This window comes from Arachis ipaensis, chromosome B4 (assembly GCF_059453495.1).
Source record: "Arachis ipaensis isolate K30076 ecotype BB chromosome B4, ASM5945349v1, whole genome shotgun sequence".
NCBI lineage: Eukaryota > Viridiplantae > Streptophyta > Magnoliopsida > Fabales > Fabaceae > Arachis > Arachis ipaensis.
This window is the reverse complement of record NC_142439.1, coordinates 18,938,873-19,010,961: the sequence shown is the minus strand read 5'-3', so window position 1 is coordinate 19,010,961 and position 72,089 is coordinate 18,938,873. Positions and strand designations below refer to the sequence as shown.

The following is a 72,089-nucleotide window of genomic DNA, read 5'->3' as shown; positions in this document are numbered from 1 at the left end:
ATTTGCGTCTTAAATTCAGGTAATATATGTTTCGTGCAATATCATATTATTTCATATGTAATCTTTATGATAACAAATGTGTAAATTATTAATTTTTCATATATCGTATTTAATTTTTTAGGAAGGAAAAAAAAAGAAAGCAAAAGATACAATATGATCCAATTGATTATGAAATCATCAATTTAGTTGACTTTTGGGTGACGGAAGAGGTTGTAGAGAAAGAGCCTGATCTTCCTAGTAATGTGGATGGCACTTATTGCGTGAGTATTATAGTTTATTTTTTGATGATTTATTAGAATATTGTTAGTTTTTAATATAATGATAACATGCGTATTTTATTAGGTAATATTGATGCTGATTTATACAGCGGTGATAGTAGTGGTCTTTATGCTGCATCTCTTAATTCATCTGCTCAAGAGGGTGGAAATGAAGGTGAAGATGATCCCACCGAAGCAAATTTGCAACAAGTTCTTGTGGATTTTGATGATTGATAAATCATCATAATATTTAGATATTTCTTTTCACTATTTAACTTTTGAGATTGTATTTAAGATCATATGGATTTGATTGACGACATTTCGTGTAATGTTTTAAATTTGGAAGATATTTTAAGATTTATATTAGACTATAATTATATTTTATGATATTTATTTGTAATTTATTTATTATTTTATTTTAAAATGATTTTTCTGGTTGAATCACGGTTAGACCAATTAGACTAATAAACTAATAAACCTGTAACTAGAATGGTTCGATGACCGATCTGGTTTTTTGAACTTTGCTACTTTTAGCTTTGTTTTTGGTTTTGGATCAAATTGTAAATCATGTTCTAGTGTGGCAACTTTCACAACTAGAAAATGGATAAATACAGACAGATTTACAGACAGATTTAGTCTTTATTACAGACGGATTTTTGGTTACCGACGAAATTACCGACGGATTTTGTCCCTCTGTAAAAGCCCCGTCGGAAATTATTTACCGACGGATTTTTTCCGTCGAAAAATTACCAACGGATTTTTACTAGTTACCGACGGATATTCCCTCTGTAAATTCTCCCTCCATTTCCTGAAGGCGACAAACTTACAGACGAATTTTCAGACGGATTTTCCGTCTGTAATTACAGGCGGATTTTCAGACGGATTTTTCGTCTGTAATTACAGGCGGATTTTCAGACGGATTTTCTGTCTGTAATTACAGACAGATTTTCAGACGGATTTTTCGTCTGTAATTACAGACGGATTTTTCGTCTGTAATTACAGACGGATTTTTCGACAGATTTTCCGTCTGTAATTTAAACTTTGGAAAATCATGATTACAGACAGAAAATCCGTCTGTAAATCCGTCTGTAAGGTAAAATAGAATTTTTTTTACTTTTTCTAATTACAAAATAAACTTATTTTCATACAAAATAAACATTCATCGTATTATCAAACTAAAAGAAAAGTACTATAAACAAGCAAGTCAATATAATTCAAAATATAAACAAAATGTATTGATCATCAACTATAATTCCTAGTATATTGTTCAACCATGCTAAAACTATCAGCTATAGTCTTCAGTGTCATCTTTATCCTCATCATCATCATAGTCCTCATCCGAAGACATTGAGGGTGGCGGTGGTGGCAGTGGTAGTGGAACTGCACTAGAACTATTTGACGCTCTAACCTTCTCATAATAGCTAACATATTTTTTGTTTCAGCTTTTCCTTCTTGGCCTTTCCAATTGCCCGTTCCAACTTTTCTAACTTCTTTTGAGTCTTTTCCAAAGGAGCCAAGCGTGTAGCTAACAACTTACTAATACGCTCATCTGTTTGTTGAGTAACACGCTGAAAAAGCTCTTCATTGAGATTATGAATCTATTCTCGCAAATTAGGAACAGAATTTTGATTTCTTGGTGCTCTTCCAGATACAGAATTGGCAGAAGTGGTTCCAGACTTGATAGAGTTAGAAAAGAATGACCCTTTTCCGTAAACTCGATTCTTCTTTTGCCCACCACACACTTCCTCCCAAATCAAATCTTCATCAATTGGTTGTAGCTCCATTCCTTGTGCTTGAGCCTCGGCATGTTGGGCCTGAACTTCTGCTAACTTTTTTATAAACTTCTCCTGTTGCACAATGGTTATATCAATTATATTATTATTATTAAGACAAATAGCCATGCATATCACAGTGCAGCAAATATATATATATATATATATATATATATATATATATATATATATATATATATATATATATATATATATATATATATATATATATATATATATATATGCATAAGAGATACCAAAATAGAGTTGGTGAGTTGGTCAACAAATCAAGCCTAACCAACATAACAGATTAGGTCCTAACTGCACTAACCATTTTCTTTAATACAATCTTGATTATTCAACAAATCAAGCCTAACCAACATAACAGATTGGTGAGTTTTCTGTCAGTTTCACTGAACCATGCACTACCATTGTCATATTCTTGATTATTACCCAATATATTACTAATTAATTAACTAGTACAATGTTAGTATTTACCATATACACATGACTAATAATTCATACTTATTATTAAATAAACAGAAAGAGCAAAATGGAACAAGAAAGGAAAGAAGATAAAGGCACTATAAAAAGAAAGGAAAAAATGACTAGGTAAGTATAAATCAGGTAATTAGCTTCTCCTTTGTGACCTAATTAAATTAAGCAATTGTGAGAGGGAAGTATAAACCATGGAAAACATGACCAGAAAAACAAAAGGGCATATAAATATTCAAGTGGCAGCAAGTCATTAATTTAACATGTATGCTATATCTCACATGAGTGTCTTGAGAGCGCTTGTCCACCCATTTAGACTTGTCACTTTTAAGTGTGTGGGTTTCTTTGAAGACCTCCTCGTGGGTTGGTGTACGGCCCAACTGCTTCTTCTGTTCCACATAAAACACAAAATAAGAAAAATTTTACATAAATAGATGTCTATTAAATAAGATCTAAATCCACTTAAATTATATTACCATCCTCTCTATAGTTGAGCTCAATGGAATAGAACCACCGCAATGGACAGAACCAGCTAAGAGTGACGCTCGATTCTCCCTTGCTTTTTTCCTTATATTTTTCCATTTCTCATCTGTTTCCCAGTACCTTTCCAACACCTTTTTGTAAGCAGGAATTAGCCATTCGTGGGTTGTATCCACACCCTTACGGATATCAGACATCATTTGGCTAAATCGCTTACTTGTCCTATACTTGAAAGCCCTCCAGAAAAACTCATCATCATCATCATCAATAAGAAAGTGGCTCTGCACATACTCATCAAGTTGCTACTTATAAGATTCAAATCACATGGACAATATTCAATCAAGTTATGATTAAAGACAAGTTATGATTAAAAAAGAAAGAACAAGTTATTCAATCATTATAAATAATCCAACACTTTTACCTTCCACTCCTTAAACCAAAGCTTCTTTGTCAGAAGAGGGACATCTCCAAACTTTTTGTACGGTTTATCATATCGTTTCTTGATGATCTCTGTAATCTTCTGAGAACTAGGAGGAAAAGGTAACCAACTGATAATTTCATAAAGAATTGACAAGTTAGGAAACTAATTGTTTTGGTCTTTTGGGACATCTTTATTTAATTTAGTTAGGAGGAGGAGGAGGAGGAAGATGGTGGTAATGACTTAAAGAAGAAGCAGACACATGAAGCATATGCATGTCACATAGCATAATAAAATTTAATAGAGAAAAATAATATACTAAATTAGTTATGGAGAGATCCAAATTTTACCTTGTTTTTCCATCAGGAACCAATCTTTCTTTTGTGACACTATTAGGAACCGATGCAGTCTCTGATGGAGGAGATGTACTAGAGCTTCCAGGTGTCTCTGAATCAACTAATAGACTGGAATTGCGAAGCGGAGGAGGAATCGAAATTGGAGGAGGGGGTGGAGGAGGGGGACCCATACATCCTGGAGTAGGCCAACTTGGTGGAGGAAGACCCGTGTAGCCTGGATTAGGTGCCATCAAATACGGTTGCTGGCTAAGTGGTCCTGACTGAAAATCTGGCACAACCGAAGTCCCAGAAGAGGTGGAGGTGGTTGAAATAGCGGCTGCGGCAGTGGTGCGAGAACCTCTATGACCCTTGACACCTTTACCCTTGACCCGAGGAGCCATGACCTACAACCAGTAGTGTAGAGGCTTACTTCTATTTAAATATTCTACTAATTTCAAAACCTTAGAAACAGTGCGACATAACCCTAACTCAGTGACTCGAATAGAACTATAATTAGTTTTTAAAGTAACTACACAATTCTGTAGTATGTGGTCTGTTTTGACAGTTATGATCAGGTTAATAGTTACCTTGTCAGTCTCGCGTTGTAATGTCAGTACCTGAAGGGAAGTCTTGATTTGCATTGAATTTAATTGTGCATGTTAATGATTTAATTTCATTGATTTTCAGAGACTATACACAATGAACAGTTGACAAGTTGGAAAAACCTGAGACGGAGGAAAAATATATCAAATTATAATTGAATAGTTGACAAGTTGGATTTTGTCACCGAATCAAGTAAGAAGAAGAAAAAAAAGGAGCTACTCACAGCCAAAAATCAATATTCCCTTTCTCTTTCTATATAAGCTGGTATCTGAATCCATGCAAAAAGGAAAAATCATTAGTAAAATTCATTTTCGTGATAAATATTTATACTATTCAAAATTATTATTAATTACTTCAAAGGAATAAAAAGCTACAACTATAAACAACTCATAACAAAAGATGACACCATGACAAGCTCATGCTCGTGTTGATGTTCATTTTAAAATTTAAACATTGAAGAATCCAGATTTTTAATCTCATTAATCCCTGCCACAAGGCAATACAAGTTGACCTTAGAAAAATATTCCTAACTTATAATTCAGAGTCGAGCAGTTCAGGGCCAGAACCTCTGTTTTTTTAATCTCAAAAACAGTGACAATAATTGTTTTGCTTTCACAAGGCTCCACGGAGAGTGCTGCAACTTCCTGCCATACATCAAAAACCAACCATCACATCAAACAACAGAGCTCATTTTAATCAAATCATATAGGAACCATCAGTAACAGAAAATTTATTGCTAAATCATTTGTTTTTGAGAAGGACTAGCTATTCTAAATGGATTATTTTATTTTATTGTCTTTTTTTAGAATATTTATTATTAATAGCAGTAACTAATCCCTTAAAAATAACTTTTCAGAAAGAACATTTTGAAGAGAATAAATTTTTAACTTTAGGACCTTTATACAGATTACTAAGAATTAGACACAAAGACTGATCGTTCTTATGATATAAGTACACCAAGTGTTCTATAGAATTAAATGAGAGATTTGACAAACCTTATGCAAATGAAAGCTGGAGTGATCAACTTGTATGATCAAATCAATAGGGAAACTTGCCTTGGAAATCCTACACCAAATGGTACAAATAACATAACATAAATAAATAAAAGACTACAGTATCATAGTTGTTGATAGAAACTCTTCAAGAGAATAATGCTCATGCAAAATGGAGATATGTACCAGGTATGGTTTCTAAAAGAAAAGAATGATGATCAGATATTTGACAAAAGATCAATATATGTCGTGATTTATTTCACAGCAATTTAACCACCAACATCATTATGCTATAAAGATTTCCTCGCATCCAACAGCCCTTTCATATGTACTCAATTGTGAACAAAATTATGAACAAAATTATGAATTGCTTAATAGACATTTTATGAACAAAATTCACAAAGTATACAGCATTCAATATTATCATTGTTTATGAACAATTATGAATAAAAAAATGATTAACGAGGAAAACGAAATAACCGATTTCGTGAGAGAGTAACGAGCAAAAGAAGCGTCAGCTGAAGAAAAATACAAAATACGAACGAATAGAAAAGTTAGGGTTTGCGATCTACCAGCTGCGCGAAGGGAATCTGACAAAGAAAGCGCTGATCTGGAACAAAAAGAAGCTTGGAATCCGACGGCGACGAATCTTCTACGGTGGCGGTGGAGGCTGTGTCTGTGTAGGGGCTGCGGTGGCTGCGCCGCTGAGGGGTTGCGAGGCTGTGGGGGTTGCGGGGAGCTGCGAGGGCTGCGTGGCTGCAGTGGCGGCAGAGACTGCGGTGGCTGTGGGCGGCAGGGTGCAGGGCGAAGTGAATGGCGAGTGAATGGAGTGAATGGCGAGTAACTAGGTGTGAATGGGGAGTGAATGGAGTTAATCTTCAACTATGGTTTTCAATATTTCCGACGGATTTCATTTAAATTACAGACGGATTTTTCGTCTGTAATAATTTAATAAAACGCGTGTTTTGTCTACTTAATTACAGACGAAAAATCTATCTGTAACCATTCCACGGAAAAAAAAATTAATTTTTCCGACGGAATTATAGACGGATTCTCTTTTCCATCTGTAATTTATGCTAATCTATTCTTTTTTGTTTTCCGACAAAAAAATTCCTCTGAAATTCTGTCTGTATTTCAGTGGGATAAAATCCGTCGGAAATATCCGTCTATAATAACTAGTTTTCTAGTAGTGTTTGATATTCATATGAATTATGTATTCAGATTTAATTAAAAGAGATTGAACCTTTCTCTTTTTTTATTTTTGCGTTTTTGATGGTGAAACAAGAAAAGTAAATATCATCATTTGATAATTGAGTTAGAACTTAGAATACATTTTATGAGGAAAGCTTTTTTGCAAGGTTGAATGAAGCATGCTGTGGATTATTAATAATTGATAAATTAAGGGTTGGTAATTTGTTTTTTATTTTTTATTTTTGTCATTAAATCATAAGTGGTATTTTTTAAAGAGATTTCGCTACATGACCTAATAAATAGGAAAGATGATGTGGGACATCAAATGTTAGATGGTTAAAATTTGGAAACTGATTCCCAATCCGTGTGTATGAACATTGAACACTTTTCTGAGGGAGGAATGCATATGTTTATGCACTATTTAGAAATTAAATTAAATTAGTTGAACAAGTTTTGGAAGCTCCATTTTTCTCTAACTACTAGGAGATATACTGGGGTGGCTGCTGTCTCTACCAAGATTCATGCCGCATTTAGTTGCATGTTTGCGGGGAAAATGCATATAATATAAAGTTATTTCTCTTATATTAGTAACAATTGTTACCTGTGGCTGTTATGGACGAAGACTGAGACAGATATAGGACATTAATACGATATAAAATATACGAATACACAAATTTAAAATTTTTATAAGATACAAGAACATGTTATATATATATATATATAATATAATATAATATAAAATAATTTTTAGATAAATTATAATAATATTTTAATATTTAATTAATATTAAAATATAAATTATCTTTTAATTATTTTTAATATTTTTTATTTAATAAATAAAAATATATCACTATAAAAAATTATCAGAATAGCGACCGATTTTGGTGGTCGTTAAAATCTTGATCGCTAAATTTGAAAATAGCAACTAACTTCGATTGCTAACCGTTAGCGATTAATTTTCAACCAAAGCCACCAAACCAGTCACAAAACGTGAAGGTTACAGAAGGTTTAGAGAAAGAGGAGTTTGAATCTATGACCTTCTTTTACTTTATTTGATTAAGCCTTAAAACCAGAACTCAAAAGCAATTTCTGTTTGAATAACGTAGCAGAGTATTTATGAGACAATTTGGTTTTGTCTCATAAAAATCAAAAAACAGAACAAAAGTAGAGAAGAAGAAGTTAACATAGTCATGTATCCTGATTCAGTTGTCTTGTGCAATGCAACTTATATCCAGTCTCCACCACAACATTGGTGGAATTTTTACTATAGTCAAAGTATTACATACACCAATTCCCTAGGACTTAACCTGATCCTATCTGGGCACACAAGTTTCAACCTAAACTCAATGTACTAAGTGCTTACCCAACTTAGCAAGGGGTACCTCTCTGGTACAGGACACAAGACAGAAAATACAACAAAAAAAAATCTGAAATCACTCTTAGCTTTTCTCTCAAGTGTATCTTTCAGCCTTTTTCACTCTATGGTTTTTTCTCAATGCCTCTCTTTCTTACCTTTTACCTCTCAAAGAAAATACAAAAAGATATACATTGAAAGTGAAATACAAAACTGTAAATAATGAAGGAGATGATGAATAACAACATTAATACTACTAGCGACTCAACAGGCACTAACGTGCCTGTTCAACCGTTTTTCTATTGTTTTTAAGAAATTAATTTTATTTTTTTGTTAATATATTATTTATTTTTCAAATTTATTTGATAAGTATTTTTTATTTTAATATTAATGGGATTTTATTTATATCATATTTTGTTGAAATTAAAATTACTATAAAAAATCTTTAAAATGTTAAATTATAAAAACACACAATAAAGAGGTAATATAAAATTGTCCTAATTTAAAGTTCTAGATAATATATGAGATGAAATATTTAATAGAGTAGATTTTTATTCTCAAATATGTTTAAATATAAAAAGAGTATTTTCAGAATGATAATGCTTCTATTGTATTTCTTTAAAAGTTTTGAATGTCGTCTATTAATTTATAATATTTTTAATTTAATTTTTTCAGCCGCTTTTTTATTGAATTAAAAAAATATTTTTATATTTTTATTTTTAAAATTATAAATTTAATATCAATAATTAAAAATAAATTATAAAAAATAAAATATTTTAAATTATTTAATATATGTAAAAAATATAAAATAATTAAATTTAAGTTGAGAAAAATAAGAAAAAATTATATTATTATTATGTATAATAAAATTAAGATAAAAATTTACTAACATTGTTTACAAATTAGTTATTTATATATTAAATTTTTATTTTTTCAATCTTATTTAATTTAAAATAAATTTAAAAAATTATATTCAAAATACTTTTTATCTTTATGCATAATTCTAATAGATAAGAAAATTATTTCTTTAATCTTATATTAAACATCTTTAATTATTTTTAATTTTATTATTATTTTAAAATTATTAATTTTTATTTTGATTATATCCATTTTTTTATTATTCTTTTTACATGTATAATAACTATTATTGTCTCATCGTCACTATTATGTTGTCTTGTTTTATTTTCTTTTCTTGTTTTCTTCTTTTATTAACTCCAACCGCAATCAATTACCACCATACCATTATGATATCTCTCATTTTTGTTCATCACTTTGATCCATAACTATCCATTGTGTTAACTTTTGAGTTGTTAAAAATTTGCTAAAGAAATTATTTTCTTGTTTGATTTAGATATCTAAATGTATAACTATCATATAGATATTTATTTTTCATACTTTATCATTTTAAGAAAATATTTAAGATATCAAGCATTCAAAAATTTTATATAGAATAAATAAATAAAAAATAAAAAAATCTATAAGTTATTTAATTTTTTTAATATATAGAATAATTAAATTTAAATTAATTTAATTATAATACTAAAATCATTAAGTTGTTATTATGTGTAACAATGAAAGTAAAAATTTATAAATATTTATAAATTTATTTATTTCTCAATTTTATTTACTCTAAAGCTATAGTAGATATAAAAATTTATATTTAAATCACTCTTTCTTTCGCATAATATTAATGACTAAAAAACTTTTATTTCTAATAATTTTATATTCAACATTTTAAATTATCTTTAATTTTATTATTCATTTAGAATTTTTAATTTTTGTTTTCATTATTCTTTTTTCTTATCATTATCTATTTACATATTTATCGTTGGCTCACCGCCACTCTTATATTAGCTTGTTCTCTCTTTTTCTCACCTTATCTTCAATCGTAATTAGTTATGATCATATATTAATTCGTAATTATTACGCTCAAAAGTGAATACTACTTAAAAAAAAAGTCTTGTAACACTTGTGTGAATCATTTACATTCCTATAAATATAATGAAGGAGTAAACTTAACTTTTACTATTATGAGTATTTTTTTTATTATTTAATGCACACAAAGTCATATTTTCATTATGATAAAAGTTAAAAATTAAAGTTAAATTATATTAGTATTTTTTTGTTTAACAAAATTAAAATAAAGTACAAAAATAAAGATAAAAATTAAAAAAATAAATAGTTCTAAAAAAGGATAATGTCAAATTTTATGTCGTTATGTATGAGAACGATGATTTATTTTATTATATTTATTTTTATACCAAATAACAAAAAAATTAAATTTTATGTTCGTTTTTTTGTTACTTATTTTACTTATCTATAGTTGTTTTAATTAGACTTTATACTTATTGAGTCATATTTTCTCCTAACATAAAAATAGTTTTGAAGTCATTTTTTTTGTTTTGATAGGAGTACATTCATTATATCATAATTTTAATAATTAATGTAAATTTTAAAAAATTGAATAAATTTATATTTATTTTGATTACATTCAAGAGTGAATGATGTAACACCCTCACTATCAGAAGTCACGCTTCCGGCTGCGCTACTCTGATAGCAAGAAGTATTACGACTACTTTACATACTAAATATTAAAATAGGAGCCTGTGACTCGACACTGTATCGCTGATTTCTTTGAAAACTGGAAATAAATACTTTATCTTAAGAAAAATATAAGCAGGCATAGATTCATATACAAGACTCCTTACATAATAACTCATAATATAATATACATATAAAACATACAACTCCTATCCCTCTTACAAACTTGTAATAACAAAGACGAGGGAAGAAAATAATCTAATTAATACAACAACATATATAAACCAAACGCATTATAACTCTCGATAATGCTTCCTCATTTGGTTCCTGAAAAGGTAAAGCTGTAGGGGGGTAAGAACCTAACCACATGGTCTCACCACGGAGTTTCAAAGTTGTCATAAGAAGATATTTAACAAGAAAATTATTTTTAAGCTCAGTGATTATCATTGCCTTATGAATCCTTTAAAAACCAGTAGGTAATCGTTCAAAACCTTTTCAAAGAAACAATGTTTAATCTTTCCAAAACCTGAAACCTTTCCTTTCTTATAAGAAAATCTCAATCAAAAACTAAGTACGCAATCAAACAACACAATCATTAATTCAGCACCAAAGTTCATTCTCAAATGTAGCACGCCAGGACAAACATAGGCAAGACAGACAAGGAAAGCACAAGTAGGTAGCAGTTACAGCAAATAGTTCAAGTAGCAGTTAAGAACAGTTTAGCAATTAGGCAAACCAAAACAAGTTCAAACCCAATCAAAGCATACAAATGCATATGATGCATGCTTGTCCTATGGCTGATGAGGTTCATCTGTCGGTTATCCGGCCAGCCCGACAAGTCTGAGTTGTCCTTAGACTGTCCCCCGACGTGCATCCCCAAGAGTCTATGCATAGTTTTTTCTCAAATAATCAATATTGCTCAATGGGGTAACATTCTCGGGAATTTATATAGTGCCCGGTCACACTTACGTCGTAGGGTCAATAAAGTATCGAGTTTTCAACCTGGTACACGTGGTGGCGAGCCATGGTACTTTATCCAGGGAACCTCGTATCTCAGATAATTCAAATTCATAGCCATATGAATAATTCAAAGTTCATATCTCAATATTCTCAACATCCTCAACATTATAATCATTCATCAATTCAAATCTCATTTTCAAATTCGTTCAAAAACCATATTTCAAAGAAAATTCTCATCATCCTTCTTTCCATTCCGTCCATTAACAATCCCAATTTAAGACATAACTCTTTCTTTAATAAATAAATCAATCTTAAGACATATAATGTTTAAAAACCAATCTTTTTAATTAATTTCTTTAAATATAACTTCCAATTTTATAAAATTTCGGCAGCATCTCCTCTAAAACTTGGACACTGCCACCCTTTTTGGGTCCCAACCAAACCAAACCAAACGCCTGTTAATCAGTCAAATCACTTCCAATAACCATTATCACAACAACACTCAATCCAAGGAAATTGCAAAATCCAGAATTCAATCAACCAATCCTATAAATCGCAATTTAAACCGACTTCAACCAACAGCATTAATCAATAGTTAAGAATTCTCGGTCTTCTCAAACAGTTTCAAACCAAACCATTCCTCAAACACTTTTCGAATCATTTCCAAAATAGCAAATTATTCTCAATAAATAACCCATTTTCAAATATCAAGTCCTTTCCAAGTTTATTTTAAAATCAAATTCCGATATCAAATCAGGTTTAATATCAAATCAAATTTCAATATTAAATCTTTTCTAAAATCAAACCGTTTCCAAAATTAACCTAAAAGGCAATAATAAATATTCTCTAATAATTCAAGGAAAAACCACTTTAACAACATCAATCAACTAATCCAAATAGCCAACTTTCTCAGTCGATCAGTTTATCAATCAAACTAATAATCTTATTCAACCAAAACAACTCAATTCAATTCATAAGACTCACGAAATCACAAAAATGTATCTTACGCGTTAATATCGATTTATAACAACCCTGTAATGTAAAATAGATTTAAGAAAAACCTCTACTTCGATGTCTCAATCGCAGAATTTAACTCAATAATCTCCTTTATCCCCAATTCATGGCAGCAGCAGCGATCTTAGCAGCTCCATTATCAATTATGACTTGCAATAGATAAATCGACAGTGGCTAAAATGGAAACATATTTCTATAATTAGAGTAAGGGTAGCACAAGGAAACCAAATAGCAGTAAGATAAAGGCAGAAACATTATAAATTTCAGAATTAAAGGAGTTGAAATCAAAATAGGAATAATAGTGCTACCGGAGACAACAACATTCAGTAGTTCCAAACAAGGGCGGCAGCGCCGAGATATGACAATAGTGACTCTGGAAAATTAAATGGATCAAAACTAGCTGCATAAATAGAATGGCACAAAGAAGAATCAAAGCGATCTTACCCATGAACTTACCAAGATGAAAAGTAGTGGCTACAACGTCTCTCACTACAATCAATCAGCAGCAAGGACACAACCAGGTTCATCACCAAAAATGGCAGCAACTGCAAGCTCCGGAACACCGATAGTAACAGCAGCAGCAACGGAGGTATCCATCGCCACCTTCTTCCTTTTCTTGCTTGGACTCCTCCCAACAGATACAGGCTTGAAAGGCGGTTTTCGGCGCTAGCAGCGGTGGCGAGGAGCTCCGACAACGCAGCAGCCGCGCGAGCAGAACGACGGCAAGCCCATCAACGCGGCGGTGACGGCAGTTCTGCGACAGTTTCCTTCGCGCGCGTTCCCCTGTTCGCGACTCAAACGGCAGCGGATCTGAAGATGATAACACGCGGCGGTGGTTGCAGCGGCGTTCAAGCTCCAGCGACGGCGTGGAGTTCTGACAGCAACAAAAGCATGAACGGCGGCGAAGTAGTGACGCGGCGCGGCGGATGGTGGTGCGGCGAACAGTGGCGGCAACGGTGCTAGGCCCCCTTCTGGAAACGCTCTTCCCTCTCTTCCTCTTTCTCAGATCTCACTCTCTCTTCCCCGATCAGCTTCCCCCCTTTCTCTCTTCCCTTTCTTTTCTTTTCTGATCCTGAAATGAGTATGTGAATGGCGGTGGTAAGGAGGGAAAAAGTAGGGATTTTGGGTTGGGATGAGTGACGATGAGGGTTAGGATAAAAATTAGGGTTTTGTTTGGTTAGAATTAGGATTGGATTTGGGAATTTTGGATAAAATTAGAGGTTGGTAATTTTAATAAAATTAGGATATATTGTATTAATTTAAAATTTAATTTACTCCTTTAAAATTACTTTAAAAATATTATTTATTATATTAAATTATTAATTGGCCTTCAATCAAGTACTCTAATTTAAAATATATAATAATATAATTAATTTTTTTATTAACAAGATTTAAAATTTAAAATATTAAATTTCAAAATCTCAATTACCTAAATCAAATCATATAAAATTCTTACTATTTTACGACTACTAAATTTTATAGTTTAAATATAGAAAATTATCCAGTAATTATAAAATTAAATAAAATATTTAATTTAATTATCGAAACTTGATTTAATTTAATTTAATTTTTTTAATAAAATAATTTCTAAAAATAAAGTCTTTAATGAATAAATAAATTAAAAATTGACTCATAATAAGAATTTAAAAAAAAATATGGGTTTTACAAATGATATGTATTCTTATAGTCCAGAAATAGACTTAACTTCTTCTATAATAATTAAGTTTTACAATAATTTAATTTATAAAAAAAGTCTCATATTTTTATTTATCCTAAAAATTAAAAATTAAAATTAATATTCATAGTTTTGATTAACAGAATTAAAATAAAATATAAAAATAAACCTTGAATAAAAATAAAAATACAAAATTTTAAATTCCAAAATATAAATAAAATAGTTAAAAGATAAAAAATTACTTAAATATAATTTTTGTAAGCCACTCTATGAACTTAGATGAATAAATATTATATGCAAAATGAATCATGATATATTGACACAAAAATTATTGTGCGTAAATTTTTAAAAAAATAATAAACCTCTCTCGTTAATAACAATATTAGAACTTAAATTTAAACGCTAATTGATATTATATATTGTGTAGGTACTTAGAGTATATTAAAAGAGAAAGCTAATAATTTGAAGAGAAAAATTATTTTGTGTAAATTTTTTTTTAAGAAAGATTATCCTTGTTGAACTATTTTACTTTTATTCCTTAAAAAGATATCCTAATAAAAAAATCTATAATAATAATTTACATCCCATAGGAATATCTTAACGAGGTTATTGTAAAAAAAATGGCTAGAAATTTTTTTATTTAACGCTAATTGACGAGAGAATTTTTTAATAATAAATCTCTCTTCAAGAGTAATATTGGAACTTAAATTTAGACACTAATTATCATTATATATTGTATAAGTATCAAAAGTATATTTAACTAAAATAGATGATAATAATTTAAAGAGAAAAATTATTCGTTGTACATTTAATTAAAAAAAAATTACCTTATTTAAACTATTGTGCAATTGGAGCCATTTTTATTAGAGGAGTGTTAGGAGGCCAGCAACTTTTGTGTTTTGTAACCATCAATTGGCCATTAATAATATTTTTAATGGTGTGAGATTAAATTCAATGGTGTGGGATCATTCAATTTTCTTTTAATGGTTAAATACTAGTCAACTTTTTAAAAAGTTGCTGGCTCCTATACTTTCCCTTTTTATAATCTTACGATTGAGAGTGAGCAATTTTTTTAAATTTCTTTGAAGGTTGAAAGTGAAGTACTTACATAATTTAGAGAACGTGAATACGTGACTGAGTATGTAGTTTTAGATTATAAAAATGATGGTAAAATAGAAAAAAAAAGAATTGGATATTAAACCTTCCGTATTCCCATTATATACCAATTATCATTATATATTGTATAAGTATCAAGAGTATATTAAACTAAAATAGAATGATAATAATTTAAAGAGAAAAATTATTCGTTGTACATTTAATTTTAAAAAAATGACATTGTTTAAACTATTGTGCAATTAGAGCCATTTTTATAATCTTACGATTGAGGGTGAGAAATTTTTTTAAATTTCTTTGAAGGTTGAAAGAGAAGCAGTTACATAATTTAGAGAACATGAGAACGTGACTGAGTCTGTAGTTTTAAATTATAAAAATGAGGGTAGAATAGGAAAAAAGAATTGGATACTAAACCTTCCGTATTCCCATTATATATTGTTAATTTGTTATAGATATATTGTATAAGTATCAAAAGTATATTAAACTAAAATAGATGATAATAGTTTAAAGAGAAAAATTATTCCTTGTACATTTAATTAAAAAAAATTACATTGTTTAAACTATTGTGCAATTGGAGCCATTTTTATAATCTTACGATTGACTGATTGAGGGTGAAATTTTTTTTAAATTTCTTTGAAGGTTGAAAGTAGTTACATAATTTAGAGAACGTGAGTACGTGACTGAGTCTGTAGTTTTAAATTATAAAAAATGAGGGTAGAATAGAAAAAAAGAATTGGATACTAAACTTTCCGTATTCCTATTATATATTGTTATAGATGAACCGAACTCAACAAAAAAACTCAAGACTTTATTCTTCATCTTGGCGGAGTACTCCCTTTAGTATAGGTGCAATGCTTTCAAGACTTCAAACGCAGTAGTGAGGTTTTACACACAACTCTCAATTCAGGTCCTTTCTCCTTGGCTCCAATGAGATTCAACTTTCCTTTTGTACCTTAGTCAGAGCCACAGTTAGAATTCCTCTAGAGCCAACTTCTTGAATCTTGAGCTTTTAGAAATCATCCCTTCTCTTTTTTTTCAGTCAATCTCCAAAATTATGGATTTCAAATTTGGTTGTTTGTTTGATCGAGGAGTGCAGAGTAGCATAAATTGGTTTGCTCAGTGATAATCCTAAATCCACACCCTTGAGAGTGTGCTTTGGCCCCAAGTAACAATTTGAGCCTTTGATTTACGGCAGAAAAAATCAACCACCATTTTCTTTATTTTTTTCCAAAAATGGCATTGCAGAGAGTGGGAGGAGAGGTGAAGAAATCAACTTACATGCAAAAGAAAATTATTTACCTTTAACCTCTGACTTAGTATAACATGCTTTTGATTTATTTGATTAGACTCTTGCTTTCTTGATTAACCTTTCTCTTACTTTCCTCTCTTGTGTATGAACTTGAGGATGAAACTCTCTTTCTCTCGTGTTTGACCGAATTGAAACAATGCTGAGACTTAGCTTTGGGGTTACCTTTCTTCTTGGGTGCATTTGGGCTTGATTGGTGGATCACTTTCCATCCAGTCCACTTAATTTCTTTGTTTCCTTCTTATGGGCTTTGTTTGTGGATCAACTAATCTTTAACAGCCTTTATTTCTTTGTTTCAATTTGTTTTGGGCATTATTCCATCATATGGGTCTGCATCATTTAAATAAAATATTCAAATCCAATTAGGTGTTTAACCTAATAAATCAATATTTGTCATCATCATTAAATTAATTAAATTCTTAACTCAACAAAACGATAACGCTCTCTAACAAAATTGATTGCTAAATGATGACCCATTTTTCAGTTGATGAGGAAAGTAGTCGCTAAACGACAAAATACTTTTCGATCGCTGATGAGCGGATAATTTATACGCTTTTTGGCATTGTTTTTACATAGTTTTTAGTATGATTTAGTTAGTTTTTAGTATATTTTTATTAGTTTTTAAATAAAAATCACATTTCTGGACTTTACTATGAGCTTGTGTGTTTTTCTGTGATTTTAGATATTTTCTGGATGAAATTGAGGGACTTGAGCAAAAATCAGATTCAGAGGTTAAAGAAGGACTGCAGATGCTGTTGGATTTTGACCTCCCTGCACTCAAAGTGGATTTTCTGGAGCTACAAAACTCCAAATGACGCGCTCTCAATTGCGTTAGAAAGTAGACATCCAGGGATTTCCAGAAATATATAATAGTCCATAATTTGCCCGAGTTTAGACGATGCAAAATGGCTTTCAACGCTAGCTTCCTACCCTATTCTGGAGTTAAACGCCAGAAATAGGTTGCAAAGTGGAGTTAAACGCCAGAAACAGGTTACAAACTGGTGTTCATCTCCAAGAGAAGCCTCTACACGTGTAAAGCTCAATGCTCAGTCCAAGCACACACCAAGTGGGCCCCGGAAGTGGATTTCTGCATCATTTACTCATTTCTGTAAACCCTAGTAACTAGTCTGATATAAATAGGACCCTTTACTATTGTATTAGATATCTTTGATCAGTTTTATGCTATCTTAGACCTTTATGGGGGCTGGCCATTCGGCCATGCCTGGACCATTGTCACTTATGTATTTTCAAACGGTAGAGTTTCTACACACCATAGATTAAGGTGTGGAGCTCTGCTGTTCCTCATGAATTAATGCAAAGTACTATTGTTTTTCTATTCAATTCAAGCTTATTCCTATTCTAAGATATTCATTCGCACCCAAGAACATGATGAATGGGATGATTATGTGACGCTCATCACCATTCTCACCTATGAACGCGTGCCTGACAACCACTTCCGTTCTACATGAAGATGAGATAGAATGAGTATCTCTTAGGTATCTAATACAGGGGACCGAGTTCGAGATATTAGAATCTTCGTGGTATAAGTTAGAATCCATGGACGGCTATTCCTGAGATCCGGAAAGTCTAAACCTTGTTTGTGGTATTCCGAGTAGGATCTGGAAAGGGATGACTGTGACGAGCTTCAAACTCGCGAGTGCTGGGCGTAGTGACAGACGCAAAAGGATCACTGAATCCTATTCCAATATGATCTAGAACCGACAGATGATTAGCCATGCAGTGACAGCGCATTGGACCATTTTCACTGAGAGGACGGGATGTAGCCATTGACAACGGTGATGCCCAACATACAGCTTGCTATGGAAAGGAGTATGAAGGATTGGGTGAAGACAGCAGGAAAGCAGAGGTTCAGGAGGAACAAAAGCATCTCTATACGCTTATCTAAAATTCTCACCAATGAATTACATAAGTATCTCTATCTTTATTTTACGTTTTATTTATCTTTTAATTATCAAATCTCTAAAACCATTTGAATCTGCCTGACTGAGATTTACAAGGTTACCATAGCTTGCTTCAGGCCGACAATTTCCGTGGGATCGACCCTTACCCACGTAAGGTTTATTACTTGGACGACCTAGTGCACTTGCTGGTTAGTTGTGCGAAGTTGTGACAAAGTGTGATTCACGTTTGAGAGCACCAAGTCTTTGGCGCCATTGTTGATGATCACAATTTCGTGCACCAATCGCTAAAGCAGTTGTTAATCAATTGGTCACTAAATGGCGACCAACACTTTAGTCGCTAAATCGGTCGTCAAATCGTATCTTACTTCAAAATCTCAAAATTGGTCGCTAAATAAGTTGTAATTATTGTTTTCCTAATTATAAATTTTAACTAAATTTCGCGTACATCATTATTAAAACTTGATTTTCAAATATAATTCTAATTCAACAAAATATATAAATAATCAAAGATAGATAATTATTTATTAGGGTCGAATGCAAACAATTATTTTTAAAATCTTTAAGAAATACTAGTGGTTAGTATATATAATATTTTTAAACTTATTTCAAGAATACATGTTAAAATTAAGATTAGATACGCTGACACGTGATAATATTTAGATGTGTCTAAACGTGTCCGAAGCATTTTTAATTTTTTAATTAAAACATGATTAGATATAGAAGACACACGTATCGAACAAATACTGTATCTAAAATGTATTCGATACACAAATATAATAACTCATGAAAATATCTATACTTCATAGATTGTTACAAAATTTCAAAGACGCTCTTGGATATAAATATGGAAGGAATATTAGGGGACTAATATTTAAGTGAAAAAAATAGAAAACTGATTAATGTTTGCTCAAATACAAAGTAGATATATAAAAAAATATTAGTCACTTATTTTTTTCAATATGATTTTATTTTTATTTTTATTTAAATCCCTAACATTAGAGGTTTATTGAAGTCTAAGTAATTATGCTTCAGATAGGTTAGATCAATTTGTATCAAAATTGAGTGGGTTTAATTTAATTTAACTCAATCATTCGTAAGGATCAAAATTATTCAGTACTTATAAGGGTTTATATACTCCCAAATATATTATGGGGCTCTTAGTAACACATAAAATAGTAACAAATCACTAGTACGTAATAAAATGTCACTTTTGTATCCAGTGTAGGTAATTGTAAGTTTGTAACGTTAAAAAAAACACGTAGGTAATTAAAGATAAACTTAAGGAAAAGTATATGAAACCAAAAGCTTACCAGTCAAAAATTAAACAAAACCACATTAATTTATATTAATAATTAATTAATTTTAAATTTTTTAAATTTAAAATTTAAAAAGTTTAAAATTGATTAGGTAAACCTAATTAAAATTTATAAAAACCTTCCTCTCCTCTCTCACATTAACCTACCTACCCCTCTCTCTCTCAACCCTCTTCGCCTTGCGTCATGGCTTCCACCGCTGAAGTCGCAAGAGAGTTCATCAAAATCCACGAAACCTCATTCTCCAACCCCCCCCCCCCAACACATAAACCGTAGCTGCGGAAAGCCTATCCTATGATTCAAGGACTTCGTGTTCGCCCTGTACGGATCCTATTGGAAGTTCATGAAAAAGGTGTGCATGTCGGAACTCCTGGGCGGCAAAATGCTCCACCAGCTCTTCCACGTGAGGCAGCAAGAGAGGAAGAGGTTCCTTAGCGATTTGGCGAAGAAAGGGTTGGCCGGTGAGGCCGTGGATATTGGGGCAGAACTCATAATGCTGACCAACAACGTGATATCGATGATGACGATGATGCAGAAGAGCTGTTCTGAAAGGGGAGGAGAAGCGGAGGCACTGAGAAAGGTGGGGGAGGACACGGTGGAGCTGAGCGGGAAGTTCAACGTGTCGGATTTCTTGTGGTTCATGAAGGGTGTTGATATTCCTCAGATCTTCTTGATGATGAGTAGGGGGAATGCGCATTTCGTTCTCCTATAGTTTGGTGGATATTTAGGTGTCGTTTTGATAATTAAAGAGATTGTAAACTACACACTTGATCTTAGCTAAAATTGAACAATTACAGAAATATAAAAAAAACATTCATTTAGTATGAAAAAAAACATCCTAATACTTAACAAAAGAAACATCTAATTATATTTTAGCAAAAATAATTAAATATCTATAAAATTTAAAAAAAATATATGAAATTCTTAAAGAAATAGAAATATTCATATTTGCAATATAAAAAAATTTAAAAAATATAGAAAAGAACATCCATTTAGTATGAAAAAGAAACATTCCGATACTTAACAGAAGAAACATCCATATATACTAGAGAAGTGCCCGTGCGATGCACGGGTATCATAATTATAATAAAAATATTTAATATTAAAATATTATTAGATTAAAGACTTGATATAGACTTTTATTTTATATATATATATATATATATATATATTAAATTAGATCATAAGAATAAGAATATGTGCAGGGACGGACATAAGGGGGTGAGTGGCGGCCTCGGCCCCCCAACTTTTTTTAATAGTAATAAGTTATTATGTATAATTTAATTTTTTTTAAAAAAATATTTAGTATTTAGTCTAATATAAATAAAAGTTCAGTCTAATTTAAATATTAATAATTTTTAATATCTAAAAAATAAGTAACAATATTAAAAAAATCTGAAAAAGATATTATTACTAATATTTTTTAATTAAATAAAAATTTTTAAATCTCATAAAGTGAATTCTTTTTCTTCTTGTGGCCGTTTTTTTTATTCGTTTGGTATTAATTCTCTCTATTTCAACTGCTACAATTAAGAGATCTTTTTCAACTATGAATATTATGAAAAATAACTTAGAAACAAAAAAAAAAGATGAATTTCTTGCTAATTGTCTTTTAATTATATTGAAAAGAAAATTATTGAAAATTTTGACACAAATTCTATTATCGGTGAATTTTATGATACGAAGAATCGACCACTTCGTTAGTAAAAAATATACACATATTTTTTTATTTTAAAATATATTCTCTATCCGTATATTTTTATAATACATCTTATATTATATAATTTTTTTACATAATTTTTAATATTATATGTGTTATTGGCCCCTCCATAATATCATTTCTGGATTCGTCCCTGAATATGTGATTTTACTTTTAAAAAAAATTGTAAAAGTAAATAAAATTAAATAAAAAATATGACTTAATTATAATAAATACATTATAATATAATTATATAATGAAGTTGTGAACAAAATAATTTAATATTAAAGTCTCATATAAAAAAAAGTTTACGAATCAATACAAATACTAAAAAAATCTAAAGTTAAAATACAACCCAATTTGCATTACAATAATAAAGTTAATTTTTTTTTTCAAATAATGAAAACTATACAAAATAATCCCATAATTTTCATTATTTTTTAATTTTTACATTTGTTTCAAAACTCTTATGTACTAAATTCATTGTTCTTCTTTAATTTTTCTCCTTTTTAAGACAAAAAAAAAATACTTTTAAAAGCTTCGATACCAAAAACTCAAATGTTGAAAAACAGTTCCAAATAAAAAATGATTAAAAATAAACAATCATATTCAATCAAACAAAATTACTATAAGATGAAAAATGATTATCCTTCCTTAGTCTTTATATGACTACTTGGACATATAAACATGAAATAAATTTTTATCAATTTTTTTTCTTCAAAAACGAACAACAAATATTCTCACACATCAAAGCTAATAGGGTTTGTTCTTAAGAAGATTAACTTCGTATTATCAGTTATTATTTTTTTTATTGAAAAAAGGTCTAAAACCATGATATTTAGATTCAAAGCACTTACTAAAAGGCACGAACAAAGTAAAAAGTAATTTCACATATATGTACATAACTTTTATTCAAAAGAGTCACAAAATACCAAAAAATGACAAAATATATCGTGTATTGTCGTTGTATGTGAACAAAAATAAATAAAGCTAAGTATCACATCATGCAATATTATTAAAGACCTCTGTTAAATATTACATTTAAACTTTATAGTACTGCTGTTGGGCATCAAACTATTGTTTTGAATAAGCAGTATAATGTCTCTTTTTTATTTGATTAAGAATTATAATACCTCTTTTTTATTTGACCCTTGATAATGTAACAAATAATTGTTCCAACTTGTATGCTTTGTAGAACTCTTTCTAACCATTGTCAAACTTGATATTACCTTATAAACAAATGTTGTCAAACTCTTTACTGATGGTGGTTTTAATGAAACAATATTGTTGCTATTAAGTCGAGGAACTTCAACAAAAAGCAAGGCTTTATGTGAAAATTGTTTACCAAAAAGACCAATATTTTCAAACTATTCTAATTAATAAAAATGTATAAATTCCTCATTAATCATACCTTGAGAAATACTAAAAAAAAGATGTTAGAGAAATTCTTATTTAATATTAATTAATAATCATATTTATTATAATTATTATTAGTAGTAAACAAAAGATAAAGGGTTTCTTAATTTTTTAGGCGATTCAAAAACTAATAGTTATACTAAGTCATAAACTGATAGTTACACTAAGTCATCAATATCTCCATAAAAAGATGTGAACTATGAAGTTAAGAACTCCATGAGAAGGAGATTCCATAAGAACTTGGTATGCATTGTTCCTGTTAGGTGATTCCAACTTCCAAATGCCCTTTTAATTGATTAGAAGAATTTAAAGGCCCATTTTAGGGCCATTATTGAAGTGTTTTAAGTTAAAATGATTAAGTTAGTAATTATTAGAGGACCAATCACATCTATCTATACTTTATCAATATTAAAATAAAGGTGCAAAATTAAATATGTAAAAAAATGTGCAAAATTAAGCAGGTAAAACATTTAAAATAATAGAACTACTTAAAAAAGTTTGACCGCATATTATAAGTTACCACTCTATCTTTGGTTAGATCATGAAAAACAGGCTAAGATAACTTCAAACATAATCTTCTAGTACAAAAGGGAATATAATCATCACTTCAAGAGCTTCTGTCCAGTTTGACATTTGAATGGAATTCAACAATGCGAGCAGCTTCAAGCCAAAACTATCTTAGTATAAGAGTTATCTTAGTATAAGAGTTGGGTGCCCTTAGTGGCTCCAAAACTTTTGCAGCTTCCTCTACATGGTCTTGTCAGATACCAACACTCCATTTTCCTTCATTCTCAGCCCTCTTTTCAAAACCTCCAACATGAGGTTATTCAATTCTTTGCAATAAATGTGCACGGCAGAACTCCCATCACCTTCAGGGTCCTTCTAAAAGTATTAGATGAAGTTGTAAGGTTAAAAGTGAGCGATGTTGGTATGGCTATGCTATAGAATCCATATCAACCAACCTAGAAACACATCTAAGAATGAGATATAAAATTAATCATGAAAAATAACAACAAAATTCTTATAATTATTACTACTCTCTAGCCACAAAGCTTAGTTTTTTGTATTTACCATAGCAACAAATAGCATTAAAGCTTGTGGCACACAATAGACAACAAAAGTACCCCATTCCAAAAATCATGAACAGAGTAATGATATCCAAAGAAAAAAAATAATTATGTAATACTTTTTCCTCAAAAAAAAAAAAAAATCAAGAATCGATATAAACCTAATCAACAATAAAATTTAGATTCTTCCAAAGAACCATCACACATAAATATGAAAAGAGCCATAGTTGATGAGAACTAATTATTGAATTAAACTTACTCATTATTCATGATGCTCCCTAATATGATGTGATAAATACTCTGCTACTCTATCTAGTTGTGTCAATCTAAAGACAGCCTACATTAAAAATCAGAGACCAAGAGGCATCTTATCAGAAGAGTTGACGTTGTGGACCAGAATTAACACTAAATTCAAAATCAGAAGAAAATAATGAACAATAGAAACATGAAAAAGAAAAATTACTGAATAGCAATTATGAAAATACCTTATATATAATATGTTCAAGATAGTGGTGATACTAACATTTACATCACTATTAGAAATAAATCAAAATTTAACTCCAACACTTCGATGCGTAAAAAAATTCTTCAAACAAATACTAAAATTGAGAAGCAATAAAATTAGGCCATTCCTCAAAGAGATTGGAATTCAAAACCATTAAATTTGACCTTTTGTCTTTCTATAATCAACTAATGAAATTATTAATATCATATAAAGGGTCAAATGAATTTGGAAAAAAAAAATAGAAAAAGCAATAGAAGGGAAGCTAGAAACTTGATAACCTACATGTGCCAAAAATTGGTCTAAAACAGATTCAACATATAATCAATTATTCTGTTGAACTATTTTAAGTTGTATTATATGACATTGCCAAAAGATAACGTGTTATGGTATGTCTTAAATCTTAATCGAAAGTTATTGCTACAACTCCAACCGATAAACAAATTATTTTTCACAACTGTGGTAAGTAGTTTCCATGTCTAGCTAACCACCGGAGAAGACAAAAAAAGTCGAAGGCTTATATGACTTTGGATATACTGTATAGATATCAAAATAGTAATCAAGGCAAATACTTACTTGAAAGTTATACACGAAATAAATCGTTCACTGTGATAAGAGAGAAAAACTAAAAGCACCAAGAATATTTTCTAGACACTATTTTAATTATGTAAAAAAATAAAAAGAAAAAAAGAGATAAACGTGAATTTTTCTTCAAAAAGAATTAAGTTTATAAGTTAAACAAACTCATAAACATAGTCCAAAAAGACTCATAAACATTAAGGACAGCCAAAAAAAATAGAGTTCAAGAAAAGACTATGAATTTATGATGAACAAACCATCCAAAGTTAAGACTTAAAAGAAAGGCATTAACCAATCATATCAAAAGTAATTGGTATCACTATTTTATTTTCTAGACTTCAAAGTTGCAGGGCAACAATAAGTGGTTCAATCTCGACCATGTCAAAAATGGGAATTTAGTTCATCAACAAATTTTCTAAAGACGGTGAATCTAAGCATAGTATGTCTATAATTAATACTTGATGATTAAAATGGAATGTGTCGTTGCCATATGTACAACATAACTTGGACTTGTTTCACTTCAAAATCTTGTTCAAATGCATAATATAAAAATTGTAGTTCATAGGATAATACTATTTTCACGAATAAGCTTTAATTATGAATGAAAAGATATATACGTATAATATCTCAGATACAGCGACAAAGGAGAATTTCCTCTAAGAAATTAACTCAGTTTTAGAAGGGAAAAGACCCAAAAATTGAGAATTGAAACTACCACCCTGAAGAGTGAAGAACATAGCCAAACTTGAGAGGAAGGAGGATAGATAAGGTAATAATAAGTAGAAGTATAATAATAAGCAAAAGCAAAAAACATATTTAAGCAATTGAACAAAAAAAGAACTAATAAAAACACAATAGAGTGGGTGGATGCAAACCTTCCATAGTAGCTACACAGCAGGACCTTCTTTTGCCTTAGTTCCTAAATTACTCTGAAAATACAAAAGCCAAGACATCAAAAACTAAAGGAAAAATGAATACTTCATGCTGCATTACTTTGAAATCTGATTTGGTTTTCTATATTGGATGTAAATTGAATATAAGAGGGAGAGAGGTTAATGAAATTTAGGCGAAATGCAAATAGAATCCCGGCAACAACAATGAGGTTCTGGATTTTCTGCATCAACAGCTCCACACCAGACAAAGACGCGTCTGCACAACATCAGTAACATTTCAAATCTTACCGAAATTAGAACATATACATCAGATCAAATAATAAGGAACACACTTAACTTCATCATAGAAAGTACAGTTTATATAAAAGATAATATTATAAAAACAAAGAGGAGTATGAGTAGGGATAAAATTAGAAATCTTATATATACTTTCATTTGAAGAAGACAACGACTACTTACATAAGCAGAGCATACAGAATCATCGCACCAAGACCGTTGCTGGTCGCTTCCGGTGCTGCAACTGACTTCTCTTCCGTGCCGTGTTATCGCCATCCGAATCATCTCAGCCGCACCAAATTGTATGCCCATTGTTGTCGACGCCAGTATGCATCTCTCGCTCCTCCATGTCGTGTCTCTACTTCATTCCTCTACTTCCCTGCAACAAACACCGTGCCATAATACCATCAAGAACTCTTCGCTTGACAAAGAGAACAAAAATATAAGAAAAAAAAAGTGATGCAGAGATATATATAGATCTAGGAGAGAAAGACATGAGAGAAGATAGAGAAAGAAAGACGGTTATGGTAAGAAGAAAATCGAAAGTTGATTATCTTAGAGATGGATTGAATGCTTGATAAGGTTGTGCATATTTAAAATTCAAATTTGAATTTCAAATTACATGCAGATTTAGTTGGAATTAAAATTTGAAAAAACGGAAAAAGGACAGACATCAGAAAGTCTTGAAATTTGAAAATGAAGATGAATAGGGAAAATAACCTGTTGTGCTCTCTTTCATAGTGTCATTGCATGTGTTCTATGTGGCCGCGCTACTTAGTACTTTCCATCGATTTGCTCTCTTCCACCGCTGCCTCCTCTGTATCCATCACCACATCCTCGATGACCACCACAAACTCCACTGCACCCACTACAACACCACCGCCATATTATGATCCACCACCATAGCGGTCGCAATCTCATCCACCGCCGTAACTCTGCCTTAGTGCGTACATGACGTCTAATCTCCACCTCCAACTTAAATTAAGAAGATTATACAAAAACAGAATCAGTGAACGGAAGAGGAAAAAAGAAAGAGGAACTGAAGGTGAAGAAGGTGAAGGAGAAGAACCGAAGAAGAGGAGGAAGAAATAAAACTGAAAACAAAAAATGGAGAGAATTCCCTTTTTAATTTTGATTTTGAATTCAAATTTTGAAATTTGAAATATCAGGTTGTGTACATGTAAAGCAAACGGAGAAAAAGGGGATAGAAAACTCAAGCACAATGTTCAGAGGAGTAGTGAAAATGTGGAATGAGGATGGTTTGATAATGGGGTGTTATTGTAATAAAGATCATACATTAAAAATTTGAAAAAAATCGTGAGGATGCCACATAGGATTAATCACTACGGCATAAACCTTCTTTTAAAGGATTGTTATAGGATTAACTCGTAGAAATTTTGGATTCACCCAAAGGTATTTGGCTGATTTTTGGCTAATACCTTTTTGGTTCTTAACATTCTTAATTATAGGAGAAAATAAATAGTATAAATAGTAATATTAGTACTGGTTATCGTATTTCATTATATATATCCGAGATCTGAATTTCTCTTTCTCTAATATTCTCCTGGATTAAATTATTCTTCTTATTTACTTAGAGAGAAATTCACGTGAATATGATTAGAATAATTTTTATGTGAAAATATAAGTTTAACAATTCACGCATGTTGTGCCACTTAGATTTTTGTACTCTGCTAAAATTTTTAAGAAAGTTCCTTTTTCATTTAATAAGGTAGTCTTTTAAGTCAATAACTAGTCAGAGTGCTTCGTTTAGAGATTGTGACAGATGCAAGTGATGGTAGGCGTGAGAAGAAAATAAGGGAAGAAATAGAGGAGGAAGATATTATCTACTTCGATGAGGAGGTTATAGCCGAAAGCTTACAAATATCCTCTCGGAGTCTTATAGGTAGAATCTTAGTCGATAGAAAGTTTAGCGTTGGTACATTGAAAGCAGCACTAGAAGTAATCTGGTCCCAACCAGAAGGTTTTAAAGTAATGGATCCCGAAGATAATGTATTTCAATTTTTTTTAGCAATGAAGTGGATATGATTCGAATTGAACCGGGAGTTCTTTGGCTTTTTAAAAATTACATTGTCCATTTAAAAAGGTGGAAGAAGGAGGATAATGGAGAGAGATTTGATTTGACCTTGGTCCAATATGGATCCAATTTTGGGGTATCCCATAACATTTTAAAACCAAGGATCTGGAAAGGAAGATTGCTAGGAGTTTTGGGGAAGTAATTGATGTAGATTGCTTTAGTGTAAGAGGAAGAGAAACCAGAATTCTCAAAGCCCAAGTTTTGATTGACGCTACAAAACCAATTAAGCGTGATATCAAGATTGTCGGACTAAATAAAAAGATTATGGAATTTGTGGTGAAATATGAGAGGCTTGGCTGTTTCCGCAACTATTGTGGTCATCTTGGTCATGAACAAAGAGTATGTAGTGTGATGCTACATGATACGGCGAATGGAGGAGTGAAAGAGAAACGATGGGGCTCGTGGTTAAAGGCGGAACAAACTGGCAGACGTTTGAATAAAGACAAGGAGAACAACAACGCTAATAGACCAAAAACTGATCCGGTGCAAAGTGACAAATTCCATAGGCCAATCCCAGTCAGTTTATTGGGAAGCTTTGCAAAATTATCCATGGAGAAGAAAGGAAGGCTGATCAAGTAGAAGTAACCTCCACAAAGACCTTCACTGAAAGAACAGAACATATTCAAATTTCAAAAAAGGTGGATAGAGAAAAAGAGGGGCTGAAGGAAGTGAAGTCGTTAATGAAGATAAGTGATAACGACATATTGGCCATAACCTATAATGGGCAACATGTGGAGGGCAAGGTTGCAAAAGTAGTGGGGGATATCCGTTCAGAAAATTTTGATAATGTGATAATAAAAATATAATATAATAATAATTTTTATAATAAAAATATGATGTATACATAAAAATTAGTTATCAAATTATTTATTAATCATTATGTATTCGTATATAAATATATATATTGTTTAATTATGTATTCGTATATAAATATATATATTGTTTAATTTATTTTTAATGTGTATTTTTTATTTCAATATATATATTTAGGTAGTTATTTTCGATGTAAATATAACATAACTAGTTTTTATAATATCTAATTTTACAAATTAAAATACTAAAATAATCATGTATAAATAGGATAAAGTATATTTTTTGTCTTTAAAGTTTGACAAAAGTTTTAAAAATATCTCTAAGTTTTATTTTGTTTCAATTTTGTCCCAAAAATTTTCGATTTGCATCAAATATACCCCTGACGGCTAATTTTTCAAAAAATTTAAGATCGATTGAACAACAATTTCATAAGAACAACCCCTCAACACAAGCAAATCAAGCATAATTTTTATGCATTATTGTTATATTGGTCTTAATTTTTTTGAAAATTTAGCCTCCGAAAGTATATTTGATGCAAATCAAAAACTTTTGGGACAAAATTGAAACAAAATAAAACTTAGGGGTATTTTTAAAACTTTTTCCAAACTTTGGGGACAAAAAATATACTTTACCCTTATAAATATTTGTCTTTTTATATAGGATAATGCTACATATTCATATTTTTTTTGTTAACCAAGTCCAATCAAATTTGTCTAAGACAACAAAAATCAGTTATGACTAATATTATTTCAAATTTTATTGTTTAACTTGGTTAGACTTAGTTCATAAAAAAATTTGGATGTGTAGTATTTCTTTTACATATATATAAGTAAATACTTATTTAAAAATTTACTTCTTATACAATTAGAAGTCAATTCTTATTGAGATTTATAGTTGAAAAAGTTCTTTCAATTAATGTAGTTACAAAAAAAAAAAATTAAAACTAATATAAAAAAAAGATAAATAACACTATTTTGAGTTGATTTCTAAGAAAAAACACAAATTTCATTTAAATTGAGAATTGATCATTCTAATAACATCTAATATGAAAATTTTAAATTGACTATGAAGTACTAAAAGTTGAGTAAAAAATTATTGTGGGGTCAAATTTAATAATTTAGTAGGACAAATAAATATTATTACCATATATTACTCAAAAAAATTTCAAATCGTAGTGGGGGCGATTGCCCCCACACTTATATACATACATCCGTCCTTGGGGGATAGTATGAATATTTTCTGCTTTGCCCAAAATTTACCTTTTGCTGAGAAAAATAAAAAGAAGATTCAACTAAAAAAAGCTAGCTAGGAGGAAAAGAGAGTCTTCGGAGAGTATTTCAGGAGAAAAGAGAAGAACAATAGAATTGGAGGGAGATAACTCGACTAAAAATTAGTGCGTGACTGATGAGTTTTGGATGCTGATGGGGGAGGGTGCCAACCCACATTTAACACCCTAAAAAGTATGAAGATGGCTATGTATTGTCAAATTTTGAAAAAATCTGATAATTTACAACATCTAAAAGATTAAAAAGTCTCATTCTCCCGAAGTATTATTTCTTTATGAAATTAAAAATAATGCCTTGCATGTAGTTACTCAATATATGAAAGTTGGTTTTGAAAAAGTGCATTGTATAGAACCACAAGGACTGGCAGGTGGTCTAGCGTTAGCTTGGAAGAAAGAAACTTCAGTGATAGTAGAGAATGACATAGAATACTATATTCAGTTCAAGTGAAAAGATTCGATTTTGATGAAATATTGATTAATCTTTGTTGTCCATTTACATAGTGAAAAAAGACGTAGAAATCAGCAATTCGGAGAGTTACTTAATTTAATTGGTGAAGGGACACTATGTTATGATTTTTGGTAATTTTAATGCAATTGCTGTGTATCATGAGAAAGAAGGTGGAAAGATGAAAATAACATCTTCTATTAAAAGATTTAATACTTTTATCAATGATGGAGGCCTAGTGAATGTGGGATATGAAGGAAGTCCGTTTATATGGACTAACAGGTAGTTTTGAGAGATTTTAGTGCAAGAGAGACTGGATAGATGTTTAGTGCCTATACAGTGGCTACGTGATTATCCAAAAGCCACAGTTCTTCGCCTTGAAGACCATGGTTCTTACCACAAGCCTTTGCTGGTCATCTCAGATCAAGAACAAGGCAGATTCAAAAGGAGATTCAAGTGACAGAAAAGCTGGTATAAGAATGGTGATATCGGAAAAATAGCTGAAGAGGTTTGGAAGGGGAGCATTATAGGTTCACCTATGTTTGTTCTTTTTTCAAAATTAAAGAACTTCAGGCATCGCATGGTTGAGTGGGAGAAACAGGGCACTAGTAATTCCAAACTAAGAATACAAGCTTTTCGGGGTCAGATCGAACATGAGAAAAATAGCAGCGAGTAGAACAATGGATTGCTAATTCGGTCACTAGAAGAATAGTTGGAGGAGGCTTATCTAAGAAAGGAGAGATATTAGAAGGAGAAATTTATGATCCAATAACTAAAAATAGGGGGAACAAGAACACTAAATTCTTTCACACAAAAGTCCAAATCAAAAATAAAAAGAATAAACAGTTGAAATTAGAAGACGGTGAATGGGGTTTTTGAACAGATGTTGCTGGAATAGGAGAGATTGCCCAAAATCATTTTGAGCAACTATTTACAACTTCAAACCCCAGGGATAAAGGTGCAGAAATTAAAGGAATCCCTAGGAAAATAGCGCCCCAGTATCAATCGAAATCTCACAAGGCCAGTTAATGAAAAAGAGATAAAGTTAGCAGTCCTTTCTATTAACCCATACTCTGTCCCAGAGGACGATGGATTCACTGCAAAATTTTTTCAGGTCCAATAGAACTTAATTAAAAATGATGTAGTGACAGCGATGACAAGCTTTTTTGCTTGGGTGGGGGTAGGGGGTAGGGGGGAGGGGAAAGAGATTAAAGGCCTTTAACTGTACACATATTTGTTTGATTTCAAAAACTCAAGGTGCATCCTTAATGTCTCAGGTTAGACCTATAAGTTTGAGTTCAGTTTTCTATAAAATCATTTCTAAGGTGCTCGTTCATAAAAAGCAATTTATCATGAATGAGATTATTAGTGAAAATCAAAGTACATTTATTCGTGGAAGATTGATTAGTGATAATGTGTTAATTTCTCATGAATAGATGCATTTTTTAAAGAATAAAAGGTTTGAAAATTGTGACTTAGCTATGAAACTTGATATAAGTAAGGCCTATGATAGAGTGGAGTGGAGTTATTTATGGAGAATGATGACATAGATGGGCTTTTGTGATAGATGGATTGGCTGGTTGCAGGAATGTGTTTCTACTGTATCCTACTCTATTACTGTGGATGGACAACTTCAGGATCTTTTTAGGCCTACAAGAAGACTTCAACAAGGGAATCATCTTTCTCCCTATCTATTTTTTATTTGTGCAGAGGATCTCTCCCATCTGCTCCACAGAGGAGAATAGAATAGTGTTATCTTATGCCTCAAATTGAACAGTAGATGCGTAACCATCAGTCATCTTTTTTTTACAGATGATTACATCATATTCTGTAAGGAAAATACCTAGGAATGCAAGAACCTAATGGAGATATTGCAGGCTTATAGTGAGATCAGTGAACAGGAGGTTAACCTGAACAAGTCATCAGTGTTTTTTAGTTCTAATACTCCTCAATAAGAAAGGACAACTCTATCTACTATTTTGAAGAGTCACTCATATTGGCTCTCAAGATACGTACTTAGGGCTGCCATCGGTGGTGAGTAGGTCAAAGAAGGAGACTTTTAGCTACATAAAAGACAAGGTGACAAATAAATTATAGCACTGAAAATGTGGCTTACTTTAAACAAGCAGCAGAGAAATTCTTATTAAGTCAGTGGGATCTGCAATTTCTGTTTATATTCTTGATGTTTTTAAACTTTTCAAAATACTCATTGATGATATTCAGAGACAGTTGATGCAATTTTAGTAGGGTCAAAAACAAGGTGAAAGGAGGATGCAGTGGAAATGGGATACTTTATATTGGGATAAGAAGCAAGGTGGGCTAGGATTCAAATACTTGAAGGCATTCAACTTGGCAATACTTGAAAAACAGGGCTGAAGACTAATGATAATAACTGATTCTTTGATTTTCAATGTTTAAAAAGGTAAATATTTTAGATTTTCAACTTTTCTCCAAGCTAAAACAGGTCCAAACCCATCTTGAGGTGGAGGAGCCTATTAGAAGAAGGAAGGAAATCATAGAAAAAAGTATTTTCTAGTAGGTTGGGAGATGCACTAATATGGGTATTTGGGGAGAATCGTGGATACAGAACCACCATATTCTATTGGCACTTCAACCACAACAAGCTCAAACCAAATTGCAGTGGATCCAACAATTAATAACAGAAGAAGGAAATTAGAACACAGAGGTTTTATAGAATGATGAGCGGATAATCTATACGCTTTTTGGCATTATTTTTAGGTAGTTTTTAGTAGGATCTAGCTACTTTCTAGTATGTTTTTATTAGTTTTCAAGAAAAATTCACATTTCTAGACTTTACTATGAGTTCGTGTGTTTTTCTGTGATTTCAGGTATTTTCTGGCTGAAATTGAGGGACCTGAGCAAAAATCTGATTCAGAGGCTGAAAAAGGATTGCAGATGTTGTTGGATTCTGACCTCCCTGCACTCGAAATAGATTTTTTGGAGCTACAAAAACCCAATTGGCGCGCTCTCAATTGCGTTGGAAAGTAGACATCCTGGACTTTCTAGCAATATATAATAGTCCATACTTTGTCCGAGTTTTGATAACGCAAACTGGTGTTTGAACGCCCACTTTCTACCCTATTCTGGCGTTAAACGCCAGAACTGGCATAAAAGCTGGAATTAAATGCCCAAACTGACACCAAAACTGGCGTTTAACTCCAAGAAAAGTCTCTACACGTGAAAGCTTCAATGCTCAGCCCAAGCACACACCAAGTGGGCCCTGAAAGTGGATTTCTGCACTATCTGCACTTAGTTACTCATTTTCTGTAAACCCTAGTGACTAGTTTAGTATAAAAACTACTTTTAGTGATTTATTTCAGAGAATCCTAGAGATCATTTTGGAGACTATCTTTGTATCACTTTTGATCTCTTGATCACGTTTAGGGGGGCTGGCTATTTGGCCATGCCTGGACCTTGTTCTTATGTATTTTCAACGGTGGAGTTTTTACACCCCATAGATTAAGGTGTGGAGCTCTGCTGTTCCTCATGAATTAATGCAAAGTACTATTATTTTTCTATTCAACTCAAGCTTATTCTTATTCTAAGATATTCATTCGCACACAAGAACGTGATGAATGTGATGATTATGTGACACTCATCACCATTCTCACCTATGAACGCGTGCTTGACAAACACTTTCATTCTACATGAAAACGAGCTTGAATGCGTATCTCTTGGATTCCTAGTCCATGCGTTTGATTGTCTCTCCTGACAACAGAGCCTTCAATTCCTTGAGATCAGAGTCTTCGTGATATAAGCTAGAATCAATTGGCAGCATTCTTGAAATCTGGAAAGTCTAAACCTTGTCTGTGGTATTTCGAGTAGGATCTGGGATAGGATGACTGTGACGAGCTTCAAACTCACGAGTGTTGGGCGTAGTGACAGACGCAAAAGGATCAATGGATCCTATTCCAACATGAGTGAGAATCAACAGATGATTAGCCGTGTGGTGACAGCGCATTTGGACCATTTTTACTGAAAGGACGGACGGTAGCCATTGACAACGGTGATCCCCAACATACAGCTTGCCATGGAAAGGAGTATGAATGATTGGATGAAGGCAATAAGAAAGCAGAAATTCAGAAGGAACAAAGCATCTTCATACGCTTATCTGAAATCCTACCAATGAATTACATAAGTATTTCTATCTTATTTTCTATTTTATTTATATTTTAATTATCAAAACCTCATAACCATTTGAATCTACCTAACTAAGATTTACAAGATGACCATAGCTTGCTTCAAGCCGACAATCTTTGTGGGATCAACCCTTACTCACGTAAGGTATTACTTGGATGACCCAGTACACTTGCTGGTCAGTTACACGGAATTGTGAAGAAGTCTTGAGATCACGTTCTCCCACACCAACTTTTTGGCGCTATAGCCAGGGAATGAATAATCACGATTTTGCGTACCAAGTTTTTGGCGCCGTTGCCGGGGATTGTTCGAGTTTGGACAACTGACGGTTCATCTTGTTGCTCAGATTATGTAATTTTATTTTAATTTTAAGCTTTTTGTTTTTATTCTTTTTATTTTCGAAAAAAATATAAATAAATTATTCTATGTCTTCAGAATTTTTAAGAACGAACTCTAGAGTTTTATGATGATCTTTTGAAGTCTGGCTGGCTGTGAAGCCATGTCTAATCTTTTGGACTGAGGTTTCAACTTATCATCACAAGAGCTTGTTGATTTCTATCAACCTTGCTGTTGAATGTAATGATCTGCTAAAGCTTAGCTGGCCATTGACCATGTCTAGTGTTTTGGACCGAAGTTTTTACTAAAAACTTGGCTAGCTAGTAAGCCATGTCTAATTCCTGGACCGGAGTTTTAGACTGACATTGCACAATTCCTTGAATTCTCATTAAGAATTTTGAATTCCTTGTTTTCTTTTCCCAAATAATCTTCAAAAAATCCAAAAAAAAAAAATTAATAAAATCATAAAAACCAAAAAATTTTGTGTTTCATCTTTGAGTAGAGTGTCAGATTTTAAGTTTGATGTCAATTGCATATTTTTAATTTTCATTAAAATTTTCGAAAACTCATGCATGTGTCTTCATAATATTCAAGTTGTTCTTGATGATTTCCTTATTTGATCTTTGCATTTTCTTGTTTTGTGTCTTTTCTTGTTTTTCATATGCATTTTCAATTTGTTAGTGTCTAAACATTGAAAATTTCTAAGTTTGGTGTCTTGCATGTGTTTCTTTTCTTAAAAATTTTCAAAAACATGTTTTTAATATTCATCTTGACATTCAAAGTGTTCTTGGTGTTCATCTTGACATTCAAAGTGTTCTTACATATTTTTCTTGTTTTGATTCATAATTTTCATGTTTTGAGTCATTTTGTTGTTTTTCTCTTTCTTCATTGAAAATTCAAAAATAAAAAAATATCTTTCCCTTATTCTTCTCATAAATTTCGAATATTTGAGTTGACTTAGTCAAAAATTTTAAAAACTTAGTTGTTTCTTATGAGTCAAATCAAATTTTCAATTTAAAAATCCTATCTTTTCAAAACCTTTTCAAAAATCAAATCTTTTTCATTTTTCTTTCATTTTTTTTGAAATTTTAAAAATTGATTTTCAAAATCTTTTTCTTATTTTTATCTCATATTTTCCAAAATCTTTACCAACAACTAATGTGATTGATTCAAAATTTTAAGTTATTACTTGCCTATTGAGAAATGTTCAATCTTTAATTTTAGAATCATATCTTTTTGTTTCTTGTTAGTCAAGTAATCAACATTAATTTCAAAAATCAAATCTTTTTAATTTTTTTTTTCAAATCTTTTTCAAAATAAATTTCAATCATATCTTTTTCAAAACTTAATTTCAAAATATTTTCTAACTTCTTATCTTTTCAAAATTGATTTTCAAATCTTTTTCAATTAGCTACTTGACTTTTTGTTTGATTTTAAAAGTTTTTTGTTTTAATCATATCTTTTTCAAAACCACCTAACTATTTTTCTCTCTCTGATTTTCGAAAATCACTAACCACTTTCTCAAAAATCTTTTTAATTAAATAATTTAATTAGTTTTCAAAGTTTATTTTGTTTCTCTTTTTTATTTTCAAATTATAACTGATTTTTTTTAAATAAAAACAAAAATATTTTTCTTCTCTTTTTAATTATTTTTGAAAACCCTCCATCTCATCTCTATCTATTTATTTATTTATCTACTAACATTTCTCTTCTACTCATAATTCGAACCCCCTCTTCTTCTCTGTGTTCGAATTTTTCTCTTCTCATTCTTCTATTCTTCTCTTCTTCTACTCACATAAAGGAATCTCTATACTGTGACATAGAGGATTCCATATTTTCTTTGTTCTCTTCTCTTTCATATGAGCAGGAACAAGGATAAAGGCATTCTTGTTGAAGCTGACCCTGAACCTGAAAGGACTCTTAAGAGGAAACTAAGAGAAGCTAAAGCACAATACTCTGAAGAGGAACTAACTGAAATTTTCAAAACAGAGAAAACAGCTATGGCCGAACCCAACAACAGCAATGCAAGGAAGGTGCTTGGTGATTTCACTACACCAACTTCCAATTTCTATGGAAGAAGCATCTCAATTCCTGCCATTGGAGCAAACAACTTTGAGCTTAATCCTTAATTAGTTTCTCTAATGCAACAGAATTGCAAGTTTCATGGACTTCCATTGGAAGATCCTCATCAGTTTTTAGCTGAATTCTTGCAAATCTGTGACACTGTCAAGACCAATGGAGTTGATCCCGAGGTCTACATACTTATGCTTTTCCCTTTTACTGTAAGAGACAGAGCTAGAACATGGTTAGATTCACAACCTAAGGAAAGCTTAAACTCTTGGGAAAAGCTGGTCAGTACTTTTTTGGCCAAATTCTTTCCACCTCAAAAGATGAGCAAGCTTAGAGTGAAAACCCAAACCTTCAGACAAAAGGAAGGCGAGTCCCTCTATGAAGCTTGGAAAAGATATAAGAAATTGATCAAAAGGTGTCCTACTGACATGCTTCCAGAATGGAGCATCATATGTATATTCTATGATGGTCTGTCTGAGTTGTCAAAAATGTCATTGGACCATTCTGTAGGAGGATCTCTTCATCTGAAAACTCCTGCAGAAGCTCAGAAACTCATTGAAATGGTTGCAAATAACCAGTTCATGTACACCTCTGAGAGGAGTCCTGTGAACAATGGGACGCCTCAGAAGAAGGGAGTTCTTGAAATTGATACTTTGAATGCCATATTGGCTCAGAACAAAATATTGACTTAGCAAGTCAATATGATTTTTTAGAGTCTAAATGGATTGCAAGCTGCATCCAACAGTACTAAAGAAGCATCTTCTGAAGAAGAAGCTTATGATCCTGAGAACCCTGCAATGGCAGAGGTGAATTACATGGGAGAATCCTATGGAAACACCTATAATCCTTCATGGAGAAATCATCCAAATTTATCATGGAAGGACCAACAGAAGCCTCAACAAGGCTTCAATAATAATGGTGGAAGAAATAGGTTTAGCAATAGCAAGCCTTTTCCATCATTTTCTCAGCAACAGACAGAGAACTCTGAACAGAGCCATTCTGGCCTGGCAACCATAGTCTCTGATCTATCCAAGACCACACTAAGTTTCATGAATGAAACAAGGTCCTCCATTAGAAATTTGGAGGCACAGGTGGGTCAGCTGAATTAGAAGATTACTGAAACTCCTCCCAGTACTCTCCCAAGCAATACAGAAGAAAACCCCAAGAGAGAGTGCAAGGCCATAACCATGACCAACATGGCCGAACCTGGAGAGAGTGAGGAGGACGTGAGTCCCAGTGAGAAAAGCCTCATGGGATGTCCTCTGGACAGAAAGGAGTTTTCCTTTGAGGAACTAAAGAAATCTGAGGCTCATACAGAGACCATAGAGATTCCATTGAACTTTCTTCTGCCATTTATGAGCTCTAATGAATATTCTTCCTCTGAAGAGGATGAAGACATCACTGAAGAGCAAGTTGCTAAATATCTAGGAGCAATCATGAAGCTGAATGCCAAGTTATTTGGTACTGAGACTTGGGAGGATGAACCCCCTTGTTCACCAATGAACTGAATGCATTAATGAGGCAGACATTACCTCAGAAGAAACTGGATCTCGGAAAATTCTTCATACCTTGTACCATAGGCACCATGACCTTTGAGAAGGCTCTATGTGACCTGGGGTCAGAGATAAACCTCATGCCACTCTCTGTAATGGAGAAACTGGGAATCTTTGAGGTACAAGCTATAAGAATCTCACTAGAGATGGCAGACAAATCAATGAAACAGGCTTATGGACTAGTAGAGGACGTGCTAGTGAAGGTTGAAGGCCTTTACACCCCTGCTGATTTCATAATCCTAGACACTGGGAAGGATGAGGATGAATCCATCATCCTTGGCAGACCTTTCTTAGCCACAGCAAAAGCTGTGATTGATGTTGACAGAGGAGAGTTGGTCCTTAAGTTGAATGAGGACTACCTTGTATTCAAGACTCAAGGTTCTCCTTCTGTAACCATGGAGAGGAAGCATGAAAATCTTCTCTCAATACAGAGTCAAACAAAACCCCCACATTCAAACTCTAAGTTTGGTATTGAGAGGCCACAACCAAACTCTAAGTTTGGTGTTGAAAGGCTCCAACCCTACTCTGATTATCTGTGAGGCTCCATGAGAGCTCACTGTCAAGCTATTGACATTAAAGAAGTGCTTATTGGGAGGCAACCCAATGTTATTTAATTATATCTATTTATTTTCCATTGTTATTTTATGTTTTCTTTAGGTTGATGATCATGTGAAGTCACAAAAACAACTGAAAAATCAAAAACAGAATAAAAAATAGCATTAAAAACAGCTCACCCTGGAGGAAGAGCTTACTGGCGTTTAAACGCCAGTAAGAGTAGCAGAATGGGCGTTAAACGTCCAGTCTGGCACCATTCTGGGCGTTTAATGCCAGAAATGGGCACCAGACTGGCGTTTAACGCCAGAACAGGGCACCAAGTTGGCATTAAACGCCAAGAAAGAGAGAAAAGCTGGCGTTAAACGCCAGAAACAAGCAGCAATCTGGCGTTTAACGCCAAATTGCACTCTAAGGGCGTCTTGCACGCCTAAATGGAGCAGGGATGTTAAAGTCCTCGACCCCTCAGGATCTGTGGACCCCACAGGATCCCCACCTACCCCACCTCTTCTTTTCTCCTCTTCACACCTTTCCATAACACTCTTCTCCAATTACCCTTCACCTATCAAATCTTACCCTCTTCCCCAAATACCCTTCACCAAAATACCACCTACCTTCAAATTCAAAACTCTTTTTCCCTCCCAAACCCAACCCCAAATACACGAACCAAGCCTCCCCCCACTCCTATATATACCCCTCATCACTCCTTCAATTTCACACATCACAAACACCTTATACCCCCTTGGCCGAACTCACCCTCACCCTCCATCTCCTCCATTTTCTTCTTCTTCTCCTTCATTCTTTCTTCTTTGCTCGAGGACGAGCAAACACTTTAAGTTTGGTGTGGTAAAAGCATTGCTTTTTGTTTTTCCATAACCATTTATGGCACCTAAGGCCGGAGAAACCTCTAAAAAGAGGAAAGGGAAGGCAAAAGCTTCCACCTCCGAGTCATGGAAGATGAAGAGATTTATCTCAAAGGTCCATCAAGACCACTTCTATGAAGTTGTGGCCAAGAAGAAGGTGATCCCTGAGGTCCCTTTCAATCTCAAAAGGAGTGAGTATCCAGAGATCCGACATGAGATTAGAAGAAGAGGATGGGAAGTTCTCTCCAATCCTATTCAACAAGTCGGAATCTTAATGGTTCAAGAGTTATATGCAAATGCATGGATCACTAGGAACCATGATCAAAGTATAAACCCGAATCTAAAGAATTGGCTTACAATGGTTTGGGAGAAATACTTAGATTTCAGTCCGGAAAATGTAAGGTTGGCGTTCAACTTGCCAATGATGCAAGAAAATGCACGCCCCTACACTAGAAGGGTCAACTTTGATAAAAAGTTGGACCAAGTCCTCATGGACATATGTGTGAAAGGAGCTCAATGGAAAAGTGACTCAAGAGGCAAACCGGTTCAATTGAGAAGACCGGACCTTAAGCCAGTAGCTAGAGGATGGTTGGAGTTCATCCAACGCTCTATCATTCCTACTAGCAACCAATCCGAAGTAACTGTGGATCAGGCCATCATGATCCATAGTATCATGATTGGGGAGGAAGTGGAAGTTCATGAGATTATACCTCAAGAACTCTACAAGGTGGCTGACAAGTCCTCCACTTTGGCAAGGTTAGCCTTCCCTCACCTCATTTGTCACCTCTGCAATTCGGCTGGGATTGTCATAGAGGGAGACATCCTCATTGAGGAGGACAAGCCCATTACTAAAAAGAGGATGGAACAAACAAGAGAGCCCACTCATGGACCTCAACAAGAGCATGAGGACATTTCTCAACATGAAATCCCTGAGATGCCTCAAGGGATGTACTTTCCTCCACAAAACTATTAGGAGCAAATTAACACCTCCCTAGGAGAATTAAGTTCCAACATGGGACAACTAAGGGTGGAGCACCAAAAGCACTCCATCATTCTCCATGAGATTAGAGAAGATCAAAGAGTTATGAGGGAGGAGCAACAAAGGCAAGGAAGAGACATAGAGGAGCTCAAGAGCACCATTGGTTCTTCAAGAGGAAGAAGACGCCACCCTCACTAAGGTGGACCCGTTCCTTAATCTCCTTGTCTATTTAATTTTTTCTCTGTTTTCGTTCTTTATGCTTTATGTTTATTTATGTTTGTGTCTTTATTACATGATCATTAGTGTCTAGTGTCTATGCCTTAAAGCTATGAATGTCTTATGAATTCATCACCCTCTTAAATGAAAAATGTTTTTAATTACAAAAGAACTAGAAATGCATGATTTCAAATTCTATCTTGAAATTAGTTTAATTATTTTGATGTGGTGACAATACTTTCTGCTTTCTGAATGAATGCTTGAACAGTGCATATTTTTTATAGTGAAGTTTATGAATGTTAAAATTATTGGCTCTTGAAAGAATAATGAAAAAGGAGAAATGTTATTGATAATCTGAAAATCATAAAATTGATTCTTGAAGCAAGAAAAAGCAGTGAAAAACAAGGCTTGCGAAAAAAAATATGGCGAAAATAAAAGGAAAAAAAAGAAAGAAAAAGAAAAAGCAAGCAGAAAAAGCCAGTAACCCTTTAAAATAAAAGGCAAGGGTAAAAAGGATCCAAGGCTTTGAGCATTAATGGATAAGAGGGCCCAAAGGAATAAAATCTTGGCCTAAGCGGCTAAACCAAGTTGTCCCTAACCATGTGCTTGTGGCGTGAAAGTGTCAAGTGAAAAGTTTGAGACTGAGCGGTTAAAGTCGTGATCCAAAGCAAAAAGAGTGTGCTTAAGAACCCTGGACACCTCTAATTGGGGACTCTAGCAAAGCTAAGTCACAATCTGAAAAGGTTCACCCAGTTATGTGTCTGTGGCATTTATGTATCCGGTGGTAATACTGGAAAACAAAGTGCTTAGGGCCACGGTCAAGACTCATAAAGTAGCTGTGTTCAAGAATCAACATATTGAACTAGGAGAATCAATAACACTATCTAGATTCTGAGTTCCTATAGATGCCAAACATTCTGAACTTCAAAGGATAAAGTGAGATGCCAAAACTGTTTAGAGGCAAAAAGCTACTAGTCCCGCTCATCTAATTGGAGCTAAGTTTCATTGGTATTTAGAAATTTATAGTATATTCTCTTATTTTTTATCCTATTTTATTTTCAGTTGCTTGGAGACAAGTAAAAATTTAAGTTTGGTGTTGTGATGAGCGGATAATTTATACGCTTTTTGGCATTGTTTTTAGGTAGTTTTTAGTAGGATCTAGCTACTTTCTAGTATATTTTTATTAGTTTTCAAGAAAAATTTACATTTATGGACTTTACTATGAGTTTGTATATTTTTCTGTGATTTCAGGTATTTTCTGGCTGAAATTGAGGGACCTGAGCAAAAATCTAATTCAGATGCTGAAAAAGGACTGCAGATGCTGTTGGATTCTGACCTCCCTGCACTCGAAATGAATTTTCTGGAGATACAAAAACCCAATTAGCGCGCTCTCAATTGCGTTGGAAAGTAGACATCCTGAGCTTTCCAAAAATATATAATAGTCTATACTTTTTCTGAGTTTTGATAACACAAACTGGCATTTGAACACCCACTTTCTACCATATTCTAGCGTTAAATGCCAGAAATAGCATAAAAGCTGGAGTTAAACGCCCAAACTGGCACCAAAATTGGCATTTAACTCCAAGAAGAGTCTCTACATGTGAAAGCTTCAATGCTCAGCCCAAGCACACACCAAGTGGGCCCTGGAAGTGGATTTCTGCACTATCTGCACTTAGTTACTCATTTTCTGTAAACCTTAGTGACTAGTTTAGTATAAAAACTACTTTTAGTGATTTATTTCAGAGAATCCTAGAGATCATTTTGGAGACTATCTTTGTATCACTTTTGATCTCTTGATCATATTTTCAACGGTGGAGTTTCTACACCCCATAGATTAAGGTATGGAGCTCTGCTGTTCCTCATGAATTAATGCAAAGTACTATTATTTTTCTATTCAACTCAAGCTTATTCTTATTCTAAGATATTCATTCGCACACAAGAACGTGATGAATGTGATGATTATGTGACACTCATCACCATTCTCACCTATGAACGCGTGCCTGACAAACACTTTCGTTCTACATGAAAACAAGCTTGAATGCGTATCTCTTGGATTCCTGGTCCATGCGCTTGATTGTCTCTCCTGACAACAGAGCCTTCAATTCCTTGAAATCAGAGTCTTCATGGTATAAGCTAGAATCAATTGGCAGCATTCTTGAGATCCGAAAAGTCTAAACCTTGTCTATGGTATTTCGAGTAGGATCTGGGATGGGATGACTGTGACGAGCTTCAAACTCGCGAGTGTTAGGCGTAGTGACAGACGCAAAAGGATCAATGGATCCTATTCCAACATGAGTGAGAACCGACAGATGATTAGCCGTGCGGTGACAGCGCATTTGGACCATTTTCACTGAGAGGACAGACGGTAGCCATTGACAACGGTGATCCCCCAACATATAGCTTGCCATGGAAAGGAGTATGAATGATTGGATGAAGGAAATAGAAAAGCAAAGATTCAGAAGGAGCAAAGCATCTTCATACGCTTATTGGTGCGGTATTTGTTACCCATTAACTTACCGGCAAGTGCACCGGGTCGTACCAAGTAATACCTTACGTGAGTAAGGGTCGATCCCACGAGGATTGATGGATTAAGCAACAATAGTATTTGATAGGCTTAGTTAGACAAACAGAAAAGAGTAATTGAGAGTTCAAAAGCATTAAACAATAAAAAAGAGTTTGAAGACAGGCAGGTGAATAAGTTGGGAGTAAAATATTGAGAAGACAGTTAAGGTTTTAGAGTTATCTATTTTTCCGGATTAACTTTTCTTACTAACTATTGTAATCATGTAGGATTTAATTTATGGCAAACTATATGTGACTAGACCCTAATTCCTTAGACCTTCCTAGTCTCCTCTAAAATTCATTAGCTGCTAATTCCTTAGTCAATTAATTCCAATTAGAAGGTGATGATCAAATTCCAGTTTATATGCCATAAAATCTCTAATTACCCAAAAATAAAAGGATTATATGTCACGTATCCCGTTAAATCCAGATAAGTAAAATTTAGGAGAATATGTTTTCAAGTTGTTATTCAAGTAAAGAGCTTTTCTAAGTTTTACAAGAACGCATTTAGAAAAAGGGTCATACTTCCGTTCCACCCAAATTCATAAGATGAAGAGTGAGAAAAATTCTTAAATTATAAATCCATGCATAAATTAAAATATAAAAAGTAATAAAATTAATCCATAGAAATAGACAGAGCTCCTAACCTTAATAATGGAGGATTAGTTGCTAATGGTTCAGAGTAGAAAATAAGGATTCTAATAAAATGTATTTTGGTAGTCTGGGATTGAATAATGTTGAGGTGGTTGGTGCACGAAATTGTGATCTCCAGGCTCGAACAAATCCTGGTAATGGCTCCAAAGCTTGGTGCTCTGATCTTAATTCATAATTGTCACAACTTCGATACAACTAACCAGCAAGTGCACTGGGTCGTCCAAGTAATACCTTACGTGAGTAAGGGTCGAATCCCACGGAGATTGTTGGTATGAAGCAAGCTATGGTCACCTTGTAAATCTCAGTCAGGCAGATATAAAGTGATAAGGGTGTTTTCGAATAATAAATAAAAGAAGGGATAGAAATACTTATGTAATTCATTGATAGGAATTTCAGATAAGCGAATGGAGATGTTTTTCGTTCCTCTGAACCTCTACTTTCCTGCCATCTTCATCCAATCAGTCTCACTCCTTTCCATGGCTGGCTTTATGCAAGGGCATCACCGTTGTCAGTGGCTACATCCCCTCCTCTCAGTGAATAATATGCTCACGCACCCTGTCACGGCACGGCTATTCATCTGTCGGTTCTCGATCATGCTGGAATAGGATTCACCCTCCTTTTGCGTCTGTCACTAACGCCCAACAATCGCGAGTTTGAAGCTCGTCACAGTCATTCAATCATTGAATCCTACTCAGAATACCACAGACAAGGTTTAGACCTTCCTGATTCTCTTGAATGCCGCCATCATTCTAGCTTACGCCACGAAGATTCTGGTTAGGAGATCTAAGAGATACTCATTCTAGCTTATTTCATGTAGAACAGAAGTGTTTGTCAGGCACGCGTTCATAAGGGAGAAGGATGATGAGCGTCACACATAATCATCACCTTCATCACGTTCTTGGGTGCGAATGGATATCTTAGAAGCGAAATAAGAAGAATTGAATAGAAAACAGTAGTACTTTGCATTAACCTTTGAGGAACAGCAGAGCTCCACACCTTAATCTATGGAGTGTAGAAACTCTACCGTATGAAAATACATAAGTGAAGGTCCAGGCATGGCCGAGATGGCCAGCCCCCAAAACGTGATCACAGGATCAAAATACAATCCAGGATGCCTAATACAATAGTAAGAGGTCCTATTTATAATAAACTAGCTACTAGGGTTTACATGAGTAAGTATTTGATGCATAAATCCACTTTCGGGGCCCACTTGGTGTGTGTTTGGGCTGAGCCTGAGTGTTGCACGTGCAAAGGCCATTTGTGGAGTTGAACGCCAGTTTCTGTGCCAGTTTGGGCGTTCAACTCTGGTTTTGGATCCTTTTCTGGCGCTGGACGCCAGATTTGGGTAGAAAGCTGGCGTTGAACGCCAGTTTACATCGTCAATTCTTGGCCAAAGTATGGACTATTATATATTGCTGGAAGCCCTGGATGTCTACTTTCCAACGCAATTGGAAGCGCGCCATTTCGAGTTCTGTAGCTCCAGAAAATCCACTTTGAGTGCAGGGAGGTCAGAATCCAACAGCATCAGCAGTCCTTTTTCAACCTCTGAATCTGATTTCTGCTCAAGTCCCTCAATTTCAGCCAGAAAATACCTGAAATCACAGAAAAACACACAAACTCATAGTAAAGTCCAGAAATGTGAATTTAACATAAAAACTAATGAAAACATCCCTAAAAGTAACTAGATCCTACTAAAAACATACTAAAAACAATGCCAAAAAGCGTATAAATTATCCGCTCATCACAACACCAAACTTAAATTGTTGCTTGTCCCCAAGCAACTGAAAATCAAATAGGATAAAAAGAAGAGAATATACTATAAATTCCAAACTATCAATGAAACATAGCTGTAATCATATGAGTGGGACTTATAGCTTTTTGCCTCTTGAATAGTTTTGGCATCTCACTTTATCCATTGAGGTTCAGAATGATTGGCATCTATAGGAACTTCAGATTTCGAATAGTGTTATTGACTCTCCTAGTTCAGTATGATGATTCTTGAACATAGCTTCTTTATGAGTCTTGGCCGTGGCCCTAAGCACTTTGTTTTCCAGTATTGCTACCGGATACATAAATGCCACAGACACATAATTGGGTGAACCTTTTCAGATTGTGACTCAGCTTTGCTAAAGTCCCCAATTAGAGGTGTCTAGGGTTCTTAAGCACACTCTTTTTTTGCTTTGGACCTTGACTTTAACCGCTCAGTCTCAAGTTTTCACTTGACACCTACACGCCACAAGCACATGGTTAGGGACAGCTTGGTTTAGCCGCTTAGACCAGGATTTTATTCCTTTAGGCCCTCCTATCCACTGATGCTCAAAGCCTTGGGATCCTTTTTATTGCCCTTGCCTTTTGGTTTTAAGGGTTATTGGCTTTTTGCTCTTGCCTCTTGGTTTTAAGAGCTTTGGCTTTTTCTGCTTGCTTTTTCTTTTTCTTTCTATTTTTTTTCGCCTATTTTTTTTCTCCCTTTTTTTTTTCTGCAAGCTTTGTTCTTTGCTGCTTTTTCTTGCTTCAAGAATCATTTTTATGATTTTTCAGATTATCAAATAACATGTCTCCTAGTCATCATTCTTTCAAGAGCCAACATATTTAACATTCTTAAACAACAACTTCAAAAGACATATGCACTGTTCAAGCATACATTCAGAAAACAAGAAGCATTGTCACCATATCAATATAATTTAACTAAGTTCAAGGATAAATTCAAAACTCATGTACTTCTTGTTCTTTTGAATTAAAACATTTTTTTTAAGAGAGGTGATGGATTCATAGGACATTTATAACTTTAAGACATAGTTACTACTACTAATGATCATGTAATGAAGACACAAACATAGATAAGCACTTAACATAGAAAATGAAAAACAGAGAAAGTAAGAACAAGGAATGAGTCCACCTTAGTGATGTCCTTGAGCTCTTCTATGTCTCTTCCTTGTCTTTGCTGCTCCTCCTTCATTGCTTTTAGATCTTCTCTGATTTCATGAAGGATGATGGAGTGCTCTTGATGTTCCACCCTTAGTTGCTTCCAATAATTGTGTGGAAGAAAATGTATCCCCTGAGGTATCTCAGGGATCTCTTGATTTGCAGTCAAATGTTCTACCACTGAGCTATAGACCCTTGATGGAAGCTTTTGTCTTCCCTTTCCTCTTTCTAGAGGTTTCTCTGGCCTTAGGTGCCATCAATGGTTATGGAAAAAAACAAAAAAGCTATGCTTTTTACCACACCAAACTTAGAATGTTGCTCGCCCTCGAGCAAAAGAAGAAAGAATAGAAGAATAAGAAGAAGATATGGAGGAGATGGAGGGAGATGTGTATTCGGCCATATGGGTGGGATTGGGTGGGAAAGAGATGTTGAATATTGAAGGAAAGTGGGTGTTTGGATGTGAGTGGTAAAGAGTTAATAGGGAAGAGTGTTTATTGGGAATAGAGGATGATTGAGAAGAGAGAAGAGAGTGACTGGAGGTAGGTGGGGATCCTGTGGGGTCCATAGATCCTGAGGTGATCCTGTGAGGTCCACAGATCTTGAGGTGTCAAGGCATTTACATCCCTGCACCAATTTAGGCATGCAAAATGCCCTTGCACACAACTCTGGGCGTTCAGCGCCAGGTTGGTGCCCATTTTGGGCGTTCAACGCCCATTTGCTGCCATTTCTGGCGTTGAACGCCAGAACCATGCTTGTTCTGGGCGTTCAGCGCCAGAACTATGCTCTGTTCTGGCGTTTGAACGCCAGACAGATGCTCCTCCAGGGTGTGATTTTTCTTCTGCTGTTTTTGATTCTATTTTTGAATTTTTTGTTTATTTTGTGACTCCACATGATCATGAACCTAAGAAAACATGAAAAACAATAAAAATAAGAATTAGATAAACATTGGGTTGCCTCCCAACAAGCGCTTCTTTAATGTCAATAACTTGACAGTGGGCTCTCATGGAGCCTCACAGATGTGCAGAGCTTTGTTGAGACTCTCCAACACCAAACTTAGAGTTTGGATATGGGAGTTCAACACCAAACTTAGAGTTTGGTTGTGGCCTCCCAACACCAAACTTAGAGTTTGACTGTGGGGGCTCTGGTTGACTCTGCTTTGAGAGAAGCTTTTTCTGCTTCCTCTCCATGGTTGCAGAGGGAGATCCTTGAGTTTTAAACACAAGGGAATCCTCATTCCATTGGAGGACTATTTCACCTCTGTCAACATCAATCACAGCTCTTGCTGTGGCCAGGAAAGGTCTTCCTAGGATGATGGATTCATCCTCTTCCTTTCCAGTATCCAGGACTATGAAATCAGCAGGGATGTAAAGGCCTTCAACCTTTACTAACACGTCCTCTACTTGTCCATAAGCCTGTTTTCTTGAGCTGTCTGCCATCTCCAGTGAGATTTTAGCAGCTTGCACCCCATAGATTCCCAGTTTCTCTATTACAGAGAGGGGCATGAGGTTTATCCCTGAACCAAGGTCACACAGAGCCTTAAAGATCATGGTGCCTATGGTACAAGGGATTATGAACTTTCCAGGATCCTGTCTCTTCTGAGGCAATGTCAGTTGATCCAGATCACTTAGTTCATTGATGAACAAGGGAGGTTCAACTTCCCAAGCATCAATGCCAAATAATTTGGCATTCAGCTTCATGATTGCACCAAGAAACTTGGCAGTTTGCTCTTCAGTAACATCCTCATTCTCTTTAGAAGAGGAATACTCATCAGAGCTCATGAAGGGCATAAGGAGGTTCAATGGAATCTCTATGGTCTCTAGATGAGCCTCAGAGTCCTTTGGTTCCTCAGAGGGAAGCTCCTTATTGATCACTGGACGTCCCAGGAGGTCTTCCTCCTTGGGATTCACGTCCTCTCCTCTCCTCACAGGTTCGGCCATGGCGCTTATGTCAATGGCCTTGCACTCTCCTTTTGGATTCTCTTCTGTATTGCTTGGGAGAGTACTAGGAGGGATTTCAGTGATCCTTTTACTCAGCTGGCCCACTTGTGCTTCCAAATTTCTAATGGAAGACCTTGTTTCATTCATGAAACTTACAGTGGCCTTAGATAGATCAGAGACTAGATTTGCTAAATTAGAAGCATTTTGTTCAGAGTTCTCTGTCTGTTGCTGAGTGGATGATGGAAAAGGTTTGCTATTGCTAAACCTGTTTCTTCCAGCATTATTAAAGCCTTGTTGAGGCTTTTGATCCTTCCATGAGAAATTTGGATGATTTCTCCATGATGAGTTATAGGTGTTTCCATAAGGTTCACCTAAGTAATTCACCTCTGCTATTGCAGGGTTCTCAGGATCATAAGCTTCTTCTTCATAAGAAGCCTCTTGAGTACTGTTGGATGCAGCTTGCATTCCATGCAGACTCTGAGAGATCATATTGACTTGCTGAGTCAATATTTTATTCTGAGCCAATATGGCATTCAGAGTATCAACTTCAAGAACTCCCTTCTTCATAGGCGTCCCATTACTCACAGGATTCCTTTCAGAAGTGTACATGAACTGGTTATTAGCAACCATGTCAATGAGTTCTTGAGCTTCTGCAGGCGTTTTCTTTAGGTGAATGGATCCACCTGCAGAAGTGTCCAGTGACATCTTTGATAGCTCAGATAAACCATCATAGAATATATCCAGGATGGTCCATTCTGAAAGCATGTCAGAAGGACACTTTTTGGTCAACTGTTTGTATCTTTCCCAAGCTTCATAGAGGGATTCACCTTCTTTCTGTCTGAAGGTTTGAACATCAGCTCTAAGCTTGCTCAGCTTTTGAGGAGGAAAGTACTTGGCTAAGAAAGCCGTGACCAGCTTATCCCAAGAGTTCAGGCTGTCTTTGGGTAGAGAATCCAACCATAATCTAGCTCTGTCTCTTACAGCAAAAGGGAAAAGCATGAGCCTGTAGACTTCAGGATCTACTCCATTAGTCTTAACAGTATCACATATCTGCAAGAATTCAGTTAAGAACTGAAAAGGATCTTCAGATGGAAGTCCATGAAACTTGCAGTTCTGCTGCATCAGAGAAACTAATTGAGGTTTCAGCTCAAAGTTGTTTGCTCCAATGGCAGGAATGGAGATGCTTCTTCCATGTAAATTGGAATTAGGTGCAGTAAAGTCACCAAGCATCTTCCTTACATTATTATTATTTTCGGCTGCCATCTCCTCTTCCTGTTCGAAAATTTCTGAAAGGTTATCTCTGGATTGTTGTATTTTAGCTTCTCTTAATTTTCTCTTCAGAGTCTTTTCAGGTTCTGGATCTGCTTCCACAAGAATGTTCTTATCCTTGCTCCTGCTCATATGACAAAGAAGAAGGCACAGAAAAATAATAATAATAGAGATTCTCTTTACCACAGTATAGAGGTTCCCTTATGTGAGTAGAAGAAAAGAGGAAGAAATTCGAACACAGATAGAAGAGGGGGTTCGAATTTGGTGATGATGTGAGGAAAAGATGTTAGTTAATGACTGAATAAATAGAATGAGATAAGGGAGGGATAATTTTCGAAAATTATTTTGAAAAAGAGTTAGTGATTTTCAAAAATGGTTTTTGAAAAATGTTTGTAATTTTCGAAAATTTTTAAAATAAAAAATACAAATAAAAATAATTAGTTAATTAAAAAAAATTTTGAAAAAGAGGGAAGATATTTTCGAAAAATGAGAGAGAGAGAGAATTAGTTAGGTAGTTTTGAAAAAGTTAAGGAACAAACAAAAAGTTAGTTAGTTAGTTGAAACAAATTTTGAAAAGATAAGAAGTTAGGAAGTTAGAAAAGATATTTTGAAGAGATATTTTTTTGAAAAAGATAAGATAAGTAGATATTTTTGAAAAGATATGATTGAAATTAGTTTTGAAAAAGATTTGATTTTTAAAATCACAATTAATGACTTGATTCACAAGAAATCATAAGATATGATTCTAGAACTTAAAGTTTGAATCTTTCTTAACAAGCAAGTAACAAACTTGAAATTTTTGAATCAAAACATTAATTATTATTGTTATTTTCGAAAATTTGGTATAAAATTAAGAAAAAGATTTTTGAAAAATATTTTTGAAATTTTCGAAAATAACTAAGAATTTTGAAAAAGATTTGATTTTTGAAAAAGATTTTGAAAAAGATAAGATTTTCAAATTGAAAATTTGATTTGACTCATGAGAAACAACTTGATTTTAAAATTTTTGAAAAAGTCAACTCAAATTTTCGAATTTGATGAGAGAAAAAGGGAAAGATATTTTTTTTTATTTTTTTTTTTGAATTTTTATGAAAACATGAAAATTATGCAATGCATGAAATTTTTAGATCAAAACAATGAATGCATGCAAGAATGCTATGAATGTCAAGATGAACACCAAGAACACCATGAAGATTATGATGAACATCAAGAACATATTTTTGAAAAATTTTAATGCAAAGAAAACATGCAAGACACCAAACTTAGAATTCTTTAATGCTTAGACACTAAGAATTCAAGAATGCATATGAAAAACATGAAAAGACACAAAACAAAAAATCATCAAGATCAAACAAGAAGACTTACCAAGAACAACATGAAGATTATGAAGAACACCATGAATGCATGAAATTTTCGAAAAATGCAGGATGCACATGCAATTGACACCAAACTTATAACATGACTCAAGACTCAAACAAGAAACAGAGAAATAATTTTGATTTTTATGATTTTCTAATTTTTTTTGGATTTTTATTTTATATTTTCAAAAATTGAAAGAAAAAATAAGGATTCCAAAATTTTTAATATGAATTCCAGGAATCTTGCCATGTTAGTCTAAAGCTTCAGTCCAGGAATTAGACATGGCTCACTAGCCAGCCAAGCTTTCAAAGAAAGCTCCAGTCCAAAACACTAGACATGGCCAATGGCCAGCCAAGCTTTAGCCCTTTAACACGAGAGTATATTGCTCTTGATAACAAATTGCAAGCCTCAGTCCAAATAAATTTAGACATGGCTTTACAGCCAACCAGGCTTCAACATGTTTCATGAAACACTAGAATTCATTCTTAAAAATCTTGAAAAAAATTTTTGAAAAAATTTTTATTTTTTTTTTTCGAAAACATATGAGAGATTTTTGAAAATATTTTTGAAAGATTTTTGAAAACAAAATAAAAAGAAAATTACCTAATCTGAGCAACAAGATGAACCGTCAGTTGTCCAAACTCAAACAATCCCCGGCAACGGCGCCAAAAACTTGGTGCTGTTGCCGGATCAAAAGGGAATCTGGCACTGATGTTACCGGACCAAAAGCTTGCCGAAGACTCAAACAATCCCCGGCAACGGCGCCAAAAACTTGGTGCACGAAATTGTGATCTCCAGGCTCGAACAAATCCTGGTAATGGCTCCAAAGCTTGGTGCTCTGATCTTAATTCATAATTGTCACAACTTCGATACAACTAACCAGCAAGTGCACTGGGTCGTCCAAGTAATACCTTACGTGAGTAAGGGTCGAATCCCACGGAGATTGTTGGTATGAAGCAAGCTATGGTCACCTTGTAAATCTCAGTCAGGCAGATATAAAGTGATAAGGGTGTTTTCGAATAATAAATAAAAGAAGGGATAGAAATACTTATGTAATTCATTGATAGGAATTTCAGATAAGCGAATGGAGATGTTTTTCGTTCCTCTGAACCTCTACTTTCCTGCCATCTTCATCCAATCAGTCTCACTCCTTTCCATGGCTGGCTTTATGCAAGGGCATCACCGTTGTCAGTGGCTACATCCCCTCCTCTCAGTGAATAATATGCTCACGCACCCTGTCACGGAACGGCTATTCATCTGTCGGTTCTCGATCATGCTGGAATAGGATTCTCCCTCCTTTTGCGTCTGTCACTAACGCCCAACAATCGCGAGTTTGAAGCTCGTCACAGTCATTCAATCATTGAATCCTACTCAGAATACCACAGACAAGGTTTAGACCTTCCGGATTCTCTTGAATGCCGCCATCATTCTAGCTTACGCCACGAAGATTCTGGTTAGGAGATCTAAGAGATACTCATTCTAGCTTATTTCATGTAGAACAGAAGTGTTTGTCAGGCACGCGTTCATAAGGGAGAAGGATGATGAGCGTCACACATAATCATCACCTTCATCACGTTCTTGGGTGCGAATGGATATCTTAGAAGCGAAATAAGAAGAATTGAATAGAAAACAGTAGTACTTTGCATTAACCTTTGAGGAACAGCAGAGCTCCACACCTTAATCTATGGAGTGTAGAAACTCTACCGTATGAAAATACATAAGTGAAGGTCCAGGCATGGCCGAGATGGCCAGCCCCCAAAACGTGATCACAGGATCAAAATACAATCCAGGATGCCTAATACAATAGTAAGAGGTCCTATTTATAATAAACTAGCTACTAGGGTTTACATGAGTAAGTATTTGATGCATAAATCCACTTCCGGGGCCCACTTGGTGTGTGTTTGGGCTGAGCCTGAGTGTTGCACGTGCAGAGGCCATTTGTGGAGTTGAACGCCAGTTTCTGTGCCAGTTTGGGCGTTCAACTCTGGTTTTGGATCCTTTTCTGGCGCTGGACGCCAGATTTGGGTAGAAAGCTGGCGTTGAACGCCAGTTTACGTCGTCAATTCTTGGCCAAAGTATGGACTATTATATATTGATGGAAAGCCCTGGATGTCTACTTTCCAACGCAATTGAAAGCGCGCCATTTCGAGTTCTGTAGCTCCAGAAAATCCACTTTGAGTGCAGGGAGGTCAGAATCCAACAGCATCAGCAGTCCTTTTTCAACCTCTGAATCTGATTTCTGCTCAAGTCCCTCAATTTCAGCCAGAAAATACCTGAAATCACAGAAAAACACACAAACTCATAGTAAAGTCCAGAAATGTGAATTTAACATAAAAACTAATGAAAACATCCCTAAAAGTAACTAGATCCTACTAAAAACATACTAAAAACAATGCCAAAAAGCGTATAAATTATCCGCTCATCAGTGGTATCCCCCTATTTATATCTAATCCTAATTAATTTAAAAATCTATCTTTAAAACTAACATAATATCTTTTTCAATTTTTAAAATTTGAATTTAAATTAGAATTAATTATAACAATCAGCAAATCTTCAATTGATGGATGGGGACACTTGGCTTCACTAGGATCCACGCCTAACTTGGGCTTGGCAGCATGAATTGGAGTTTAGTTGAGTGAAGCTGCACCTAACTTGGGCTTTAGTGCGCCTAACTTGAAGTGGGCAAGACCAATCTCGCGTATTGTTGTTGTGTCTTGCGCTTAACTTGAGAAATCTCAAGTTAGGCGCAGCCTTGGCAGCAAGTTCGGAGAAGAAGTATGGACTATTATATATCTTTGGAAAGATATGAAAGTTATCTTTCCAACGCCACTGGAATCACGTCCATTGGACCTCTGTAGCTCGAGTTATTCAGGTTTGAGTGCAGAGAGGTCAGGGTTGACAGCATCATTCGCCTTCATCTCTTCTTCTGCAGAAACTCCATCAAATCCAGCTGAATGCTACCTAAAATAAACAGAATTGTACAAAACTCAAAGTAGCATCCATATTGGCTAAAAGATAATTAATTCTTTATTAAACTCAACAATTTAGATGCAAATTCACTAGAAAATGATAGGAAAGATGCTCACGCATTACAACACCAAACTTGAACTGTTGCTTGTCCTCAAGCAACCAGAACTAATATAAGCTTAGGATGTGAATTTGCATGAGAATGAGAGTTCGATTAAGCTCATGTCTCTTCTTATAGTGGGGTTTACAACTGCAATCCTGAATATTTTTGGCATCTCACTTTATCCTTTGATGTTCAGAATGATTGGCATCCATAGGAACTCAGAATTCAGATAGTGTTATTGATTCTCCTAGTTCAGTATGTTGATTCTTGAACACAGCTACTTTATGAGTCTTGGCTGTGATCCTAAGAATTTTGTTTTTCAGTATTACCACTGGATACATAAATGCCACAGACACATAGCTGGGTGAACTTTTTCAGATTGTGACTCAGCTTTGCTAGAGTCCCCAGTTAGAGGTGCCCAGAGCTCTTAAGCACACTCTTTTTGCTTTGGACCACGACTTTAACCACTTAGTCTCAAGCTTTTCACTTGACACCTTCACGCCACAAGCATATGGTTAGGGACAACTTGATTTTAGCCGCTTAGGCCAGGATTTTATTCCTTTGGGCCCTCCTATCCGTTAATGCTCAAAGCCTTGGATCCTTTTTACCCTTTGCCTTTTAGTTTGAAGGGTTATTAGCTTTTTCTGCTTACTTTTCTTTTTTTTTTCTTTATTTTATATAAAATTTTTTTCGCAAGCTTCGTATTTTTCACTGCTTTTTCTTGCTTCAAGAATCAATTTTATGATTTTTCAGATTATCAATAACATTTCTCTTTTTTCATCATTCTTTCAAGAGCCAACAATTTTAACATTCATAAACTTCACTATAAAAAATATGCACTGTTCAAGTCATGCATTTAGAATCACAGAAAGTACCACCACATCTAAGTAAATAAGACTATTCTTCAATATAAACTCACTTTCTCATGCAATACATCACTTCTGTATTTTTTTATTTGAATTTCAAGCTCAGTGAGTAATACATGAGACATCTTTTCAGAATTAAAGTAATTAAGAGAAAACTAAACTAGACATAGGATTCTAACTAATAAAGGATCATGCAACAAACAAAGCAAAATAGTGAGAAACCGGAACATAACATAATAAAAGCGGGAAGGAATAAAAAATGAAAGGAACTCAACCACCTTAGTTATCCGAGCGGTCATTTTATTCTTCAGGTTGTGCTCCTTTGTGAAGATGATTCACCTCCCTTAGTGCAATAAAAATAAACAGAAAACCCTTAAGCGAAGCGTCAACACCAAACTTAAAGGTTTGCTTGTCCTCAAGCAAAGAAGAACTGAAAATAAAAATAAATAGTAAGAGGAATCTCCGGTTCCTGTTCTAAAATAGCTGCATGATCAGAAAAATAATAAAAACTCAATAAAAATCAAATAAGTAAGAAGGCTACTACTACGAAGAATAACTAAGGATACGAAATTATCGGGTTGCCTCCCGACAAGCACTTCTTTAACGTCACTAGCTTGACGGTCAGTTCTGCTAGTTCAGCAGATGAGTGGACCTTTGGCGATCAATCTCGCCTCCAAGATAGTGCTTCAACCTCTGGCCATTCACTGTAAATTTCCTGTCAGAATTCTCTTCCTGTATTTCCACATGACCATATGGTGAAGCTCTGGTAACCACAAACGGTCCTGACCACCGGGACTTCAGCTTCCCGGGAAAGAATTTGAGCCTTGAATTATATAGAAGCACTCTCTGTCCTGGCTCAAAGACTCTGATGGCAATCTTCTTGTCATGCAGTAGCTTGGTTCTCTCCTTATAGAGCTTGGCATTCTCATAAGCTAAATATCTGAATTCATCAAGCTCATTCAACTGAAGCATTCGCTTAATTCCTGCAGTTTCTGAATCAAGATTCAGGTACCTGATTGCCCAGTAATCCTTGTGCTCCAGTTCAACTGGCAAGTGACAGGCTTTGCCATAGACCAACTGATATGGGGACATGCCAATTGGAGTCTTGTACGCTATCCGGTATGCCCAGAGAGCATCATCAAGCTTCCTAGACAGTCCTTTCTTGAAACACTGACAATCTTCTCTAGAATCCTCTTAAGTTCCTTGTTGGAAACTTTAACCTGTCCACTTGTCTGAGGGTGATAGGAGGTTGCCACTTTATGACGGACTCCATATCTATGCAGAAGAGAGTCCAGCTGTCTGTTACAGAAGTGACTTCCTCCATCACTAATTAGTGTCCTTGGGACACCAAACTGGCTAAAGATATATCTCTGAAGAAAGCTCATTACCACCTTGGCATCATTGGTGGGTAGAGCCACAGCTTCCACCCACTTAGACACATAGTCAACCGCCACTAGAATATAGTTGTTTGAATGTGAAGGTGGGAAAGGTCCCATGAAATCAATACCCCACACATCAAACAACTCAACCTCAAGAATCCCCTGCTGTGGCATTTCATGGTTGGCAGGGAGGTTCGTGGCCTTTGCACATTTGTCACAGTGCTTCACAAATTCTCTTGAATCTCTGAAGAGAGTAGGCCAGTAGAACCCGCTCTGAAGGACCTTTGTAGCTGTCCTTTCACCACCAAACTGGCCTCCATATTCAAAACCACGGCAGTGCCAAAGAATCTGCTGTGTTTCTTCATCTAGGACACATCTCCGGATGATACCATCTGAACATCTTTTAAAAAGGTATGGCTCCTCCCAAATGTAGTACTTGGCATCAGTCAATAGCTTCTTCACTTGTTGCCTACTGTACTTCTTTGGAATAAAATTCATGGCCTTATAATTTGCAATGTCTGCAAACCATGGAGCCTGCTGAACGAGGAATAATTGCTCATCTAAAAATGTCTCAGTCACAACTGTGGGTGGTTGTACTCCAGCTTCAGGCTCAATCCTGGAGAGATGGTCAGCTACTTGATTTTCTAACCCTTTCTTGTCTTTTATCTCAATATCAAACTCCTGAAGGAGTAAAACCCATCTGATTAATTTTGGTTTAGAATCCTATTTGGTTAGAAGGTACTTCAAAGCAGCATGGTCAGTATAAACAATAACCTTAGAACCAAGTAAATAGGACCTAAACTTATCAACAGCATACACAACAGCTAATAATTCCTTTTCTATAGTTGTGTAATTCTTTTGAGCATCATTTAACACACGACTAGCATAGTAAATGACATGTACAAGATTACCATGCCTCTGTCCTAAAACAGCTCCTATAGCAAAATCACTAGCATCACACATTAATTCAAAGGGTAAATCCCAGTCAGGAGGAGCTATAATGGGAGCAGAGGTAAGGTTTGCTTTTAGAGTTTCAAAAGCATGCAGACAATCAGAGTCAAATACAAAAGGAACATCAACAACCAACAGGTTGCTCAATAGTTTAGCAATTTTAGAAAAATCCTTTATAAATCTTCTATAAAATCCTGCATGACCCAAGAAACTCCTAACTGCCTTAACATTAGTTGGTGGTGGTAATTTCTCAATTACCTCCACCTTTGCTTTATCTACCTCAATCCCCTTACTTGAAATCCGGTGTCAAAGAACAATGCCTTCTGTAACCATAAAATGGCATTTTTCCCAATTTAAAACAAGGTTTGATTATTGACACCGTTTCAAGACAAGAGATAAATGTTTAAGGCAGGATTCAAAAGAATTACCAAATACAGAAAAGTCATCCATAAATATCTCAATAAACTTTTCAACCATATCAGAAAAAATTGAAAGCATACACCTCTGAAAAGTTGCTAGAGCATTACAAAGTCCAAATGGCATTCTCCTGTAAGCAAATACTCCAAAGGGGCATGTGAATGCTGTCTTCTCTTGATCTTGAGGGTCCACTGCAATTTGATTATATCCAGAATATCCATCTAGAAAATAATAAAAAGCATGACCAGCTAACCTCTCAAGCATCTGATCAATGAAAGGGAGGGAAAATGATCCTTCCTTGTAGCAGTGTTGAGCCTCCTGTAGTCTATGCACATTCTCCATTCTGTGACTGTTCTTGTAGGAATAAGCTCATTCTTCTCATTCTTGATCACTGTCATCCTTCCTTTCTTGGGAACTACCTGCACCGGACTTACCTAAGGGCTGTCAGAAATAGGGTAAATAATACCTGCTTCCCATAGTTTCATTACCTCTTTTTGGATCACTTCTTTCATAGTTGGATTGAGTCTCCTTTGTGGTTGCACAACTGGTTTAGCATCATCTTCAAGAAGGATCTTGTGCATACACTTGGTTGGACTAATCCCCTTCAAGTCACTAATGGTCCATCCAAGAGCTGTTTTATGACTCCTGAGCACTGAAACAAGCGCCTCTTCTTCTTCAGGCTTCAGAGAAGAGCTAATAATCACTGGATATGAATTATTTTCACCTAAGAACACATATTTCAGAGAAAGAAGCAAAGGTTTGAGCTCAAGCTTGGGGACTTCCTCCTCCTTTATTGGCGTGTTCATCAGCTCCTTTTGGGGGGGGGGTGAATCATCAACTTCAACTAATTCGTACTCAGAAATAGGATCCAGAACATCATCAAGTACCTCAGCTTCCAGTACTTCTTGAACAAGTGATTCAATAACATCTATTTTCATACACCCCTCAGAATCATTAGGGTGCTTGAGGGCTTCAAAAACATTTAGGACCACCTGTTCTTCATTGACCCTCAGGGTTAATTCACCCTTTTGCACATCAATCAGATCTCTACCTGTAGCTAAAAAGAGTCTACCAAGTATAATAGAGGGTTTTACCTCCTCTTCCATGTCTAATATAACAAAATCAACAGGGAAAATAAATGGTCCTACTTTAACAAGTAAATCCTCAACCACACCCACAGATAATTTAATAGAAAGATCAGCAAGTTGAAGAGAAATACGAGTGGGTTTTACCTCCTCAATTTGAAGCTTTTTCATCACTGAAAGTGGCATGAGGTTGATGCTAGCTCCAAGATTACATAGAGCTCTCTGAATGCCAACATCTCCAATGGTGCAAAGAATGACAAAACTTCCTGGGTCTGGCATCTTCTCCGGAAGGGTGTGTTGAATTATAGCACTGCATTCCTTGGTTAACACCACTGTCTCTTGTTCTTTCCAATTCCTCTTATGGGTCAACAATTCTTTCATAAATTTAGCATAGAGAGGCATTTGCTCCAGAGCCTCTGCAAAAGGAATGTTGATCTGTAGTTTTTTGAAGACATCTAAAAATTTAGAGAATTGCTTTTCTTTGGACGCCTTCTGAAGCCTTTGAGGATATGGCATTTTTGGCTTGTATTCAGGAGCCTTTGGCAAGGTGGAATAAGTGTCAAGAGAGTCAGAAAACTGGTTGTCTGCATGTTTAGAAGGGGCGTGCTCTACATCTCCCTTCTTCTCCTCTGGAGCTTCTTTTTCAACTATCTCTTCATTGGTCTTGGTCTCAGAGCCAGCTACTTTACCACTTCTCAATTGAATAGCCTTGCAATCTTCTCTTGGGTTCACCACTGTATCACTTGGAAATGTACTTGCAGACCTCTCAGGTATTTGCTTGCTTAGTTAGCCCATCTGCACTTCCAAGTTTCTAATGGAGGCTCTGGTTTCCTGCATAAAGCTCTTCATCATTTTCCAATTAGAATCTTCTTGGGACTTAGAGTTCGCCTGCTGAGGTGGTTGTTGTTGCTGAGACGAAAATTGGCGGTTGTTGTAGTTGTTCTGTTGGAAACCGCCCTGCGAACTATTGTTGAAGTTCTGAGATCTCTGAGGTTGGTCCCTCCATCCAAAATTTGGGTGATTCCACCACCCCTGATTGTATGTCTTAGAATATGGGTCATTGTTTGGATTCTTCGGACTACTCCGCATGTAGTTGACCTGTTCAAAAGAGGGTTGAGCATAATCATAATTATCATTTTGCACAAAGTTACCTGCCATGTCATAGGAGGTCTCTTGGGGTGGATTTTGAGTGTTGATAGCTGAGACTTGCATGCCACTCATCTGTTCAGTAAGTAGATTTATCTGCTGAGACATAAGCTTGTTCTGAGCAAGAAGAGCATTAACAGCTTCTACTTCCAACATGCCTCTCTTCTGAGAGGTCTCAGAGTTCACAGGGTTCCTATTAGATGAATATAGATATTGGTTGCTTGCAACCAATTCAATCAGCTCAATAGTCTCCTCTGGTGTCTTCTTTTTGTGTAGTGAACCACCTGCAGATGTATTTAAGCTCATCTTGGACATCTCACCCAAGCCTTCATAAAAGATATCCAGCTGGGTCCATTTGGAGAACATGTCTGGAGGGCATTGCCTAGTCAGTAGCTTGTATCTCTCCCAAGCTTCATAAAGAGTTTCACCCTCTTTTTGCCTGAAGGTCTGAACCTCCAACCTAAGCTTAGTCAGCTTCTTTGGTGGAAAAAATTTTGCGAGAAATTCAGTAACAACCTTTTCCCAAATATCCAAACTCTCCTTTGGTTGGGAATCTAGCCATAGCTTTGCTTTATCCCTCAGAGCAAACGGGAAAAGCATGAGTCTGTACACCTCTGGGTTCACTCCATTTGTCTTCACAATATCACATATCTGCAGAAAATCAGAAATAAACTGATTTGGATCTTCATGAGGAAGTCCATGATACTGGCAATTTTGTTGCACCAAGGTGACCAATTGTGGCTTCAACTCAAAGTTGTTTGCAGCTATAGGAGGCACCACAATACTTTTTCCATAAAGATCCGCAGTAGGGGCAGAATAAGAGCCAAGCACTCTCCTTTGTTGCTCATCCCCATTCGGATTTGCCACATTGGCATTAGCATTATTATTAGGATCCATAGTGGATTCTGTAGCCTTGTAAAGTCTTGCTTGTTGTAAACGTCGCCTGAACGTTCTTTCAGGTTTAGGATCAAAGTCTAAGAGATATTCTTTGTCTCTGTTCCTGCGCATAAACAAACAGAAGATAAGAAAAGATGGGACTCTCTACGTCAGAGTGCAGAGAAGTCCCTGTGAGGTAACCTGTGTAAAATAATAAAATAAAAATACTAAATAAAAAAAATTTCAAAAATAATAATTGAAATTAAAAAAAATAGAAAATTTAAAAAGAAAAATAAACAGAAAAATTAAAATAAAATTCACTGGGTAATACCAAACTTAATTTCAGAAATTAAGAAAAATTTTAGTGCTATTTTATTTTATTTTTTTATTATTATTTTTTTTAAAGATAAAAATAAAATAAAACTAATAGAATATAAAAAGTAAAAAAAAAAAACAAAGTAAAACGAAGAAGAAAAAAGAAAAAATAAAAATGAAAAGAGAAATAAAATAAAAAAAATCGACGAGATTTAAATAAAAAATTTAAACGGAAGTAAAAAAAATAATAAAATAAATAAATAAAACGGGGCAGGGGATGGGAAACCAAAACGAAACAGCAGGGGAGGGGGGTACGCGTGAAAGAACGAAAGGAAGAATAAAAGAAAAAGAATTACGGGAATAAAAATAAACAAATAAATAAACAAAAATTAATAATACTAAAATAAAATTAATTAAAATAAAAATTATCTAATCTAAGAAATCAAACAACGAGTAGTTATCAATCACAATCAATCCCCGGCAACGGCACTAAAAACTTGGTGCGGTATTTGTAATCCATTAACTTATCGGCAAGTGTACCGGGTCGTACCAAGTAATGCCTTACATGAGTAAGGGTCGATTCCACGAGGATTGATGGAATAAGCAACAATAGTATTTGATAGGCTTAGTTAGACAAACAAAAAAGAGTAATTGAGAGTTCAAAAGCATTAAACAATAAAGAAGAGTTTGAAGACAGGCAGGTGAATAAGTTGGGAGTAAAATATTAAGAAGACAGTTAAGGTTTTAGAGTTATCTATTTTTCCGGATTGACTTTTCTTACTAACCATTTTAATCATGTAGGATTTAATTTATGACAAACTATATGTGACTAGACCCTAATTCCTTAGACCTTTCTAGTCTCCTCTAAAATTCATTAGCTGCTAATTCCTTAGTCAATTAATTCCAATTAGAAGGTGATGATCAAATTCCAGTTTATATGCCACAAAAACTCTAATTACCCAAAAATAAAAGGATTATATGTCACGTATCCCGTTAAATCTAGATAATTAAAATTTAGGAGAATATGTTTTCAAGCTGTTGTTCAAGTAAAGAGCTTTTCCAAGTTTTACAAGAACGCATTTAGAAAAAGGGTCATACTTCCGTTCCACCCAATTTCATAAGATGAAGAGCGAGAACAATTCTTAAATTATAAATTCATGCATAAATTAAAATAGAAAAAGCAATAAAATTAATCCATAGAAATAGACAAAGCTACTAACCTTAACAATGGAGGATTAGTTGCTCATGGTTCAGAGTAGAAAATAAGGATTCTAATAAAATGTATTTTGGTAGTCTGGGATTGAATAATGTTGAGGTGGTATCCCCCTATTTATATCTAATCCTAATTAATTTAAAAATCTATCTTTAAAACTAACATAATATCTTTTTCTATTTTTAAAATTTGAATTTAAATTAGAATTAATTATAACAATCAGCAAATCTTCAATTGATGGATGGGGACCACTTGGCTTCACTAGGATCCACGCCTAACTTGGGCTTGGCAGCATGAATTGGAGTTTAGTTGAGTAAAGCTGCGCCTAACTTGGGCTTTAGTGCGCCTAACTTGAAGTGAGCAGGACCAATCTCGCATATTGTTGTTGTGTCTTGCGCCTAACTTGAGAAATCTCAAGTTAGGCGCAGCCTTGGCAGCGAGTTCGGAGAAGAAGTATGGACTATTATATATCATTGGAAAGCTCTGGAAGTTAGCTTTCCAACGCCACTGGAATCACATCCATTGGACTTCTGTAGCTCAAGTTATGGAGGTTTGAGTGCAGAGAGGTCAGGGTTGACAGCATCATTCGCCTTCATCTCTTCTTCTGCAGAAACTCCATCAAATCCAGCTGAATGCTACCTAAAATAAACAGAATTGCACAAGACTCAAAGTAGCATCCATATTGGCTAAAAGATAATTAATTCTTTATTAAACTCAACAATTTAGATGCAAATTCACTAGGAAAGGATCGGAAAGATGCTCACGCATCACTTATCTGAAATCCTACCAATGAATTACATAAGTATTTCTATCTTATTTTCTATTTTATTTATATTTTAATTATCAAAACCTCATAACCATTTGAATCTGCATGACTGAGATTTACAAGATGACCATAGCTTGCTTCAAGCCGACAATCTCCGTGGGATCGACCCTTACTTACGTAAGATATTACTTGGACGACCTAGTGCACTTGCTGGTCAGTTACACGGAATTGTGAAGAAGTCTTGAGATCACGTTCTCCCACACCAAGTTTTTGGCGCTATAGCCAGGGAATGAATAATCACGATTTCGCATACCACAGAACAATTTCAGTCCAGAGACAATGCAAACAATTTTAAATACTCTTATTCAACAAGGAAGGGATAAGGCTACCTAGAGTAAGGAGAAAAACAACGCATACTCTGTTCAAATAGGATACTGCATCGTATTTCAATTTTTTATAGCCCGCTTGAGACTCTCTCAGGTTATTTTAGCAACAAAGACCTATGGAGAGAGCTGTGGACTATTAGAAGTCCAGCAAAAGTAAAGGTGTTTTTATGAAAGACAATGCATGGAGGTTTACCTTTGAAGCAAAAATAGAATCCATAAGCCACTGTTTGGTGAATTGTGAATTTTCTAAACAAACCTGGCAATTACTGGCAATCCCACTACCGTCGATTAGTGATGATCCAGCAGTGGAAGGATGGTAGGAATGGTGGATAGAGGTGGTCCAGAAAGCTCGACGAAGTGTAAATGGAAGGAAGAAATTAGGGCTGATTGCAAATACATTTTGGAAAATTTGGAATGCAAGGAATTGGAAGATTTTTGAAGACAAAAACATTTCATCGCAAGAAATTGTTAGTGTTGTTACCGCATTGAATGATGAATTCACGAGTCATGGATAAATGTATTGGTTTTTCTCCTCTTTTCTTTTCTTAATATTGTCAGAATGCTTCTTTTGTATTTTTTTTCCTAATTCTATTGTTGTTGTCCAAAAAATGGACACCTTGATTGATTGAGAATGTACTACACTATTCTCAATTATTCAATAAAATTACTATCTTTGACAAAACAAAAAAACAAAAACAATTGACGCATGTTATATTGTGGTTTAACGAAACAAAAGATTAGTTTCTTTTAAGGAATAATTCATTTAAATCAAAGTTATCAAAGTAGACTAACCAATTTTATAGTTAGAGTAAAGTATTGTTTTAGTTTTTAGGTTCAATTTTATCGTTATGGAAGCCTTGTATGTGATGTGCCTGGATATGGATTCATGGGATACAAGACAAATTTGTGGGACAGCTTTTTGTGAGTGTCAGGAGGTAGAACTCGTACCATGCGAATTGTTTGTTAAAAAAATTTGCTGAACAAATTGGATGGTCCGATTTGGTAAGGGAAATTTGAATTTCGGAAGAAGAAAATCGGACCGTCTGTGTTGTATGTATATCTGAATTTTCATATGAATGGAAAAATCAAATCGCACGATCCGATTTAATTATTTTAATTTTTTTAATTAAGTTAAACTAATCGAGGGGTCCGATTTGCTTATAGACGCACATATAGAAGTCTGTAACTGGTGGAAGAGATCAGTTCGCGTCTTGTTCTTCTTCTTGTTCGGCTTCTTCTTCTGGTTTCTTCTTATTGTGTTTCTCTCTTGCTTGGTATGAAACAAAAAAATCTGGTAGTCAAGTTTCTGTTCTTGTTTAAGTGAGTGAGGGAAATGGATGACAGAGTTCTTTTAAAAGTGTATTATTTTTGTCATATTTTGTTACAAACATCTGAAGGAGTAAAATTTGTTTGTGAAAATCCGTTAGGTGTTGTTATTCCCTTCACAATCTCATTTGAAGAGCTCAAAGATGTGATCTATGAGAAGATTGATTCTGAGAGGTCAAGAAAAATATCATATATTTTATACAGATATCCCATACCGGTGTTTGGTGGATTCGTCCAATTTCAAACCAAATATGTAACGAACGAAGTGAGCATGCAAGAGATATTTTCAATGCTGATGAGCGGATATTTTATACGCTTTTTGGGGTTAATTTCATATAGTTTTTAGTATATTCTAGTTAGTTTTTAGTTTATTTCCATTAGTTTTTAGGAAAAATTCATATTTCTGGACTTTACTATGAGTTGTGTATTTTTCTGTAATTTCAGGTATTTTTCTGGCTGAAATTGAGGGAGCTGAGCAAAAATCTGATTCAGGCTGAAAAAGGACTGCTGATGCTGTTGGATTCTGACCTCCCTGCACTCAAAGTGGATTTTCTGGAGCTACAGAACTCAAAATGGCGCGCTTCTAATTGCATTGGAAAGTAGACATCCAGGGCTTTCCAGAATATATAATAGTCCATACTTTTCTCAAGGATAGACGACGTAAACTGGCGTTCAACGCCAGTTCTCTGCCCAATTCTGGCGTCCAGCGCCAGAAAAGGATCAAAAGTTGGAGTTCAACGCCAGAAATGGATCCAAACCTGGCGTTGAACACCCAAAACAGCCTTATGCACGTGAATTATTCAAGTCTCAGCCCCAGCACACACCAAGTGGACCCCAGAAGTGGATCTCTGCACCACCCATCATAGTTTACTCATTTTTGTAAACCTAGGCTACTAGTTTAGTATTTAAACAACTTTTAGAGACTTATTTTGTATCTCATGACATTTCAGATCTAAAATTTGTACTCTTTGACGGCATGAGTCTCTAAACTCCATTGTTGGGGGTGAGGAGCTCTGCTGTGTCTCAATGAATTAATGCAAGTATTTCTGTTTTCTATTCAAACATGCGTGTTCCTATCTAAGATATCCATTCGCGCCTAACTATGGAGAAGGTGATGATCAGTGACACTCATCACCTTTCTCAATCCACGAACGTGTGTCTGACAATCACCTCCGTTCTACATCAGATTGAATGAATATCTCTTAGATTCCTTAATCAGAATCTCCGTGGTATAAGCTAGATTGATGGCGGCATTCATGAGAATCCGAAAAGTCTAAACCTTGTCTGTGGTATTCCGAGTAGGATTCAGGGATTGAATGACTGTGACGAGGTTCAAACTCGCGAGTGCTGGGCGTAGTGATAGACGCAAAAGGAGGGTGAATCCTATTCCAGCATGATCGGGAACCTCAGATGATTAGCCGTGCTGTGATAGAGCATTTGGACCATTTTCACAAGAGGAGGGGATGTAACCATTGACAACGGTGACACCCCAACACACAGCTTGCCATAGAAGGACGTGCGTGCATGAATTAGAGGACAGAGGAAAGCAGAGATTCAGAAGACAAAGCATCTCCAAAACTCCAACATATTCTCCATTACTGCATAACAAGTAACCTTTAACCCATGCTTTCTTGTTTATTCGCAATTCAACTGATAAATACAATTGACTTCTTGACTAAGAATTGTAAGATAACCATAGATTGCTTCAAACCAACAATCTCCGTGGGATTCGACCCTTACTCACGTAAGGTATTACTTGGACGACCCAGTGCACTTGCTGGTTAGTGGTACGAGTTGTGAAAAGTGTGATTCACAATTCGTGCACCAAGCTTTTGCCGCCGTTGCCGGGGATTGTTCGTGTTTGAACAACTGACGGTTTATTTTGTTGCTTAGATTAGGAAAATTTTTCTTTTTGGTTTAGAGTCTCTTATTATTGTTCTTGGTTAAAAATATCCTTCTTCAAAACAAGTGTACATTTACTGCCCAATTGGCTAGAGCGTTGGTCTAAGTCTGTGGCAGTTTGGTACACTCTTTTTAAAATCTTTTTCAAAAATAATATTTTCTCTATTAAATTTTGTGCCAAACTTTAAGTTTGGTATTTTCTTGTTGATTTCCCTTGATTTTCAAAAATTTTGGTTTGGTTTTCTAAAAATTTTAAGTTTGGTGTTCTTTCTTCATGTTCTTGTGTTCTTGTGAGTCTTCAAAGTGTTCTTGAGTTTTCCTTGTGTCTTGATCTTAAAATTTTTAAGTTTGGTGTTCCTTGGTGTTTTCCCTCCAAATTTTTTGAAAACAAGGAGCATTAGATCTAAAAATTTTAAATCTTGTGCTATTTTATTGTTTTTCTCTTTCCTCACTAAATTCAAAAATATCTTTTCTCTCTAATTTTAAAATAAATTTTCGAAAATTATTTTTAAAAATTCAGATTTTTTTCAAAATTTAAAATCTTTTCCAAATCATATCTTTTTCAAAACTTCCTTACCACTTTCTCTCCCCTCATTTTTTCGAAAATCTTCACCTATTTTTATTTATTTTATTAATTTATTTTATTTTCGAAATAAATAAATAAATAAATAATATTTTCTCTATTTTACATCATCTCCCTTTCTCCATCATGGACCTAAGCGAAAATGAACAGTCCAGGAGGACTCTGGGGTCATATTCTAACCCCTCTACTGCTTCATATGGGAGTAGCATCTGCATACCCTCCATTGGAGTCAGTAGCTTTGAGTTGAATCCTCAGCTCATTATCATGGTGCAGCAAAGTTGCCAGTATTCCGGTCTTCCACAGGAAGAACCTACAGAGTTTCTGGCACAGTTTCTACAGATTGCTGACACAGTACATGATAAAGAAATAGATCAGGATGTCTACAGACTATTACTGTTTCCATTTGCTATAAAAGATCAAGCTAAGAGGTGGTTGAATAACCAACCTAAGGCCAGCATAAGGACATGGAAACAGCTGACAGAAAAATTCCTGAATCAATACTTTCCCCCAAAACGGATGACACAGCTAAGGCTGGACATCCAAGGCTTTAAACAAGGAGATAGTGAATCTCTTTATGATGCCTGGGAGAGATACAGAGAGATGCTACGAAAATGCCCTTCTGAAATGTTTTCAGAGTGGGTTCAGTTAGACATCTTCTATTATGGGCTTGCTGAAGGAGCTCAGATGTCTCTAGATTACTCAGCTGGTGGATCTATCCACATGAAAAAGACAATTGAAGAGGCTCAAGAGCTCATTGATACAGTTGCCAGGAATCAGCATCTGTACCTAAGCAGTGACCCTTCCATGAAAGAAGAGGTTAAAACAGCAACTGCTGAACTCAGTCCTGTAAAACAAGCTGCTGAATTCAATCAGCAATTGGACTTTCTAACAAAGCAGTTAGCCGAATTCAAAGATAGACTACAAGAGACAAGGATGGCTAATATACATATGAAAGAACAGTTTAAGCAAACAAAGCAGCAGCTGTCAAGGCAAATAACAGAAGAATGCCAAGCAGTTCAGTTAAGAAGTGGGAAAACATTAAATACCCCACCTTAAGGCAGCAAAAAGCTAAGAAATGAGCAAACCACCCAAAATTCACCTGAGGACAGTAAGAGCCCAGGGAGAAGCAATTCTGGAACTAAAACGCCAGAAATTTGGTGGAAGGCTGGCGCTGAACGCCCAGACCATGCTCAGGACTGGCGTTCAACGCCAGAAACAAGGCAGGACTGGCGTTCAACGCCAGAAATAGGCAAGGATCTGGCGTTGAACGCCCAAAATGGGCAAGATCTGGCGCTGAACGCCCAAAATGGGCACAGTTCTGGCGTTCAGACGCCAGGAACAGACAAGGAGTTGGCATCTAACGTCACTCCAGTTTCTAACTTTGGCACTCAATTGCCAGTGAGGGATCAGACACACACAAATGCTGATAACAACCCCTCTAAGAAGGCTTCTTCAACCACTTCTATAGGCAATAAACCTGCAGCAACTAAGGTTGAGGAATATAAAGCCAAGATACCTTATCCTCAAAAACTCCGGAAAGAGGAGCAGGATAAGCAATTTGCTCACTTTGCAGATTACCTCAGGACTCTTGAAATAAAGATTCCATTTGCAGAAGCACTTGAGCAAATACCTTCTTATGCCAAGTTCATGAAAGAGATCTTGAGTCATAAAAAGGATTGGAGAGAAACAGAAAGAGTTCTCCTCACTGAAGAATGCAGTGCAGTCATTCTGAAAAGCTTTTCTGAAAAGCTTAAAGACCCTGGGAGTTTTCTGATACCATGCATATTAGAAGGTCAATGCACCAAGACAGCTTTATGCGATCTTGGGGCAAGCATCAACCTAATACCTGCATCCACTATCAAAAAGCTTGGCTTAACTGAAGAAGTTAAACCAACCCGGATATGTCTCCAACTTGCTGATGGCTCAACTAAATACCCATCAGGCGTGATTGAAGACATGATTGTCAGAGTTGGGCCATTTGCCTTTTCCACTGACTTTGTTGTGCTGGAAATAGAGGAGCACAAGAGTGCTACTCTCATTCTAGGAAGACCCTTCCTAGCAACTGGACGATCCCTCATTGACGTCCAACAGGGGGAAATAACCCTGAGAGTCAATGATGATGAGTTTAAGTTGAACACTGTCAAAGCCATGCAGCATCCTGACACATCAAAAGACTGCATGAAAGTTGATCTTATTGACTCTTTGGTAGAAGAGATCAACATGGCTGAGAGTCTCGAATCAGAGTTGGAAAACATCTTTAAAGATGTTCAGCCTGATTTAGAGGATTCAGAGGACATGAAAGAGCCTCTGAAAATTCTTCTGGAAGAAGAAAAACCTCTTAAACCCGAGCTCAAGCCATTACCACCATCCTTGAAATATGCATTTCCGGGAGAAGGTGACACTTTTCCAGTGATCATAAGCTCTGCCTTAAATTCACAGGAAGAGGAAGCACTTATTCAAGTGCTAAGGACACACAAGACAGCTCTTGGGTGGTCCATAGGTGACCTTAAGGGCATAAGCCCAGCTAGATGCATGCACAAAATCTTATTGCAGGATAATGCTAAACCAGTGGTTCAACCACAGAGACGGCTAAATCCAGCCATGAAGGAAGTGGTGCAGAAAGAGGTCACCAAATTACTAGAGACTGGGATTATTTATCCTATTTCTGATAGCCCCTGGGTGAGTCCTGTCCAAGTCGTCCCAAAATAGGGAGGCATGACAGTGATTCATAATGAAAAAATGAACTGGTTCCTACAAGAACAGTTACAGGGTGGCGCATGTGTATTGACTACAGAAGGCTCAATACAGCCACCAGAAAGGATCATTTTCCTTTACCATTCATAGACTAGATGCTAGAAAGACTAGCAAGTCATGATTATTACTGCTTTTTGGATGGCTACTCAGGCTATAACCAGATTGCAGTAGATCCTCAGGATCAAGAGAAAACAGCATTCACATGTCCATCTGGAGTGTTTGCTTATAGAAGGATGCCATTTGGGCTGTATAATGAGCCTGCAACCTTCCAGAGATGCATGCTCTCTATTTTCTCTGATATGGTGGAAAAATTTCTGGAAGTCTTCATGGATGACTTCTCAGTATATGGAGACTCATTCAGCTCCTGTCTTGATCACCTGAAACTTGTTCTGAAAAGATGCCAAGAGACCAACCTAGTTTTAAACTGGGAAAAATGTCACTTCATGGTGACTGAAGGGATTGTTCTTGGGCATAAAATCTCAAACAAGGGAATAGAGGTGGATCAAGCAAAAATAGAGGTAATTGAAAAATTACCACCACCTGCCAATGTTAAGGCAATCAGAAGCTTTCTGGGGCATGCAGGATTCTATAGGAGGTTTATAAAGAATTTTTCAAAAATCGCAAAACCTCTAAGCAATCTGCTAGCTGCTAACACACCATTTGTGTTTGACACAGAGTGCCTGCAGGCGTTTGAAACGCTGAAAGCTAAGCTGGTCACAGCACCAGTTATTTCTGCACCAGACTGGACATTACCATTTGAGCTAATGTGTGATGCCAGTGATCACGCCATTGGTGCAGTGTTGGGACAGAGGC

General features: G+C 34.9%; 1 protein-coding gene, 1 long non-coding RNA gene, 1 other non-coding gene and 1 pseudogene across 3 annotated transcripts; 1 reads left to right on the top strand and 3 right to left on the bottom strand.

Annotated features, from left to right (window-relative positions):
* Nucleotides 1-1,542: 1,542 nt before the first annotated feature.
* On the bottom strand, nucleotides 1,543-4,158 carry LOC107636183 (uncharacterized; annotated as a pseudogene).
* Nucleotides 4,159-25,682: 21,524 nt separating this feature from the next.
* Nucleotides 25,683-27,503, bottom strand: LOC107614269 (uncharacterized). The gene is made up of 4 exons (XR_015880877.1): nucleotides 26,894-27,503; nucleotides 26,353-26,552; nucleotides 26,080-26,153; nucleotides 25,683-25,933 (listed from the first exon to the last, which is right to left on the bottom strand). It is a non-coding gene; the product is annotated as an uncharacterized LOC107614269 (long non-coding RNA).
* A 22,869-nt stretch (nucleotides 27,504-50,372) lies between these two features.
* On the top strand, nucleotides 50,373-50,480 carry LOC148566827 (small nucleolar RNA R71). Its single transcript, XR_015881774.1, has one exon. It is a non-coding gene; the product is annotated as a small nucleolar RNA R71 (small nucleolar RNA).
* A 10,315-nt stretch (nucleotides 50,481-60,795) lies between these two features.
* On the bottom strand, nucleotides 60,796-62,052 carry LOC148566826 (uncharacterized). The gene has a single exon (XM_088484448.1). The coding sequence runs from the start codon at nucleotides 62,050-62,052 to the stop codon at nucleotides 60,796-60,798; it is 1,257 nt and encodes a 418-aa protein (XP_088340574.1).
* Nucleotides 62,053-72,089: the final 10,037 nt, after the last annotated feature.

Coding starts and splice junctions, on each gene's coding strand:
- LOC148566826 (XM_088484448.1), bottom strand. CDS start 62,052: ATGGATCCTAATAATAATGCTAATGCCAATGTGGCAAATCCGAATGGG.